Below are 72,089 nucleotides of genomic sequence, written 5' to 3' on the forward strand. Positions count from 1 at the left end.
GTGTCTAAAAATAAAATCATTACCCCAAATCAGAAATACTATAATTAAAAAATTTTGCTACATAGGTTTTCTCAATAGCTCACCAAAAAAAAAGACATCAACCCTTCCCCACAAAAAATACATATAGGTCTGTAAGTTAGAGGCTGAAAAATATTAACTTCAAGGAGTTCATTTTAATTATGAATTGATATTGCATTTCTACAACCCCTGGTGATACTTAAGTAAAACACCAATATCCAAAAGCAACAGGTAAACCTATAATGAACTTGGCAAAATGCATATCTCAAGTAGAATTATTTATTTCTACAAACGTTCTAAAGAACAATGCTTAAAATTATACAAGGTTTGAAATATCATTTTAACCAAGTTTACATGAAAAAGAGAAACACCAAAGTTGATAATAGTGAAAGTCTTTTAGCTCTCTTACAAATGGTGTCTTTATAATTCCCCAACTTTCAGAGCATGAGTATTTTTCTAGGAAAAATAAAATGGAAACTGTGTTTCTTATATAGCTTTATGTGTCAGAGTCACTTCCAGACCCCAGTCTGTTGTCATCTGGTCCATCACTTTCTTTGTCCCAGTCTTTCATGGATGCTCCCATCATGAAATTATCACGTAGGATAGTCCATCCTGGGCCCTCTTCTGATTTTGCTTCAGTCTGTGGAAAATTATACAATCAAAATATTCAGAAGTCAATTTCATCATAAGGAAATTTTAAAATTCCAAGCTATAAAACAAACCTGTCAACACTTTTATAATAGGAGTGAAATCAAGACAAATTATAGACTGACTTTATTTATACACTATGATCATATATGCACAAATATGTAGTACTATGTTAAAATATTTCAGCCTTGGGCTTCCCTGGTGGCACAGTGGTTGAGAGTCCGCCTGCCGATGCAGGGGACACGGGTTCGTGCCCTGGTCCAGGAAGATCCCACATGCCACAGAGCGGCTGTGCCTGTGAGCCATGGCCACTGAGCCTGCGCATCTGGAGCCTGTGCTCCGCAACGGGAGAGGCCCCAACAGTGAGAGGCCCGCGTACGGCAAAAAAAAAAAAAAAAAAAAAAAAAAAATTTCAGCCTTATAAAAGAACCATGGAGCAGAATTAAACTTTTTTTTTTTTTTTTTTTTTTTGCAGTGGAGGGTATAATACAGTAAAATCTAGGTTTGGTATCAATTTTTAACATCTTCTGACAATCAAAATAGATTACAAAATATCGTTTAACATCCAGTGATAACTTATTAGAAAATGTTTGGCAAATTATTTTAACACAAAGAGAAATTTAACAAAGGTTTTTAACTCAAAATAAATTAAAGGCAAGAAAACGAAACTAACCTGATACTGTGCTAGGTTTTAACAGATGCTATCTCATTTAACATTTGATAAAAATTTGAACCAAATGTTCTTTATTTAGGTTATGATCTCACTGCCTGCCCAAATCATGGACTCAAAAGACTAATCACATGCTAAAACCATAAGTATCTGAAACAGGCAATAAACATAATAGGTAGTCAATTCATTTTGTTTATTCATAGGATTTATATAAAACTATGTAAGAGAGGCTAAGAACTACAGCCTCTTCTTTCATGCTACAACAGTACCACCTTGTGGCATTAATTAAGTAATGCAGGATGCTGAACTCTAAACTGATTTCTTTCCTTCATTCCACAAATATTTACTGAGAACTGCACATCAAATACCTTTCTTAGTGTTAGAAACAGAGTGATGAACAAAACAAAGTCCCTGTCTTCATGGAGCTAACAGTCTGTGCTCTTCTACTTATGCCATTCACAGAAATACACAATGTGGGAAAAATCTCTCTAAATGTATGAGAACCCATTTGGTTAGAAAATACTGTTACCTTATGGGAGCCATTAATCATATAAAAAGCAATTATTAAGGGAAAAGGTGTTAAAGACATTTACTGGGTTAAGAGATTACTTATCTAATTCTGCTGAAGTTATCTTTTATTTTAAAAAATATAGCCCTGAGACAGTCATACCATTAAAAAAAAAAAAAAAAAAAAAAAAAAGGACACTATTACAAATAGGAAAAATCTCCTATTGGCTTACTCCCCAGGGCTTGTCCCTCAGTAGAACCCAAAGACTGGACAGCATATAAATGTGAGCAAAGATTTCAGAAATGACTTAGTGAATCAAACAGTGCACTTTGTACTATAATTTAACCAGCATAAAGAAACAAAAACATCTGTGCTAGGTTAAACCCAATAGTAAAACAGTTCCAATGCTTTTCACGCTGCACTGATAGACAGTAATGAAGTAGAAAGGCAATTTATAACGCGGCTCACGGAGGATGCTAACACCTCCCCATCCCTCGTCTCTACAGTGTCAAACCTACATTCCTAGAAACGATTTCTGCTTCTGTCAGATTAAATTACCTAACTGGATAAAAGGCCATTTTCCCTGATTCAACTGAAGTTTTCTTTGCCAACCTCCCCACCTTACTTAAGTAAGAGAGAGTTGCTCCCAATGAACAGAGATCCACTTAGAACCAATAACTGTAACACTTCTCCTGCCAAATTAATTATTCAAAGTTTTCAATTAAATTCTAAAAAGTGTATGCTTCCTGGTATAGGCACACACAAATGACTAACTAGTAAAGACAGCCTGACATGAATGTTTGTGTTTACATGCGAGTATGCACAACCTTCATGGTAATAAGGCTCCATGTTTAAATAACTACACCCAACATGCTATGAACACGTTACCGACCCGGAGCAGGCAGACCCCACGTGACCGACCTCAACGCAGACTTGCTTCTACATGAGAGCTCACCCTGACAGCCAACTTCTGCCACATCACAGGGTTGCAGGCACCACAAGAAAGGAGGGAAGGAAGAAGGGGAGACGAGGACAATCTTAACCAGGCAGCTCAGAAAGAAAGAAAGGGTAACAGTGGACCAAAGGAAAGGATTCATTAATTAAAATGGTGAGACCTACTGTCTCCATCAACACGATCAAGTAGACGTATGTTTCAGGCAAAGAGAGCGATCACAGAATAAATTCAAAGCTCTGCTCAACTGTCCAACTTGAAGATAATGAAGTAAAGCTTTACTGGGGGTCTTGGTGGTGGCGTTCTGGTTTTCAAGCACTCACACAGTCTGCTTCAGTCAGTCTCAAAGTGTGGCCCTCACACCAGCATCAGCATCACTAGTTAGGAATTCACAATCTCAGGCCCATAAATACAGAAACATTAAAAAAAAAAAAAGACCCCCAAAACTTGGGCCCTGTTCCGTACCTACTGAATCAGAAACTCTGGTTTAATCTGTTTTAATAAGCCAATCAGTGCTTCTGATGCTCACTAAAGCCTGAGAACCACCAAATAAAAAGACAAATATTTCTTAGTGACAGTTTTCTTTCACTGCTGTAAGACTAAGTACACTTTATGGCTGAGACAGAAAAGATTTCAGATTTTGGAATCCCATGTCAGACACAGCACTGGATGCTTGACAGACTGCCATCATTCAAGCTACATTACAGTGGCATTTTTATACCACAAAGCAACAATATGGAGAAAAAAACTGACAACATAAAATTTAGTACTAACAAGTGTAGGTTAATATAGTTTAAAAACAGGTATTTTCGGGCTTCCCTGGTGGCACAGTGGTTGAGAGTCCGCCTGCCGATGCAGGGGACACAGGTTCGTGCCCCGGTCCGGGAAGATACCACATGCCACGGAGCAGCTGGGCCCGTAAGCCGTGGCCGCTGGGCCTGCGCGTCGAGAGCCTGTGCTCCGCAACGGGAGAGGCCACAACAGTGAGAGGCCCGCGTACCACAAAACAAACAAACAAACAAACAAAAAACCAGGTATTTTCTATAGTATCTCTCAAGATGGCAGCTCAAGAAAAAAAACATCTCTCAAGATGACCCTTTAACTTCTAATGCCTCCACATGCTGAATAAATATGCAGCAAGAAAAAAGGCAGGGGATCCGTGTTAAGGTGGCTGTTTGAACATAAACAACTAGTCCTGCTCAACTGCACAGCTTAAGCAACAACAAAAAAGTGACTGTTGTTTTAAAGACATAATCCACTAGGACAAGATCCAAAGAGAAAAAACAGCAACAAAATTTTAGAAGGTGGAAGCAGATGGACTGGAGGAAACTGTCTTGGCAAAGCCAAGGAAGGTGAATCCTACAACTGCAACTGTCAGGCTGACAGCTAACCCAATTCACGCTGCAGAATGTTCAGGGGAAAAAAACCAAAACCTAGAAACGGGCAGTTCTGGGTACTTCTGGAAATGAGGGTAGGAACAGAGGAACCAAAATAAAGAGAACTGGGTGAAAGTTATCTTAAGAAACAATCAGGTCCCTAGATCCGCTCCCCACTCCACCCTCCCCGGGCAGAACACTTGAGGTTTAACCCCTGGAGAGGTTATGAGCTAGCACAGATGAAGGCATAGGTGCAGTACCAAAACCAAGGGATTAGGTTACACACACACACACACACACACACACACACACACACACACACACACACACTCCGCCCCCAATGTGAGTCCCAGCCTTATGCTCACATTGGGCTCCCAAAATGCTGGTCAGCAGATTTTTTTCTCCAGGCAGGAGATCAGGAATACTCTAGAAAATCTGACCAGTTAATAATAAATAACCCACTGAGAGAAGCCTACATTAAAGCTCACATGTCATGTGGACAATATCCACATACTCAGAGTGTCCGGTAACCTTTTTAGGATTATTTGTTCTAGTCATGAACAGACAACTAAGGTTTATCAGAAAGAAGACACAGAATAACATAAATAAACACAAACATTTAAAAAGCAACTTGCGTGGGAGATTGGATTGACATATAGTACACTAATATGTATAAAATAGATAACTAATAAGAACCTGCTGTATAAAAAATAAATAAAATAAAATTCAATAAATAAATAAATGAAAAATAAAAAGATAAAAAGCAACTTGCAGGAAAAAGAAACTATTCAGGCAGACAGCAGAAGCAAGAAGAACTACAATCCTGCAGACTGTGGAACAAAAACCACATTCACAGAAAGACAGACAAGATGAAAAGGCAGAGGGCTATGTACCAGATGAAGGAACAAGATAAAACCCCAGAAAAACAACTAAATGAAGTGCAGATAGGCAACCTTCCAGAAAAAGAATTCAGAATAATGATAATGAAGATGATCCAGGACCTCAGAAAAAGAATGGAGGCAAAGATCGAGAAGATACAAGAAATGTTTAACAAAGACCTAGAAGAATTAAAAAATAAACAGAGATGAACAATACAATAACTGAAATGAAAAATACACTAGAAGGAATCAACAACAGAATAACTGAGGCAGAAAAGCAGATAAGTGACCTGGAAGACAGAATGGTGGAATTCACTGCTGTGGAACAGGATAAAGAAAAAAGAATCAAAAGAAATGAAGACAGCCTAAGAGACCTCTGGGATAACATTAAACACAACAACAATCGCATTATAGGGGTCCCAGAAGGAGAAGAGAGAGAGAAAGGACCAGAGAAAATATCTGAAGAGATTATAGCCGAAAACTTCCCTAACATGGGAAAGGAAATAGCCACCCAAGTCCAGGAAGCGCAGAGAGTCCCATACAAGATAAATCCAAGGAGGAACACGCCGAGACACATAGTAATCAAACTGGAAAAAATTAAAGACAAAGAAAAATTACTGAAAGCAGCAAGGGAAAAATGACAAATAACATACAATGGATCTCCCATAAAGTTAACAGCTGATTTCTCAGCATAAAACTCTACAAGCCAGAAGGGAGTGGCATGACACATTTAAAGTGATGAAAAGGAAGAACCTACAACCAAGATTACTCTACCTGGCAAGCATCTCATTCAGATTCCATGCAGAAGTCGAAAGCTTTACAGACAAGCAAAAGCTAAGAGAATTCAGCACCACCAAACCAGCTCTACAACAAATGCTAAAGGAACTTCTCTAAATGGGAAACACAAGAGAAGAAAAGGACCTGCAAAAACAAACCCAAAGCAATTAAGAAAATGGTAATAGGAGCACACATATTGATAATTACCTTAAACGTGAACGGATTAAATGCTCCAACCAAAAGACACAGGCTTGCTGAATGGATACAAAAACAAGACCCATATATATGCTGTCTATGACAGACCCACTTCAGACCTATAAAACTAAAAGCTGGTTCTTTGAAAACATAAACAAAATCGATAAACCATTAGCCACACTCATCAAGAAAAAGAGGGAGAGGACTCAAATCAATAAAATTAGAAATGAAAAAGGAGAAGTTACAACAGATACCGCAGAAATGCAAAGCATCCTAAGAGACTACTACAAGCAACCCTATGCCCATAAAATGGACAACCTGGAAGAAATGGACAAACTTTTAGAAAGGTATAACCTTCCAAAACTGAACAAGGAAGAAATAGAAAATATGAACAGAACAATCACAAGTACTGAAATTGAAATTGTGATTAAAAATCTTCCAACAAACAAAAGTCCAGGACTAGATGGCTTCACAGGTGAATTCTATCAAATATTTAGAGAAGAGCTAACACCCATCCTTCTCAAACTCTTCCAAAAAACTGCAGAGGAAGGAACACTCCCAAACTCATTCTACGAGGCCACCATCACCCTGATATCATAACTAGACAAAGATACTATAAAAAGATAAAATTACAGACCAATATCACTGATGAATATAGATACAAAAATCCTCAACAAAATAATAACAAACAGAATCCAACAACACATTAAAAGGATCATACATCATGATCAAGTGGGATTTATCCCAGGGATGCAAGGATTCTTCAATATATGCAAATCAATCAATGTGATAACCATATTAAGAAATTGAAAAAGAAAACCCATATGATCATCTCAATAGATGCAGAAAAAGTTTTTGACAAAATTCAACACCCATTTATGATAAAAACTCTCCAGAAAATGGGCACAGAGGGAACCTACCTCAACATAATAAAGGCCATATACGACAAACCCATAGCAAACATCATTTTCAATGGTGAAAAACTGAAAGGATTTCCTCTAAGATCAGGAACAAGACAAGGATGTCCACTTTCACCACTATTATTCAACATAGCTTTGGAAGTCCTAGCCATGGCAATCATAGAAGAAAAAGAAATAAAAGGAATACAAATTGGAAAAGAAGAAGTAAAACTGTCACTGTTTGCAGATGACATGATACTATACATAGAGAATCCTAAAGAGGCCACCAGAAAACTACTAGAGCTAATCAATAAATTTGGTAAAATTGCAGGATACAAAATTAATGCACAGAAATCTCTTGCGTTCCTATACACTAACAACAAAAGATCAGAAACAGAAATTAAGGAAACAATCCCATTTACCATTGCAACATAAAGAATAAAATACCTAGGAATAAAGTACTCAGAAAACTATAAGACACTGCTGAAAGAAATTAAAGATGATACCAACAGATGGAGAGATATACCATGTTCTTGGATGGGAAGAATCAATATTGTGAAAGATTGCTATACTAATCAAAGCAATCTACAGATTCAGTGAAATCCCTATCAAATTACCAATGGCATTTTTTACAGAACTAGAGCAAAAAATCTTAAAATTTGTATGGAGACACAAAAGATCCCGAATAGCTAAAGCAGTCTTGAGGGAAAAAAACGGAGCTGGAGGAATCAGACTCCCTGACTTCAGACTATACTACAAAGCTGCAGTAATCAAGACAGTATGGTACTGGCACAAAAACAGAAATATAGATCAATGGAACAGGATAGAAAGCCCAGAGATAAATCCATGCACCTATGGTCCACTAATCTATGACAAAGGAGGCAAGGATATACAATGGAGAAAAGACAGTCTCTTCAATAAGTGGTGCTGGGAAAACTGGAGAGCTACATGTAAAAGAATGAAATTAGAACACTCCCTAACACCATACACAAAAATAAACTCAAAATGGATTAGAGACCTAAATGTAAGACCAGACACTATAAAACTCTTAAGAGGAAAACATAGGAAGAACACTCTTTGATATAAATCACAGCAAGATTTTTTTTGATCCACCTCCTAGAGTAATGGAAATAAGAATAAAAATAAACAAATGGGACCTAATGAAACTTAAAAGCTTTTGCAAAGCAAAGGAAACTACAAATCAGACGAAAAGACAACCCTCAGAATGGGAGAAAATATTTGCAAAGGAATCAATGGACAAAGGATTAATCTCCAAAATATATAAACAGCTCATGCAGCTCAATATTAAAAAAAACAAACAACCCAATCCAAAAAAGGACCTAAATAGACATTTCTCCAAAGAAGACATACAGATGGCCAAGAAGCACATGAAAAGCTGCTCAACATCACTAATTATTAGAGAAATGCAAATCAAAACTACAATGAGGTATCACCTCACACCAGTTAGAATGGGCATCCACAGACAATCTACAAACAACAAATGCTGGAGAGGGTGTGGAGAAGAGGGAACCCTCTTGCACTGTTGGTGGGAATGTAAATTGATACAGCCACTATGGAGAACAGTATGGAGGTTCCTTAAAAAACTAAAAATAGAACTACCATATGACCCAGTAATCCCACTACTGGGCATATACCCAGAGAAAACCATAATTCAAAAAGACACATGCACCCCAATGTTCATTGCAGCACTATTTACAATAGCCAAGTCATGGAAGCAAGCTAAATGCCCATCGACAGATGAATGGATAAAGAAGATGTGGTACATATATACAATGGAATATTACTCAGCCATAAAAAGGAACGAAATTGAGTCATTTGTAGTGACGTGGATGGATCCAGAGTCTGTCATATCGAGTGAAGTTAAGTCAGAAAGAGAAAACCAAATATCGTATATCAACGCATATATGTGGAACCTAGAAAAATGGTACAGATGAACCGGTTTGCAGGGCAGAAATTGAGACACAGATGTAGAGAACAAACGTATGGACACCAAGGGGGGGAAGTGGCGGGGGGGAAGGGTGGTGGTGGGATGAATTGGGAGATTGCGATTGCCATATACACACTAATATGTATAAAATAGATAACTAATAAGAATCTGCTGCTTAAAAAATAAATTAAATTAAATTAAAAAAAGAATATACTGGATAAACTTTAGTCAGTTGCTTTTAGTGTCTTTTACAAAAACAGGAAGCTCTGGGGAAAACAAGATGATTCTGCTAGGACAAAATGCATGACAGAACAATACTGCCTGGGTGTGGTTTGGTTTTTAATCCCTGGGGCATAGTCCATATTAATAGTATTTCTCATAATCCTCCTGATATGATCACTGGAGAAGAGTGGGAACTGAGCTTTTTCACTTATTTCTTTAAAAAATAAAAAGAAAGAAACTACTAAAATAAAGAAAGTTTAGGGGGAAATACCATTAATATCCTTGAAGAGTTAGAAGATTATGTTGCGTCCACAAAGCGAGAACAGTTACTATTTTAAAATAAACATTAAGAGAATAACAAAGAGCTTGAAATTTAAAACATGATGGCAGAAATAAAAAAATTATTATAAGGGTGAGAAGATGAAGTTAAGGAAATCACGCAGAAAAGAGTAAAAAGAAAAACGTGATGGAAAACAGAAGAAAAAGTAAGATAATCGGAGAACCAGTCCAAGAGGTTTAACATACAAACAACAGGTCTACAGACAGAGATATGCAAAAATGGAGAGGAGGAAAATTGGTGAAATACTTCAAGAATATTTCCCAAAAAGTGAAGGACACACATTTCCAGAATGAAAAGAGCCCTCCTGAATGTCCAAAACACTAAAGAAAAATTGAGCCACGTCAAGGACACCATGTAAAATTTCAGAACAAAGCGGTGCTAAAAGAATGTGCTATAAGCTGCCAGAAAGCAAACAAATAAATCACATACATACAGGTGATCAGGAATCAGAATAAGATTCAGATTTCCGTACAGCACCACTGGAAGCAAAAAAGCAATAGATGAATGCTTTCCAAATGCTAAAAGAAAAGAATTTCCAATTGAACATTTAATACCCAGATGCACTGTTATTCAAGTGTGAGGACAGAATAGAGGCACTTTCAGACACATGAGGTACCCAAAACTTTACTTCCAATCAAGCCTTTCTCGAGAAACTACTGAGAATGTCCTCCACAAAAAGGTGGAGTAAATCAAGAAGAGAAAGACACAGGATAAGAAAAAAATAAGGATATTCAACACAGGAAAGAGAAGGACATGTCCAGGATGAGACCGAATGGAGACTCCAGCACGGTGACTACAGTCAGGCAGGGAGGAAAGCTTGCAGCAGTGACCTCGGGAAAGGCTGCTGAGAGCTGTCATCACCAGCCAACTGCCACAGTCCCATCATTTTAACTGGACAAAACCCCTAGAGGGTATGCTTTACCGAAACAGTGGGAGTAAACCAAGAAAGAAGAAGATACGAGATCCAGGAAATAGGGAATCCAATCCAGCAGACATTCCAAGGATCAGAAGAAATTTACGTCCCAGGATGACAACTGTGAAGCGGCCCAAGAGAGCAATCAACCCAGAAGGAAAATAGAGGATTCTAGGAGAGAATGTCTCCAAGAAAGTTTTTATAATAGATACATTACCTGAGGTAATTTGATTTTAAAAAACTAAATAAATTGTGGAAGTTAAATATGAAAATCAAGGCAATTATTCATTTCAGGAAAAACAGAAAGGAAACATAAGTAAGGAATATTACAATCTTCAGCTGTAAATAATATTTGTACAGGCATAATAATATATGTTGAACACTGAATTAGCAAAAAATTATAAACTAACTATATTGAAAGGACAGCCGGGAGGAAACAGACTGTGTAAGAGGAATGAAATATTTGCCTACAATAAGAGAAAGCCAATAGGTAACACCTCAAATTGACAAATCAAAGGATCTGGCTCTGGGATAGCTGGGAATATGAGATGTGTAAGTGCCAGCAGAACTAGCCACAGGAGCCAGCTGTCCTGGTTGCCCAGGTTGCCCTGGGGTCAGAGCCATGCAGAGTAGACAGAAAACTGCTTTATTTGATAATGAACTTTTTGGCAAAATGTGGTCTTCTAAACTACATGCCGAAGTAAAAATTAATTTAAGAAGGAAAAAACAGGACAACAAGGAGAAAACCAACTATTCTTCAATCATTTCCACAAATCCCCAAGTTTTACAAGCCTCTTCCAACATCTTCCTAAAAAAATCTCCCCCAAGAAACCTTTCTGGTTTTATTAACCATAATGATTCTGCTCTCCTTTCTAACTTATTCAATGAAAAAAAGAATTATACTATGAAGCTGTTATGTGCCAGACACTTTATATAATATTCCCTTGCTTCTAATTCTCTTAAGTTTCCTAGCCAGATTGCCATCGTCCTTCTCATCTTTAATAAGGAAACTAAGGCTCAAAGAAGTGAAGCAACTTATTTAAGTCAGAGTTAATAAATGGCTGAGTCAATACTTAAATCCAGATCCATTTGATTCCAAAGCCCAAGTTCTTTCCATAATACTACACTGCTCTACAACTTAATCAATATGAACACAATATATTACTAAGTCATCTGTTATAACCTAAAAATTACACAGTAGAATGAGGACTAAAGTACACTGAAAACAACTGAATACACTTTCAGATAATTTCTAAGAAAGTCAAAACTTAGGCAAATTATCTCACACAACAGATTTACATAATTTCAACTTACTGGATCTTTTCCATAAAGATGACTTAACCATTAAGTAGAAAACCTCCTAAATGCTTGGAGAACCCACAAAGAAAAGGTGGATCAGAGATTAATATAAGAAAAGGAGAAAGCTTGAAGCAAATTCCAAATGTGTCATTTGTTGTAAAATTTGCCTAGGGTGATCCCTAGATAGATTTCATTAAATGTTAAGACATCATGAGAATTAAAGGTTTTTGTTTTATTTGTAAAATAGAAGTAGTGGCAATATGATGTATTATGTTTACAACAGGAATAAAAAATCCAGAGTTCTGGATTTGAATCATTGTTAACCACTGACTACAACACTACAAATGAGAAAGTTTAGATAGAGGTCCGAGACTTGAAAGAAATTAAATGTACTTCCCTTTCTTAACCTTGGTATAAATGTAATGTAAAAGACAGTTAATCATACTGTACATGTGAGGCACAGATATTTACCACCATCAGATGGAAGTTGTTTTGACATCTAAGTCTGGATGTCTTGACATCTAAGACGGGACTGATAAAAATTTAGCAGCTTATGAAATCTGTCAGGGTTACTGCAAGGCAGCAATGACTCAATGACCTAAAGCAACCTACAAGACAACTCTCTGTGCCTACATCAACTGAAAAATAAAACTGACTTAAATGCAAAAAACTTAATGAAAACCATATGACGCAAGGAAACAAAATAGTCCCCACCCTCACTGGCCTGGTTTTACACAAATATTTAATCAAGATCATACAGAAGCAGTCTATGTTGATTTTGAAGATGAAGACAACCCTTAAAAATGTTAATCAGCTTCCATTTCAAGGTTCAAACATACACTGGCAGCTATTGAAAAGAAAACTGAAAACAGAGGTTTGGAATTATTCATTAGTCTAATACCAAATAATTAAGAGCTTAACCTCATTTCAGTTTTGAAGGGGGAAAATTAAAGTCAAATCCTAAAAAAATAAACATTATAATCATATCTAAATTTAGCAATCAGCAATAGCTGATTTCATTGCTTTCCCTAAGAAGAACGTTCTGTTTTCATTTTAATTTATTTTCACCTAAACAAGGTTCATACCACTGGTTAAATTCATCTTAATACCTTTGTTGTTGCAAATGTTTGTAAGCTGTTTACAACTGTAGTTAGTAATCTCCCCTACATTTGTGAAAGGAAAATCAAAATGGAGTCAGTATTGCTAAGAGAGCCCTCTAAAACACAGCCAAGGGGCCATTAAAGAAGTGTGACTTACGCACATCTCAGCCTGGATGGAATCTGACCCTTTGATCTGATGAAGCCATCCAGAACATCTACCAGAAATTCGTGACAGCATAGCCTATCTGCTTATTGGACCCTACCCTAAAACAACTCATGATTTCTTAAGGACAAAAATATTTTCTGACTTCAGTCAGAGGCAATCACAATTCTCGTCGGGTGACTTTTAACAACCTCATGGCTTTTCATCTTTATGATGAAACTTTCTCTTCCCTGGAACACTCTTCTGGGATCACCCGAATCTTCTGCATCTCCCAAACTGCAATTCTTAAGACCCCAAATAAACTCTTTTCTTATTTGCAGACTCCTGCTTTTTTTTTTTCTTTTCTTTTTTTGGTTGACATATTAAATCCTATCTAAAAGTTCTGCCTGTGAAATGAAGGGTATATGAGAAATCCCTTTATATAAAAAAAATGTATTCTGGTAGAAATCAAAAGAAGTAAAATATAGCCCCAAATCTTTAGAATTTAAGTAAGAGCACAAATGATTTTCTAATTGTGCAAGACACTGTAACATTCCTCTAAAGAATTGAAAATTCAATCATAAAGGATTGAAAATTTTCAATCTAGAATCTACAAGAATTCCAATGAAGAACCTACTGATTCAAGTTTATATGAAAGATCCCGTATCTAAACAAACTCAAACTTTTCTCTGATTCTCAAAGAATTCTTACTAAGCAATTCCTACTTGTCTTTATCAAGTTTTGCCTTCTCTATTCCTTCACGAGCTTGTTGAACTCTTGTACTAGGATGGTATTCCAGGCAACAAGCCCACTGGGCTTCACTTTTGTTAACTTTTTGTTTAGTTTCCAGAGTCTTGTACAGTTTACAAATTCAGATGGGTAATTTCTAAGATCCAAGCAAACTAGAAAAGCATTTAATAAGAGATCCCAGGAAAAAAGATCAAGATGCTGAAATCATGTCACCTTTAATTACAGCCCAAGCACACATTAAATGTACAGAACTCTCTAAGAAAACCTAATTCTGCCTGGCTTTCCAAGAATTCAGGCCTAATATTCCTGGAAAACAAGCTTTTTTGATGCATTGTCTTTCATCCACTATATACTGTTTTTTGTTTTTATTTCATTTGTTGCCCTTCAGTTTACTATGCACTTAACACTTACGTCCTCGTTCAAAGTGGTTCTATTTGGTTTCTTCTGTTCTAACTGGCTATCTACATACATCTAGCTCCACAAAATTAAGTCTTAGGAAACATTCCTGCATCCCTGATTTTCTTCATTGTTTATATTCTCTTAAGAATTGTTAAAAGCTGACTATACTGCCTAAAAAGACAAACAGAACATCTCAAGGAGCCTTTTGACACAAGTGCTCTATACATTTTCATACTCTATTAGGATCACGAAATATTCACAATACACTCTGCCAGTCCAGTCTCTTAAAGCACATCCTTATACTTATATCCACTACATTATATAGTACATTAATGAGAATTCAGATTTATAAACAAGTTAGCAGAGCTATGAATTTACCTAGAAAATAGACACCAATGTTTTAATATCACAACTTTGTTAAAAGCCTAAATGAAAAAAAAACATACATAAGCCCCTCCTCCATGTGAGGACACAGCAAGGAGACGTGTCTATGAACCAGGAAGCGGGTCCTCACCAGACACCAAATCTGCCAGTGCCCTGATCTTGGACTCCCAGCCTCCAGAACTTTGAGAAATGAATGTCTGTTGTTTAGGCCACCTAGTCTGTGATAATCTATTAGCAACTTGCAACTAGCAACTTGAATGGGCTGAGACAGCATGTTACCTGACTATTTCCTCTTCTGAAATATGAGGGATGATAACAGTAAATACTCTCTCCCTCACATATCACGTACACATACAGCCATAAAGGTCATTGATATAAATAAATGGCTGCTTTTGCCAACATAAACTCCTTGTCATTCTTTTAAATGTAATATGTTATTATCCCTCCATTCTTCTCCTTAATTTTTTGAAGTATCAAACCACCAAGGTCCTTGCAGCAATGAAACGTTCAGACTTCTTGCTAGTCCAACACTGCAGTTAGTTTATGAGACGGGGTAACAACAAGGAAAAAAAAATTTTTTTAAATATGGAAAAGTTCTTTGTAAAACCATGAAAACCTATACAAACAAAACTAAGTTATATCATGGTAGATAATATGCATATTATCAATCAATCTACTGAAGTCAACAAAAGATTTGAAAATAAATGGATTGTCTCACTAGAGTTCCTTGTACAAAAGGGTGATTCCAAGTCTGGGACACAGGAAGTTCAAGGTTTGGTCTGGGACATCTTGTTATCCCGGAAAGCAAGAAGTACTCAAAGAAAAATGGGGTCATGTCAAAAGGGCACAAGAGGCAGTTTGCACTGGTTCCCATTACCTCATTTGTGAATTTAAGCATCAAAAAGCATAATGTTTGTAAAATATTGAACAAATAAAAATTCTTATGTCCATGATACTAAACAAAAAACAACAACGAAAGGCGGGGCGGGGAGAGAAGGCTCTCTTGCCAGCACTGGAGATGACTGCTAACCCAACTCCTCACTCCAGAAAGCAGTAATTAAAGGGAAGGGAACATTAGCCCCCATCTTTAGGAAATTAAATTCATCCCTAGAAAAATTAAATAAATAAAAAATAAATGAGAAAATCACCATTCTGTAAACTCCAATGACAAAACTGTTTTAGACAAGATCATCAATTGATGCTAAAAGGCAAAGGAAAGATGAAGAAAGGTATACTTGCTCCTTCCAAAGTTATTCTTCCCAGAAATTACTTTAACTGTAGGGGGAAAATGCACTTTTAATAAGGGACTATTTATTACCACTTTAACCAAATGAAAAACTACCATCACTAATATGGATGTGATGCAATAGTAAGTACACAGCAGCTAAGTATCACACCTATGAAATAGGCCAAAAGAGTTTAACCTAAATCCTAACCTTTAGTCCTAACTTCCAGCCTACTAAAAAAGGGGCATAGAGGAACAAGTTAAAAGATACCATGACAAAACCATCAGGCAAATTCAGAATCTGGATTCATTCTTCAAGACAACTGGTTTGTCTCATTATATATTCTTCTTAAAAAAAGGTGGGGTGGGGTGGGAGAGGACAAGGGACTGGTCAAGAAGAAAAGAGACCAGGATACAACCAAATGTATGGTGTGAACCTAGACTGGATTCCAGTTCTCGAAGTTATAAAAGATCTTTTGAATTCTGTGGTATGTGAATCACATGACAATAAACCTAATTTCTAAAAAAGAATCTCTGGGATAGTATAGGGACTACCTTCAAATAATCACCCCAAACAAACAAAAACTAGATGGAGAGAGGATAGGCAGACAGCTATAAAATAAACACATGGACAAGTGCTAACAATTTTAGAAACTAGGTGACAGAAATACTGGTCTTTCACATGTTTTTCCTGTTTGAAAATTTTCTATAAAATACCTGAAAAAAAAAAGGATTCTAAAATTTCTATTAGGCAAACAATGATTAAATGATATCCAATAACTTTAAATTCCTTGATAAATGAATAGAAAGTCAATTCTAACAGTAAACTTATAAAGAATTTTCTTTCTTCTTTTTTTTTTTTTTTTTTTTGGCCACACTGCGTGGCTTCTGGGATCTTAGATCCCCGACCAGGGACTGAACCCGGGCCCACAGCAGTGAAAGCACCGAGTCCTAACCACTGGACCATCAGAGAATTCCCCAAAGAATTTTCTAAATGAGTCTAATGAGTTTCATAATTCTGAAGTGTTTTACTGTAATATTTTATCTTACTTCCTCCTTAACCAGTTTTAAGGAATGAGATTTTAAAGTGGGTCATTCCCCAAGTGCTACTACGTAACCAGTGAAGGAGAGGTGAGACCCAGAACTCAGCAAGCTGCCTTGCTTACCTCTCTGTCTCGTCTGGGCAGGCAACACTGGGGCTCGCCAGACAGCCCCCCTTCTTCCCAGCTCCTCTAGGTGAGAGAATGGAGACAGTTTTCTGTTCTGCTTCTAAAAAAGTACCTCACTATTTTAAGCACTAATGGCTGAAAGACAGTTCTGGAGCAATACAGACTAGGTTTTCATCCAGAGTCTGTCAATTATTATCAGTGTGTCCTGAGGCAGGTCATTTAATCTGACTTTGGGTTTCTCATCTTTAAATGAGAGTTCTAGTATTTCTTAAAATGATAATTATATAAAAACACCTTCCACAGTACCTGGCACAAAGCAAACAATAATAAGGCCCCTCCCAGCCCATTTACCCTGTCCCTACCACTAATGCCCTGAGTCATCATGTACACACAGAACCCCCGACTGAGGACATCTGTGACCTTCTAATGTTCTGCGCGCTATTCACAAAGTTGAGAACATTCAAATAGTAGGAAAGCACCCGCTTAGAAACCAAATCCCCCTTGCTAAGGAAAATCTTGTTAAGTTACACAGTTCAACCACAGCTTGAAGTGTGGGGTAAGAGAAGTGGACACACTTCTAGGTCCTCAGAATCTAGTTTTATTATTTTGTAAGAAGTATGCATTACTAGGCCAGACACACCTAAAATGAGAGAGAACCTTCCAAATCTAAACACAATTTTTATTCAATTATTAGATAATTTTTGGACGATCCGGTAACTCAGCAGTAGTAACAACAGTTTCCTTACAAACTAGCTTCCAACTTCAGATTCATCTTTAACTATTATCTGTTAGGAAAAACTAAGAACTGACTATAAGAAACTCATTCTAATGACATGCTATTGCAAACATTTATATAGTGCTTACTAGATGCCAAGCTTTCTAATGCTAAGCACTTTACATATACTAAATCACTTGACTCTCACAGTATCTCTGTGAGGTCGTTATAACTCCTAGAATGACTGTCTTCAACAGAGAAGTATCCTAGGTTTGGTGTGGGGAAGCAAACCATCTGCAGTTAGTGGCAGACCAAGTATTCTGAACCCAGGCGGTCTGATTCTCTAGTCTGTGTGTAAAATAAGTCTTTTGATTTCTAAAAATGCACCATAAGTGCAAACACATGGGTGTAAGACACACCTTGTGCGGGACATTTAAATTAAAAAAAAAAATCAAAGGAAGAAAGAAAAAGCCTCAACCTCACTGATGAAAATCCTATGCAGGCAGCCACTTCATCCCCTTCAAAGAGAACATTTCTTCAAAGCAGGCCAGAAGACGTACGGCACCACTATTAATTTTTATTTTAACAGTAACTAAAGATTTCCACAGCAGCTCCATAATTATATTTTTCACTTATACCCATATTCCCCCCATGTCAAATGCTGTATGTTACCACACTGCCAAACATAAGTTCACTTTGATTAAAACTGCTGTTCAAATCAGAAACCACCCTATGTTAAAATTAAACAGCATATTTTAAAAGTGAGTACAAAGGGAAACTGGCTTTAGGCTGTTCCCATCGACAGCAAAGTGTACAATCATGCTCATTCTTATTTCAAACTTGGAGTCTCTCTTTTGTCTAAACTCTAATCTATTTAGGCATTTTCAGTAAACAAACATTAAGCTGAATTATTTACAAAGTGAGCATTCCACACATTCCTGTTAGAGCCGCTTTTATGTGAGAGTAAAACAGTGTTGCCCTGCAATGTAGGGGCAACTTAAGGACAGCATCTTTCTCCACTCCCTTGCCTGCCTTCCACACCCCCAATTCCTTTTAAAAACTGAGGCCTGAAAATGGCTGGGGGGACCACCTAGGGACCTGTGTGAGGAGTCCCTCCATTCCTAGGCTTTCTCCCTTGGGAGGAGAATTCAGTAGGTCTATGAATCAGCAGGAATGCACAATTTTAAAAGTACACAGCAATTCAGAGTCTAGGTCTAAGTTACCAAGATACCAAAGAAGCCAGGTATTTCAAAAGCATTCCCACCACTAAATACCTAGCTGTGAAGAAATCACATGGTTGTCATTTATGAGAAATGTATGAGAAACAGAGCCCCCTAACTTATCTCTGTGTTTGACACTTAAAGCACTCCTATCACAAAATCAGAAAAAAGTAAATACCTAGTTTCTTCCAGTAACTTTTCCCCTTGATTTTGATTTAAATTTGTTGTCCTGCAATCAGTAAGGAAATTACTTTCTAACGGAAACTAGCTAGCACTTTCTCTTACTACAAAATTATTGCGGTTTCATTGTAACAAAAGCCCAAATTGATACACTGACAATTTCAAATAAATGAAAACATTGCAGAAAGTCTGTAATTCAAGAGTGTTAATAACATATAGTCAATGATCTCCTAACAGCAGCCAATATACTCTCCTTAGAGACTTAACAGATTTAAATTGCATCTCCTTTGCTTCTGTGCCACCTTTAAGGAAACAGGCGCTTAAGTTCGTTTAAGTTCCAAGAAATCTGACTGAATTTTAGTCAACTTTTCAAGAAAAGAGCAAAAGGAATAATCACAACTTTGAAAGGTAAGGAAAAAAATTAGCAGCTCTAATTATTAAAATCTTGATTATTCAACATATTGGGAAAACATCACTCTAGACTGGTATGTGTTCTGAATGGGGGAAGGAAGGTACTATTCCCTTAAGGATTAAAACTAATCTCTAATGAAAACTTTTCTTATACAAAATGTAAGTTTTTTGTTGCTTCCTTAAACAGAGTGTCCTAAATACAATCTTATCTTTAAAAAAAAAAAAAAATTCACTCAGGGTCAACATCAAGGAAGCAGCCAACGTGCCCTGCCACATGTTGGTATGTGGCTGGTACATTCAGGGCTGCATTTATTTGGTCCAAGGGAGGGATTTACAGATTCTGGATTAGAGAATTCCCTCCGAATAGGTGACAATTAATTCTTTAAACCTAGAAATGTTTACATTTCTAAAGTACACTATTCACCTTCCCGGACTGGGTAAACAGACTAACTGTCCTCCGCGTGTCCGGGACCCTGCAGAGACAGACAGACTCCTGAGCTCCTGCACTAAGCGGTGTTCACTCACACTGCTCTTCGGGCCGCCTGTTCCTTTGTGTCAGGCTTCCCGCACTAACCCAGGGCCTCTGCCCCGTGCTTGACGTTTCTGACCTGATTCACTGTCATACGTCTCATTTCTCATTACAACCTGGAGTAGACATTGCCTCCAAAAGTCTTTAGCTCTCAGACATGTTCCACCTTTTACAGTCTTGATTTGGTGAAAGCCGTCACCGTTTCTGAATCTCCCAAGCCATCAACCTCACGGCCACCCACAGTCCCTCCCTCTCCTTCATCCCTCTGAATCAGGTGAGTCCCAGACCCAGTCAACCTCAAAACTGCCTCTCAAATCTGGCTCCTCTTTTCTTCTTACCCCCATGCAACCTTAGCTCACCCCCTTTTAGTTTTCCCCTCCTGATGTGATTACCACAGTAGCCTCCCACTGGTTGGTCTTCTGACACCGGCTTTACATCCTCCAGCCTTCTTTTTCTTAAAAATAATCAAACCTGATCACATCACTTACCTGATGAAAAATTACAACTGGCTCCCAAATGCCTAAAGGATAAAGTCCAAATTCCTTAATTGAAGGTAGGAGACTAAAAAGTCTGATCCCAACTTACTCAGAATCCCCTTTTCTAGCTCCCCACCCGTCAGCAAACACCCTATATTCCAACCCCTATGGAAGAAGAAAAGAGAAAAGAAAGAAAGTTATAAAGAACGTGAAAAACTGGAAAACTGTTAGGCTTTTTTCCCTCACAGTAGTACAAAGATTGGCAGTTCTTTTCCTCCTAACCGACTGCTTAAGTGTGCCTTGAAAAGAAGTAAAAATGAGATGCACTGTCTCTTTTTCCTTGAATTATTACTAGTGAAAATGTCTACTGATTATGGCTTCATTCTCTGATGCTTATTTCATTTAAGTGTTTTCAAAGACTGTCTCAGTATAGGCTGGTTTCAGCAACACTGAACACTTGTTCCAATTTGTGACTTTCTTTACGAAATTCTTTAGCTTGAAGGTAAACACTTCAACAGAAGTATCACTCACTGCTGCCTCCTTCCCTGTTATCATCTGAATTCACCATTATGCAATGAAAAATGCTTCTTCAGTTACTCAAAGCACCTTTACCTACAGGCTAGGTTGGTTCAATGGATGAGCTAGTGCCACCACTACGTTTGCTTCATGACGTTTTAAAATCAAAGCTAAGGTTCTTATATTCTTCCAAAGCACATTCCTCTTGAGAGTCACATTTTCTATGAACATTCTCACATCATAATTTTTCCAACTTTAAAACTTTCTAGTTTCATGAGCTAACATCTGTACCACCTGGAACACATACTAAAACAATTTTTCAAATGGTTTCTCTTCTCGTTTCTATGTGAAATATTTGGTGGACTGATTCATTCAAAGAACCAACCTCCACTGAATTTGACATTCAATACTTTACCCCAAATTTTTATTGTTTGGCTAAGAATCACTCTTTTCTTAGGCTTTCCCACTTCCACTAACAATGTTGCATTTCATAGCCCTATCTCACAAAATATAAATAAAATAAAAAATAAAAATAAACTAAGTCCCCTGTATTGATTTAACAAGATTTATTGTGACATGATATGATAGGGAATAGAGAAAACAATGGGCATAAAAGTGGATACTGGGTACTGAACTCACCAGTAAGTGACATACTTCTGCATATAAGCTTTACAATATGAGGAACTTTTTAAAAAAGGAAAAAGCAAAAAAAAACAGTGTTAAATTTGTGAATGCCAAGGTGTAATGTGTTTACATTTATTAACGTGATGTATATCCTCCGTACAAATGACCTGGCTTAACATGATGAAAGAGATACACAATTATTTATTAAGAAAAAAAATTAAACCATACATATGTAACTGAAGAAACAACTCATTTTTTTAGAGATGAAAAATACCTAGAATAATAACTGCCCTAGGCACTAGAGTGAAGGCTTTTTTTGATTTACAAATATTAGCTGTTATTTCTTATGAAACAAGCCCATCAGGTACCTTTTTGTCTTACTTCACAGTACCCAAGCTCAGCTCCAAGGAGTAAAGTACAGTAATTTGGTGACTCAAATGTAATTTAATATATCAGTGTGACATCTTTTAAAATACTTGTAAGTCATTTCAAAATCTCTTTCCCTAAAAATGATCTTTAAAAAGCAATTACACCTTTTTTGCCCTAAGGAGGGCTTTGTAACATATGAGTTCCCAAGTACTTTGCTCTAGAAATAATGACTACCTACAACAAAATTAGGAAAGAAAAAGATTTAAAAACTTCTAAGGGCAACAGCATTATCCAAGTCAGCAGGATCAGAGGAGGAAAAATGTCTAGATAAAGAGCCAATGATATGAAAGGCAGTCTTGGAACATATCAAAAAGTACTCCAATCTAGGCATCAGAAGCCTTGAAGAAGATCATGGTTTTAAATGAAATAAGCAGACTTTAAACAAACAGCTGAAGTTGTAGCTCACAAAAACAGTAAATATAAAAACCTAAAATGAAGTAAGTCAAATGTAGATGTATAGTGCACAAATACACATCACCCTTAAAACAGACTTATAAATCATAGATATGTGACTTGTAAAGAAATGAATTAGTAATTCTCGTTATCTATCAGATTACATAACAAAAATTAACAGACTAGTCAAATTTTTTAAAAAGCATATACTCTCTTTTCTTCTTTATTTTCTAAGAAACAATGCTAAACACACATGTGCCAGAGCATGAATCTAAATATCTAAAGACTCTCAAAGGAAGAGAGATAATCACAACGATTGTTTCCAAAGATGGAAACCCATAGAAATAGAGGTGAATATATCTGCTTCACATGGACGTTTCCCTCTTTATATGGCTAAAATTTTAGGAAGTATGCCTATAATGTATTTTTCAAACAATTCACTTCAAAACATTAAAAATGTCAAAATTTAAAGGTTTATTGTTTGTGAAATACTTTATAATCAACTTAAGACTACCAGTAATTCCATTAAAGCAATAGGAAGCTATGATACATGAACCTTTTTGCTTTTAAAATAAAAAGGAGGTCTTCCAATTAAACCCCAGACATGCATTTATCTCCAATTCTTACAGGAAAGCCTACAAAAATTAAAATAAAGGTATAAAAGTTATAAACATACAAGGAAACAATACAGAAGGGAAAACAATAGGAGACACAATATGGCAGAAAATTTTGGGGGGATGAAAACTAGACAGAGTAGTAGCAACGAATTAACAGAGAAAAATAAGCTGATGTTTAAGTGACAAACAGTGGATCCATGCTCAGGAACTGGGGGCAGTGGGCGGAGGTAGGGGTAATGGGTGTGATAAAAACAGAAGAATGGCTGATAATCCGCGTAAGAAGCAGTTATTAGACCTCTTGGTCCCCTCGCCAGCTTATGGAGGCAGGTGACTGACACTAACATGGACAGTAGTTTACTCCCCGAAAATATTAAACCAGAGAGGTCCCGGACTCTGGAACACTGGCTAACACAAAGAGCTTGCCCTGGATAAGTCTACATACTGAATGCTGGAGCCCCAAAGACTATTCCTACATTCTGCTCCAAGAATACTGGCAGCAAGTTCTTACCCCATACATAGGCAGAGGATTATTAACAGTCTTCTCTAGAAAAGATATAAGTTCCAGAAGAAAGTCCTATAGAAACTGACATTTGGACATTTCCCAACAAAAGCACCAACTCTCTTGATTCTTCTATAGCTGAGCTCACCAACCAGTAAACCCTGGGCTCACGCTGGGATGCTCAATCCATTCTCTAGTACTTTACTCGTAAATATGAGTGGACAGTGAGGATCGCCATGTACTAAGGAAGGCCTCCAACTGGAAAGACTGAGGCCAAAGCAAACAGCAAAAATGAGCTCAGAAGAGACTAAAACAACGCAGAGTAGAAGAAAAATTTAAGATGCCTATAATTAATTCCCCAAAGAGAACAGATAGTGCATTCGTGAAACAATAATAGGATCCCAAGAATAAAACAAAAGAACAAAAAGTGTTCTTCAAAATTAAAAAATATGAAGTCATATATTTTTAAAACTCAATTTAAGGGCTAGAAATCAAAGAACTTTCCCCAGAAAGGTGCCAGAGAGAGAGAAAATTAGAGGGAAAAAAGTTACGAAAATAAGAGGATCAATCCAGAAGATCTAACAACCAATTAGCAGAAATTCCAGAAAGAGAACACAGAAAAAAAAAAGGCACAAAAATAATCAAAGATATTAAATCCAAGAAACCAAACAACGTGTCTAGAAGGGAGGAACATGAACTTCTCACTGGGTTGAGAGAGCCGCCACGGGCTCAGAGCAGGGAGTGAGCACGCCACCCCACGCATTGCACCGCAGAGTTTCAGAACAGCAGAGATAGAGAGACGAGCCCAAAGGTTCCAAGGGGTAAAGAACCAGAAATCAAAACAGCACCGGGCCTCTCACTGGCAAAAAAAAAAAAAAAAGAAACAATAACTTCAAATTTCTGAGGGAAGATTATTTCTAACGCACACATCTATACTATATTAGTTTCCCATGTCTGCCATAGTATCACTAGCACCAAGTGGGTGGCTTAAAACAACAGCCATGTAGCGTGCCACAGTTCAGAGTGTGGCCAGGCCCCCTTCCTGAGGGCTGTGGGAGAGAAGCGCTTCTGTGCTTCCTCCAGCTCCCAGGGGCTGTCGGCACTCTGACTTGTGGCTATCACTCCAGCCTCTGCCTCCGCTGTGACACTGCCCCTTCTGCTTCTGCCTGTCAGATCTCCCATGTGTCTCTTACAAGGACACTTGTCACTGGACTTAGGGCCCATGCAGATAATTCAGTATGATCTCTTCATCATCTCAACACCCTTAACTTAATTACATCTGCAAAGACCCTTTTTCCGAATAAGGTACATCACAGCTTCCAGGTATCAGGAAGTGGACTTATTTTGGGGGCCACCATTCAACCCACTACATATATCTAGCCAATACATCAAGTAAAACTGAGGATACCCAAATCCGTTCCCAGAAAGCTACTGGTAAATGTAACCTCATCAAAATGAGGGAGAAAGCCAAGAGTAAATAAGACATTTAGTCCAAGAAACAGAGACTACTGCACAGGGAAGAGGCAAAGGGAATTCCCAGGACAGTGATAAAGCCAAGTCGAAAATAGACAGTACCTAGCAGGTAAAAAACAATCAGTCTGGATTGTAGCAGGGTGACCATGAAGAAGATAGTAGTGAGAAGGGTTTAAGAGTTCTTTTGAAGAGTGTAGCAAGCCTTTGGTGCATAAAATGAAGCAAATGTTAATTCCAGGAAAACAAAAAATGTAAGGAAATAAAGAAAATAATATTATCATACATTACTTGGCTTAGCAGTGAACAATGTTTACATTGAATACTGATTTAGCCAAAAACATGAATATACTATACTGGAAGGACCGAGTATGAGATGTATGGGGTCAAAGGAATGTTAAGAATGCCAATTCTTTACCTTCCACAAAAGATAATATCTAATATTGATAACAAAACAGTATAAATATTATTTAATATATGGAGGTAAACACTAGAAGAAAGATCTATTACCTTGGGGCGAAGGGACAAGACAAGGGGTAGAGGGGGATGGGGAAGGGTACTGGCTATTTTATTTAGTCATAGTTCCCTTTTGGAGCGGTGTTCCTATTGCGTTGAAAATAAAATTAAAAAAAAAAAATTTAATGCAGCAAAAAAGAAAAGGTTCTGAGAAAAGTAACTTGTTCAGGGCCATAACATAGCTTCACAGGTCTTCCTAAGGATTCAAAAACAGACAAACAAATCAACCAACCAACCACACACAACACCAAGAGCACTCCTGAGGTATACTGACAGTAATGGACCCGACCTCTATATTAGATTATTACCACTCTACCCAGCTTTGCTTAATATAACACGACTGGCTCTTGTCTGTTTTGAACTTTAATGTCACAACCACCGGATCAAGGGGCTGAAGCTATGAAGGTCTTTCCAGATTGGTATCCTGACAGATAGCTGCCAGTGAATCCAGTTTGTATGTGGATGGACTCTAAAGATTTCACAGTACTAGAAATAAGAGATTAAAAGCCTGTGTTCTGAATACCATTATGCTCAGAAAAGAGACACCAATGAGCAACTGCCATAAACGCTCTTCTGTCAGACTGTGTGAGGAGAGAAGGAGCATTTATCAGGCAAATGTGTAGCAGCGGTGGCGCTAGGATAAGGTGAGATAAGAGAAAAGGGGGAAATCCTATTCTCTACTTAATTAACGTCCTCCTTCATCCAGGCCATTAATATATGACTCATTTCCGAATAGTGTTTTGGCACACCAAACCTATTCCCACCTTGGCCTTCCCTCTTTCTCTTCAATTGCCTTAAAAGTCCACCTATTTCGGGGCTTCCCTGGTGGCGCAGTGGTTGGGAGTCCGCCTGCCGATGCAGGGGACACGGGTTCGTGCCCCGGTCCGGGAGGATCCCACGTGCCGCGGAGCGACTGGGCCCGTGCGCCATGGCCGCTCAGCCTGCGCGCTGAGTCTGTGCTCCTCAACGGGAGAGGCCACAACAGTGAGAGGCCCGCGTACCGCAAAAAAAAAAAAAAAAAAAAAAAAAGTCCACCTATTTCAAGTAACCTACATAGACTTAACTGACCTATGTCCTAAATGAATAATACAGGTTACTTTGAAATTCTCCCCACAGATGGGAATAGCCACTTAATTTATAGTCTATTGTACCTAGTGTAATTCATGATAACAGTCTAGACATACTAATTGAGAATTTGTAGGTTGTCATGTTAATCTCGTTTACTTATCTACTTGAGATCATGTGTCTGTCTGAATTGTAAGCTTTTAAAAGATACAAGGATAGGGCTTCCCTGGTGGCGCAGTGATTGAGAGTCCGCCTGCTGATGCAGGGGACACGGGCTCGTGCCCCGGTCGGGGAAGATCCCACATGCCGCGGAGCGGCTGGGCCCTGTGAGCCATGGCCACTGAGCCTGCGCGTCCGGAGCCTGTGCTCCGCAACGGGACAGGCCACAACAGTGAGAGGCCCGCGTACCACAAAAAAAAGAAAAAAAAAAGATACAAGGATAGTACCTGGTACAAATAGGTACTTTACGTTTTTCCATAAGTATAAAATCAAAATGAAAACAAACATTTTTAAAAGAAAAACTGTGCCAGGGTAGCACTGGTGCAGGATAGGTAGTTCTAGAAACAAATTACTTTTAAAGCAAAGCCACTTTGGTTTAAATCTCAAGGAATTTTTGACCTTGTCTCAGATTAATACCATGCCTGTGATCACTGAAGTAGAAAAAAAGAAGGTCAAGGTCAAAAGAGCAAATGGTAACAAAGAAAATGCAATAATTCCACTGAAAAGAACCCTTCATGTATTTTCATAACTCATGAAAAAAGTAATCCCAAAGCAAAAACAAATGCTTCTATTAAAACTTACTTTGAAACCAACGAGGAAAAGGGAAAAAAAAAGTCTTTCCTTTTCCATTGCCCCATTAGCTCTTTCTCATCCAATGCTGCTGGATCTTTCTCCAGTTCTTACAGTAAAATATCATTACATCACAAGTGAGAACAGAACACAGCCTGTTAGACTTTTTAACTAAAAAGTACAAATCCCCAAACACAGTATTCATGTGTTCATAATTACTTCTGACAAACACTTTAAAAAGGCAGCACCAGTGCGCACCACATTTACATAAATATACAAAATTTGAGTCCTCTGATACTCAAGAGATCAGCAAAGTATAAACAGCTTAGAAAATCTTTGTCAAAATTAGGTAAAATGGCCATTTCATCAAGAAACTTGAAAAATATTTCAACACTAGGCCAGCATGAAATTCCTAAATGCTCTTCTTGCCAGAGTTCCTATTGTCTTCCCAAAACACAAACAAAAAACTTACGAAAGAAACTCTAGTTTCCTGATTGAAGTACTCTTTGTTGGCGACAGAAACCAAGCCATCAAATGCAACTATGTACTTTGCTTTAATTTTAAAAAAACCACAGCCCTTCTGAGAGTAAAGCACATTTCAGAACCTTTCACCTGGTACAGTAAAAAGAAAGCTAGTGGGGTTCATAGGTCAAAGGGCTGGAGAAGCAGAGATTCATGCCAAAGATCATGAAAAGTATTTATGTTCTTCATCTCCCAAACAGCCAAGTATCATCAAAGCTGCCTCGCACAAGGATGAATTCTCACCATAGTTCCCAAAGCTCCAATTCTTCATTTTAGAAGTTGCACACCATCACAATTACCGCTGTGGGTAACAGTCTCCATTGAAGCTGTATCCCTCATTTAGTCTTCTACAAAATGCACAGAACGCAGGATTTCAGATAGGAGAGAGACTGCTCTGTCTCTAAAAAATTCGCCTGACTCTACTGGTTCCTGAGTTGTAACAACATCTATAACTGGCAGCTTCCATACTGAATAAGTCACCATGAAATTTAAGAATACAAACTTTTAAATTAGGCTGTGGGCATGTAGACATTTTAACAAAATCTGAAAAAAAACCCCTATAATTCTATAGTATGCTTTTTCACCTCAAAACTCTAAGAGCTGACATCTGATGCACTGAATACGATCTAACGGTCTTACCTGTTTGGCTTTCGAGTTCTTCCCAGTCAAACTTTTCTCATTTGTGCTTCCATCCATCCCTCTGAGAACACTGATGAAATCTTTCTTGGAAACAGTTGATATCAGCTTAGCACGCTTTCTAATAGAGCCTCCAGCTTCTTTAACCTTTTCATCAACGTTCTTTTGATGCTTTTGAACAGCATTAAATAATTGCACCACACCCCTATAGAACATAAATGACCAGAGCAATGTAGTTAAATAACAATTACACTAGAACCCAAACTCTGAGGACAGAAACAATGTATTTTCACTGCTCAGAAAAGAGGCACTAATTTAATAGGCACTCAAGTGAAAAGCGTTGAATAAATCTGAAAAGTGAACATACATTTCAATGAATGAATATAAATTTCTGAATAGAGAATAAATATATGTGGATTGATTTGTGATTTTTTTCAGCTTTAATCTTTCTAAATCAACTTTTGTACAACTAGAACTAAGAATCAGAACTAAGATGTTTTAACACAAACATCTACTTCTCAAAATATAAAGGCTTTACAGTGTAAATGGAATGAGCACAGCCTTTACAGTTAGCTGTCTAATCATTTGATGCTAGGAAAGATTTTCTGGATCTCAATTTCATCTGTAAATGGGAAAAACAATACTCAAGAAGCTTAAAAAGTATTCAGCTATGTTATCTGCAACTCTTATAAGACTAATTTAAAAAAAAAATTTTTTGAAGTACTTTGTGCTATAGTTAAACTCACTGAAAGATAAACTCTGAAGATTAAGAACTGTCATGTCCATTACAGTAGCCACGAGCCACACGTAGCTAGCGAACACACAAAATATGGCCAGTATGAACTGCAATGTGCTCCAAGTTTAAAATACACACTGGATTTTGAAGACTCAGTATGAAAAAGAGAATTTTAAAATTTCTTTAATAATTGTTTTATATTGATTACATGCTGAAATAATAATTTGATTATACTGAGTTAAATAAAATATATTATTTAAATTAATTTCACCTCTTTCTTTTTACTTTTTTCAATGGGGCTATAAGAAAATTTTAAATTACACACGTGGATCACATTATATTTCTACTGGACAGCAACGATTTAGACCATTAACATCCCTTCCAGCTCTAAAATTCTATAACCTATTAATTTTCCTGCTCTAATCATCACTGGAAGAGGCAATCCACCACAGGCCCTGAGCATCCCTGCACGTTCTTGCTGGGTTCTTCAAGAATGCAAGGCCCCAACTGCTCTTTACCCAGGCCATTTCTCAGGGTTGTGTTTGCAGTACGCAACCTTGAAAGATGAGGTAATGTCTCCCCCTGGACAAAGAGCAGGCTTGTTACCATTCACCATAAAAGCAATAGATTCCCAGGTACAGAGTTCCTCTCCTGTAACACAACCCACCACAGGCACAGGCATCCATCTAGGGCACCTGTGCTGCCCCCGTGGGACACAGGGGACCAGTGGGAACGTGAAGCTCTGGCTACTGCTTTTGCCGTGAGTAACAAAGTCCTTTGTCTCTGGCCCACAAGCCTCTTGTCTCCCGCCAGCATCGAAGAAACTTTACCAAGCTGGCTTATTTGTTTATAAGGAGGGTAAAATTCCATACCCTTCACAGCAGGGCTGGGACCAAAGTGAGGAGAGTGAGATGCCCAGGGTATAAAATTTAAGGAGGCACTTATTCTCTGGCACTAATCCTGCACTCTTCTAAGCTCTGCATGGGTATTAATTATTTAATTCTCAGAGAAATCCTATAGGATAGGTATAATATTCTCTCCTTTTTCTAAGGAAAAATAAACTGAGACAGAGAGAAAGTAAGTAAATGCCCAGGGACACCCAGCTAGTCAGTCAGTGTGCTGGGATAGGTTAGCAGTCTGGCTCTACTGCTCACTCTCTTACCCACCCAGCCTCACTGTCTTACTGTACAACACCCAGATGGATTGTTGTAGGCAAACAGGACATTTAAGGGAATTCCACTAAATGTAATTGCTATATTCTTTAAGTAGCAACCCGACTGTTACCTCCACCGTGGACACTGCTGCAAGTCCCCTACAGTCTCCCATCATATGTTCCCAACACATCAGACGTACCTTTATTTACAAAGAGACTAGAACTCCTATACATAAGTGGACAAAGACCATGCAGCAGCCACCAGATTCTATTTATCTTTGAACACAGAGGGCAACAAGTGAATGTTTGGTGCCAATGGTAAAAAAAATGCTGAGTGAAAGGACAGCACAAAGCTGCTATAATGTGTAATCTGTTACGTCATATAGTGCAAAGTAACAAAAATAATCATCTAGTGTCATAATTTAAGACAAGCATCCTAAGAGAAATGCAGTAAGAGGTCTGATTATACTGTTCTTGTGACTATAAAATACAAGGTGATATGAAATAGGTTCAAACCAAATATCCACTTAGCACGTTATATTCTTGCCTCATGAGACCTCCAAAATCTGTGGTTGAATCCAGTATTAAATAGGCAGGCTGAGACATAAATCACTTGGCTCTGAGAAGGCAGACCTTAAGAATCAAATCTAGTCAGAAATGGATCACTACACAGCTTTAGAGTACTTATTTTTTAAAGGGCAAGAACACTGTCTTACCTCGTTGCAATTCTCTGAAGATTTCTCTCTGTTTCTTTGTCTTTGACAACATCTGGCTTTACTCTGCACATCATTTCCCATTCCCGCTTCTTATCAAGCTGTGTTATAAATATTGTTATGTGAAAGAATATTAGGCATTTTTGAAAGTGCAGCACACTTTGATATGATACTCTGTGAAAGGACAAAGGTAATAAATCATTCTGGCTTAGTTTGTCATAGGGACTTTCAAAAACCCACACTTTCAGGGGTTCAGCTCAGGGAGCCTGTGGTTAGCACTCCGAGTGTCATGTGAGAGGCACCAAGTGAGTTGACGGCAGGCTCTCTGACAGCAGGGGCCTGGAGAGCCGCCAGCGCAAAGAGCCAGGCAGGACAAGGCAGGGTGTGAGCAGCCACATTCCCGCCCTGCCATCACCAGATCCTCGGAGGGGAGCATCAGCAAGACTCCAAACTACCCTCTTCCGTAACCACAAGTTTAAATACCGTTTCTCTTTATTTTTAGAAACTGACTTCCTCAGCAGTCAGAACTGTTAAGAATTTGTATCAGCTTTGAAAAGAATAGCGTCATATCCAGATATACCCCGTTTATACAGTGACTATTTTTCTTTTCTCTTATGGCACATCTGACCAATATCCTTGCCAAATAGGGCATATCGGTCACAAACTACAACAAATTGATTCTTTGCTATAATGCAGAAATAGAAAGGGATCAGGAGATAAGGAAATCCCAAAGACAACATAATCTAATTCAAAACTTTTTCCGGGGGTATCCCAGTCTCAGGTACCTGATTTGATACACGGCTTCTCCAGGTCCCCTCCTCGGGCCAACCTATCACCAATATCAAATATACTGAATATGATGAACTAATCACCAAGAAGCTGATGAACATCAAAACCACTAAGAACCAGTGGAAAAAAGTCTCCTTTTATCTTTTCCTTTTCTCCATTCATTTAATCTCTCATTTTGTATTAATAAAAATATCTGATCATGGTAAAACCAAATCTTTGCTCTTGCTATCAAGATTACTCTGATTCCTTTTTAAAGGAGTAGATTCTTCCCCAAATCATGTAATTTATTTTAACTATCATGAAATTCATTATCAGACTATGCCAGAAATAAAAAAAATCTTACTTTTAAAACAGTTGATTCTTAATTTTCTATTGTACCCAGGGGATAACAGGCATGCAGGATCCCAAAATATTTTTTAACTTTGAAATGTACTTTTATACTTATGATTAGAAATAAGTAGCCAATATTCTGGAAACCAGTAATATTTAACATTAAAAAATGATGATAATTTACATAGACTCTACCCAGAAATATACACTCAGAGTGTTTGTGGCTGCTGTGTTGTGTTTCTGGTATCCACACGCATGCTTTCATGCATTATGTGGACAGTACCATCTCTAGCACTCAAAGGTTTGGCCTAGAGCAGAGTTACAGACTCGTTTCTGTTGGCTTCAAAATGCTGTTCTCTCACTGGAACACGAGAACTACAGGTAATTAAGGATTAAAGCCTCTTCTAGCTTTTGCCAGATAAAAAACAAAGATTCAAATTTTCAGTTGAAAAGCTATCAGTAAGATTTAGAGATAAAACTGATCTTAAATAAAGTACAATGAGAATATCAAATTAATAAAAGAGCACATTGTTTCTAAGAGCAACACTTGAAAAGTTCCATCTTTATATAGCCCCTTACAGAGAGCCAACCAGTATTAGGAACAAAGAAAACATTCATCTTGAAACAAGATAAGGGGATGGTGAACTTAAAAGGAAATAAATGCCATTGAAATCTATTTTTCTTTCATTTTTACCTATAACATAACTCTTGGAAATGAGTACTTTTATATTGTCAGTACGATTGTAGAAAGTTATTTTTCTCTCATTAAAAAATAATACCTATTTCAGTAACCAAATATTTTTAGACACAGAAATACCTCATCAGGGAATATAAAACCTTATTATTGTTTCTCTACCTCCTCTGTAATACACAACAGCAAACTGAAGTCCAACTTTTGGCCTCTCCCTTTCATTAGGAGGTGGCACTAGTCTAACTTCTTCCACCAGTGGTTTAACAAAAGGTACCAGGAACTCAAGTTTATCCAACAGTGAAACAGTTTGTTTGCAGAACTGCAACCAACCCCTGACAATGACATCATCAAAGATTTATACCATAAAACAGATTCTGAGCAAAAAGTAACTAACATGATTCTATTAGTTCAGAATTAATAAAGTTAGTATCTGGACAGCTAAGTTGAATAAGATATTCAAACCCAGGAGTCACTGTCACATGTATAACTACTTGATTTTAAAAGGATACATTTCCTTGGCATTTACATTTCTATTGTTTTGCTTAGATGAACAATAAGTGAACATGCTCAACAGAATGATTCAGCCTAGATTTCTGAACACAACCTTGGTTATGCACCCTCACATAAAACGCAAGTTACAAACTGTAATGTTAATTGGACAAACACTGCAGGGAACAATCTGGTGCAGATAAGAACTAGACTAGACAACCTAATCTACAGAACAACTGGTAGGACACACCTGTTTTCTTTTCTCTAGTCTCTCTTGCTTTAACTTCTCTTTTTCCTTTTCCAGCTCTTTGTTTTTGACCAGAATGGTGGGTTTACTTTTAGGAGTCTTCTTGTTAAGGATTTTAGCCATGGCATCTGCCCAGCCCACATTAGTTCCAATACTAGCTTCTACAGCATTTTCACTGCCATCGTCACAGGGCTCAGCTTCATCCTCATTGTCAGCTTCTACTGCTTCTTCACCAGAGGAAAAGCGATCCTTTTCCGATCCACAGCTTCCTACAGAACCTAAGAGTAGAAACAAATTAAACTTTAAAACCAGAGGCAGACCTTGGCAAGGCCATGGTAAGACCCTGGAGGCCCTTCCTCAGGCTAACGGTTCTCCATCAGTCTCCATTCTTGCAAGAGGAGACTTTCCTGAGTCCCACAGCTGCAGTAATAGCTGAGAATGGCAGGACCCTCCATCCTACTGCCATCCTCCCCCAAAGACCTGGCCCAGCCATGTGGACGGGGAGGCCGCAGTGGCTTCAGCACCCAGGACCCAGGGAATAGAAAAAAATCCAACAGCCCCACCACGTCTTGTCATCAAGGTGGTGACAGACGCTGACATCGTGCCAGTGCAGAGGGTGTTCAAATCCCCAGGCTTTGTGTCATTAAACTACTTGAAGAGACTAATGAAGGTTACTTTAAAAACAAATAACAAAAAAAACTTTAATCTGTCAAGAAAATGGTATAGTGCTCCCATGGCACAGAGAAGTCAGATTAAGTTCTCTGAGGGCTTTGGCCCAGATGTTTAAAATTCTGAATTTGTGTGCAGAAAAATCTAAAAACCAACTTCCTTCTATAGAATCTGCATATGACATTAATCAACTGGGGTGTTTCAACATTTTTGAAAAATAATCTAATGAAGTGATACGTGCCCAGGGTTTGACTGCACTGCTGGGTGACTGAGTGAAAATATCAAGTTCTGGGTTGAGGATACAAATTCGTATACTGTTGAATTTTTGCATGCAGAACCACCAAAACAAGCATATACAGGCTACCAGCAAACTATGTCATCATGTAAGATTAAAATGGCTAGAATCAGAGGAGTGGCCTAAACAACAATCCAGTTGGTAACCTTACTAGAAAATCAACTTGCCAAGAAGCTCTGGGTACTTTTAAGTTTTGCAGCCTATCTCAAAATTCTGAAGCTCACTGTACTTTAACAACAAGAACACAAGAGCCAGCACAGTGTGTGGGTAACTAAATGATCCAGAGCCTTCTGAAGAGCTTCTGCTTTGTTCTTCAGAAACCTATGGAACTATTAGGAAATACTTTAAAAGTAGTTTTATATCAGCTTATGGCTACGATCAAAGTGAAAGGAACTGAATGTGTAGTCAGCTCTTCAATTCTGAGTGATCCCCCCTAAACTCTTGACTTTAAGCCATGAATTAAGAGAACTGCTGAAAAGACCTGACTTTTAGCTAGTCATCATTATATTTGCTTTTTGGTATTACTTTTGCATAATACCTTTATTTTTTAATTGTTGAGAATTCATGAAATAAAAGGATGGAAAACTAAACATTTAACATATTGAAACTAAACTTGTAACATATTAGAAAAAAGCAAATAAAAATATATAAAACAAAACATTTTATACACATATAAAAATGAGCCTCAAGCATAGGAGTAGAAAAATGAAGTATCTTCAAAAAATTAACAGAACAATACATAAACTAGAGTTGAACACAGAGAGCAAAATAATACTTTATATTTTTAAAAATCATGATCTTAAAACATAAAGTATGTTAATGGTATCAAAAAATATTAAAGGAAATGATAAAGAAGCAAGAATCACTAATAATTCTACTGCCCTAATGTGCTGCATATTTCTTAATAAACAGAAAGAATTTTTAAAAAAGAAATTAATTTGCCACGTATTTAATTGGAAGCCTTCTCTGTATCCTGTACACTGGGCAAATTTAAGAAATCTGAGAACATGACTAGGATTTGATATGCAAATCTAAGGTGATATAAGAAATCTTACTGCCTGCAATATAAGAAAAAGTATCTAAATTTTGCCAAACAAAAGCTGAAAGCACTATCATTCAATGAAAATCTGAGTTTCTGCTATATACCAGATTCCAGAGTCACATTATTTTCCCCCCAGAAGCATCTCCTAGGATCAGTGTTCCCTGGAAAGTAGGTTGAGAAACAAAGTTTGGAGAACGTAGTTAGCTGAAAAACATATATGTTAATATTGCATATGTTTATTCCTCAGTCAGCAGCACTAGACAGGCACTAATAACAAAATAAACACTGCTTTGAAAAGTACTTCTTCTAAGTAAGCATTTATCCAAATGTAAAGAGGCACAACAGCTTAAAAGTTTGTGTCAATGAAGAATCTCTGAGTGATTCAAAGCAGAAGTCTTTACTAGCTCCTGGTAAAATGTCAAAACTACAACACTGACATCTAGTGTTTTGTCCTGATGAATTCACACACAAACTGCAGCGAATTTGTTTCACCTACACTGTAAAGGCAGCCAAAGGCTTTATGGTTGTATAAGCCACTCCAATTCTCCATTTCTAAACCCTGGCTATTTTTCTTTGATGTGTTTCTTATCCAGCCTGACTACCACAACAGGCATGTGATGGACACAATAAATCCATGACGTTTTATAACACCATTTCATACAACCTGCACTTACCCCACCAATTAAAAAAAAAATCCCAGAATAATTTACTGAAGCCATAGTTTTTATTTTATTATTTTTTTAAGAAGCTCTAGCTCAGAAGTTTTTAGTCACGCATTCACTGCCAATGGAAATGATGATATTTTATATAAATTTAAAATGCCGATTTAATGAGATCTTCCAGCATACTAAAAAACAGGATTTACTTCTAGGATACCAAAGATAATCACTATGCAAATCAGAAAATAGAACTGGTCCTTAAAAATTTACTATAGCCTACGAGGACGAGATTTTTTGAATTGACCATGAACTGATACTTAAAAGAAGTTAAGTGGATGTAGATAAGCAAAAAATTCCTTTGAAGTCCTGTGTGTTATTTTAAACATTAACTCTAATTCTGCATTCTATTTTAAAAATCTTGAAATTAAGGAAGGGCTACAAAGAATGCTTATTGGAAGTAATAACTCAAGGTTCCAACAGAACTTTCTGCATTCAAGGAAATGTTCTATTATCAGAGCTGCCCACTAGCCACCAGCCACAAGAGCCTACTGAGTACTTCAAATGTGGCTAGTACAGCTGAGTCACTGAATTTTTAACTTAATTTAATTACTTTAAATTTAAAGTGATTAGTGGCTATCATATTGGACAGGGCAGGGTTAGACCTCTGAGATAATGAGGTAGACACAGGCATTTCTCCATCTCTTGCTGCCTTTTCCCCAAACTTCCACCAGCCTTTCAAACTTGCCATCTGTCCCTGATCCCAGATATATGGTTAGCTGCTGGCAGAAAAGTGAGCTATTTACCTTAGCCTTTGGAACTGGGATAAAGTTTTTAAAGAAGACTCGCAGTCCTTCAATATTTACCAAGTAATCGTGAATGAAGACGAAGGAAGGGGAAAATGAAAAATCAAATTCCCCTTGAAGAAGCCAAATGTTTAGTAGGATATCTAAATCAGTTAAAACCAATTGTAAAAGTTGGTTTTACAATCTGTAAAATTTGTAAGTGTTCTTCTAAAAGAAAAACAACGAAGAAAAGGGTGATTGTTTAGGGGTATCTTTTACAAAGATGATTTCAAGTTGTTTCTTAAAAGTAAAGCAAGAGTTTGAATGACAAGAGAAGGAAAAAGGCCAAAGAAATAAGTTTCTACAATGAGGCCAACTGAAAGAGGCAGGGGGCAAGATCACTGAATCTAGAACCAAAAACATCCTAGATTTGAGTCAATGTTCTGTATTAAAATTAAAACTCTTATTGTAATCATCATTATTATTGACATTCCAGGCAGAAGAAACCAGCATGTCCAAAAGCATGGGAATGTTGAAGAAGGTAAGATATTTATAAAATAACAAGAAGTTCACACTGGCTGAAACTGGAGATTTGGGGATTGGACGGTAAGAATTGGGTATGAAAAGCTGGTTGGTTTACATAAATAAGCTGGTCTGATTTATCATCCAAGAAATAAAATATACATCAAGCCCCAAGTTCTGCACTGTAGGTGTGTACTTCCAGTAAGTGGCCAAACTGCGAGTGCTTTTTTCTCTTACCACCTACCTCAAGTCCTTACTTTTAAAAAAGTTTCTCTATTCGATTAAGAAGGTTGTTCTTTTAAAATACAAATATCATCTGGGAGCATTAAGGCTATTGGTTAACCTTGATGTTACCTCACACCTTTAGAATTTACTCTAAATCAAACAGAACTCTCATAAAAATTTGATTGACATCAGCTAGCAGTGGCTAAAGAGTAAAGACACAGAACTCAGGGTGCCTGATTCAATCTTAACTCCAGACACACATCTATGTGACTTTTCTGAAGGTTTTTATGTTCTCAACTTTAATTTCCTTGTCTGTACAAATGGCAATAAAATAGTATCTACTTCATCGGGTTTTGTGATAATTAAATGAGTTAATATATACAAAGCTCTTAAAGAGTGCCTAGCCCATAGTAAATGTTTACATGTCAATTACACACTACACACAGGACACAGACAATGTGGCTGTGGAGAAGAGAGGAACAAAGAGGAAATAACTCGGGTGGCTGGAATCCACAGGACATGTGAGGTGCTGAATGGGAACCTTTAGATGATCAGTTACAGCACAGGGGTTAAGAGCTCAGATTATAACATTAGGCAGACTTGGCGCTATGTCCTGTTTCCATTACTTCCTACCAGTGTACTCTTGGGCAGGTTACCTAATCCTTGTGTCTCTGTAAAATGGGAATAAAAACAGTACCTACCTCACTGGGTTGTTATGATGACTAAATAACACAGGAAAAGCACTTAGCACAGCCCTGGCACATAGTAGGCACTAAAGAGATGACAGTAACCAGAAGACAGACAAAGATACTAAGAACCTGGGAGCCAGAGCAGGGGGGAATCCCAAAAGCTTTAAAAAGGATGCCAAAAAACAGTGGGGAAGGGGGAATAAATTTTCCTTCCACTATAATTCTACCCACAGTCTTGGCTATCGTCTGTAACCCATGCACCAGGCATTCATGGTGAGAAGCCACCTTTGACTCTATTTCAGAAGTGGTCGATGTCTCCATCCTACAGCTTTCCGAGCACTCTAAAACATGTGTTTAGGGCTAGGTGCTATTTAAAACACCTTTTATGCGTTATCATTTAATCCTCACAATACTCTTTGAGTTGCTATTATTATTCTATTTACAAAGGGAACGGTTCTCAAGCTTAGAAAAGTTAAAAAAAAATGTCCAAAGTCACAAAGTTAATAAGGTAGGATGATAGGGCTGTTGATTTCTAAGGCACTACTAAAGCTTTGAATCAAAGATTCAGCTCAGACTAATGTATACTGAACTAATGCAGAAAGTATTCACGAAATAGCTCAATAAAGCTTGAATTAAAAAGGAATTTCTCTCTAGGCCACAGTTAACAGAACAGCCATTGCTCGCGCTCATTCTCATTTCGCCCCTAGCTATGCAGAGCTCTACAAAACTACTGCTCCCCACTCCAGGTATAAATCATCTGTTCCGATCATGTCATGTGATCTTTCCTGCCCATTAGTACTTAACTTAGACTATTCAAAATTGATACTTGAAAACTTTTTAAAAAAGCATTTACCTCTAAAAAAAAAAAATGAAGTTACCCCAGGTTTCCATAAAAATAACCAAAAATAAAATGAAAGTTGTACCACAGGACAAACTATCGGATGTGATTACTGTGTGCTATCTGGGCAAGCCAGAGCAGACAGAGCCTGGAAGTAGTCTGTTTCCTGAATCTGTCCTATAAATTGCTAAACCACTCAAGTAGGACTATGATATACTTCATTTCTTAGGCATGTTCCTTTGCTATTTAAGTAACTTAAACGATGAAGGAGGCTATAAGTTACAGTTTGATGAAAAGCCCATTTATCTGCTAGGTTATTACATCTTGAATACTGTTTTGTAGTTTATCAAAAATGAAGGGATAGCTCCTAGGACCTTCTAAACCGATTGTTATCAAGTCTTGTGTTAGAAGTATATGGCCATTTTTCAAGTATGTAACCAGATAATTCAGAAAAAAATGAAATTACCATTCCTCCCTACTAGTTTATAGGCATATGGACACATTCTATGAGGGAGGGGTCAATCACTTCATGGCACTGGACCAAGGCTTTTTTCACTTGGGTTGATTCACTGACTACAGAGCTTTTTTTTTTTTTTTAATAAAGACTATTAGTTTAAGAAGCAAGTAGGTATTGTGTCTAAACCTCCAACAGTGCATAAATTCCATAAATCTGAGTAGGTCAATGATAACTCAAGAGGTAGAGGTTATCATACTCCTCTTTATAATACTTGATATCAACACCAGTGTTCTCATTTTCTTCACCTGAGTTGATTTACTGACTGGGAAGGCTGGGTGTGCCTGTGTTTTTTATTTAGACTACAAACTTAAGAGCCAAGTATACATTGTATCTAAATCTCCAACAAGGTATCAATTCAATAAATCCGAGAAGTTCCAGGTTAACTCACTTAGGGGTGGCATCCTCTCCTTTATAATGCTTGACATTTTGTGTTACTCTAACGTTGACTATAGCATTTTACCTTTCACATACCTCTGATTCGTGATCATCCGCAATTTTACTATGACCAGATTTCAAACCCTACTGAAGAGTATTACAATTTACCAAAACTTCAGCCGGAATCATTTTGCTACCATTCAAGTTTATATTACATACAACTTCTGCTAATTTTTAACTTCAGTTAAAAATACCTGGTACATGAGAAAAGAGTGTAAAAATCCCATTAAGAGAGGTTTCCAATTTATAATAAATGGATATTGAGTACTACACCATGTTTCAGGATTTATGCCAAGTTCCGAGACACAGCTGTAACCAAAGCTTTCAAGGTCTCTCCCCACAGAACTAGGAAACTTCTGCAAAGTCTGACAAATAATACTTAAGAGGTTTACACTCATAAAAGCACAATTTTCTACCTTTCTTATACAATGTGTCAAAAGAAATTAAAGCCAGATGATAAAAAATAAAGTTAAAACAACACATGGGCTATACCTGTGTGTTTTCTATGGAATTTAAGTAGCATCTTGCTAAAGGAAGTTGCTTTCAAATGTTGATAAAAGGCACATCCCTATCAATTTTTATGAACCAATTAAAATTCAAAGATAAGTCTCTAATCCAATTTCCTGATAAAATGAGCTGGTACACTTTAATAACAAGCCTATAATTTGCTGATTCCTCATGCATCTGAAGTCAGCTTCAATCGTCTGCCTCTATAATCTCTCAGAATCCATTCTCTATAAATTTTTGATAACTTAATAGTTCTGCCAAGGCCACATGTACACAAATATCTGAACTAGAAAAGCTGTTTCCATGGGTCACTTTTTCCAGAAATATCTGATTTCACAAGAGGAAAAAAATCAATTTCTTATATTAAATAGCAAATTCTGAGTTAAACCAAAGGAAAACGTCCCATCCAAAGGACCTACATTACTGAATTTATTAAATAAAAGGCCCTTTATTATTTCTGCCTATTGAAGAGACACATTCTAAATCCTGAAAGAAACAGCAGAGGGAGACAACTAAGTAGAAATCTAAAGGACAGAGAAGCTGCTTACGAGAAAGTGAAGAAAAAACAGCAGCTGGTAGAACAGCATAAGCGTGGCTAGGAGGGAGGAGAGCAAATGTGTTCACAGAACGAGGAGTTCAGAAACTGTGACACCAGCGAGCTGGGGGGGCGACAAGGTGTGAGCCAAGAGGAGTAAGCAGCCGTCAGATCGTGGAGGCTGGGTATGCAGACTGTCACCAGTTCACAATGATACAGTCCCTCCTGCTCATTCACCGGCTTCTGTATTTGGGAAAATGAAATTATGAATTCAGCCTTGCAAATATTAAGTGTGAGGTATCTATGGAACAACTAAGCATAGACAACCCATAGTTGTCAAATTCACTATTATTAATCCTGAATTGTACCACAGATACATGACTAAATGATTAGGTTATGGAGTGAGAAGGGCAGAATTAAGAGACAACATCCTGCAACTATGGACTGAACAGTTTTCCACTGGGAGGCATAATGGAAACAGTATCTCCAAGCCTCTGTCTCCGCATCTGTAAAACAGAAACGCCAGCAGCTACCTTGCAGGGTTACCAGAGGAAATTCTAACCTTTTTTCTGCAGAAAGCTCCAGCTTATAAACACCACAGTTACCAAGGGCTGGAAGGCTTATTGGGTGGTCAAGAGATGGGACTAGCAGTTTTGTTAGTTCAGAAAAAATGTCATGATCATTAATCCAAATATTTATGAGTAGGTGCCTGTGCCAAACATTAAATGCTTTACATATATGAGCTCATTGAATCTTTGCAACAATCCTGAGGAGACACTTATCACCTCCATTTTAGGGATGAGGAAACTGAGGCAGCTCACAGTAAATAAGCAGTACAAACACAGGGGCCTCTTATACAACTGAGTAAAAGTGATCATTCATTTCTAGAGATAATACATGGATATTAGGAGAAAAGAAGGAAGGTTGGAAGAAGTGAGGAGGGAACGAAGACTACACAGTTATAAACAGCGGAAGGAATGCTACAGAAATCTGACCACAGAACACCCCTTAGGGACGGAACCTTCTTGAGTGGAAGAAAAATCTGTCTCAACACCTAGGTTTCCTCATACCCAATCTTTCTTAAGATCCTATGCCCCTGCTCTTTTACTTTCCAAAAAGCTTTTTTTTTTTTTTTCTGATCATCTCTATCCTCCTGGTTCCTCAACCGTATCAGCGGAGTCAGGGGTCAGAGTAAAGGCTCTAGAGCAAATTTCAATAATGGTTGTGTCATTTACCAACTTGTTAATCAGCTTGTGCATTGGGGGAGCAAGATAAAACCTCTCTGTGTCTCAGTTTCTTATAAGTAAAATGAGAATAATAATAACCCTGTCTCACAGGGCTGTTGTCAGAATTAAAGTGATACGTAGGGAGCTTAGAACAGTACCTAAGCTAATATTGTTGTTATTATTACCTATTTCCTCTAACAGTATAGTACTCCCAAAATTTATGGTACTACAACTTTATTTGGAAGTTGGTTATCTGGAAAATTGAATGCTTTCCTTCTGAAACACATTTCCAGTGGGGACCTTCTCTCTGTCTTCCCTGTACTTTCCTAGTGCAATCCCTAAAAGAGTTTTGCAATTGCCTGATTGTTCTGGCTCTCTATGGCAGTCACCATACAGTTAGCAGTGATGTTTATAAAGATGTGTCACCCTCTTGCTTAAAAGGTCTCAAGCGCTCCATACTGCCTACAAATAGAGAATCCTATTTCCTTCATATGGCAAACAAGGCCCTTTACAATCTGGCTTTATCCTGTGTTCCTAGTCTCAGTGACTCCTCTGAAGAGCTAGAGCCATAGCCAACAATTCACCTCAACCTAACCAGCCATGCGTTTTAAGAAGCTGCATGCCACTGTACGTGTCTGAGACATGTGTCCTATGTCTGAGAAAACTGTCCTCTCCACCCCCAGACTTAGAAAACTAAGGCTTCGATGAAATGACACCTTACTTATCAATATTTATTCAGCAAGAAAACGTACTTAGTACCAAAATGTGTAAGGAAGGCCCTATGAAAATAAAGATACGTAAGACCTCGTTCCAGCACTTGAACTTACATCCAAAAGGAAAGAGACACGTTAAAATAAAATAATAATACAGTATATTATGAGTAATATGTATAAGATAGAAGGAAGCAATGCCTAGGCTGGGTTCTATAGGATATGGATTTCTCTGTCTCCATCCTTACCATTTTTAACTGGGCCAGGATCATGGTAACTATAACCTTTATAATGAGCTCTTAATAATACTCAATACACTGTATTACAGTCCTGTGTTTAATATCTATCTTCCCTAAGACTGTAATTCTAGGGCAGGAATTTACTCATCCTTTGTATCCTCAACACCCAGAGGGTGACCAGAATACAGAAGAACACAATTGTTCATTGAACTGAATTGAATAATAAGGTCTCTATATTAGCCAAAAGCCTTCTTAACCCTAAATGTAATTGAACTATAATAGCAAGAGAACCCTAGAACCTAATCATATTTACAATAATGAACTGAGAAGTCAGGACAGCTCTAACTTGAAATTACCCAGTACTTGAATAGAGAAATCTACTTTCCACCTAAATCTGTAAGCAATACTGATATTCTGCTCCAAATGTAGTAGTATTTCTTTCTCTGACAACCCCACAGGAACTAGTCTATTGAGTTCAAAAAATATTGGGAGGTGTTCCAATCCCTGCCCAACGAATAGTCTGTTTTCCTTAACTCCTTTGGCAGGAGACAAGGATTCTAATTACCGAGGGACTGCAGTAGTATATAACAGTTTCTTCTTCTTAGTCCTGGAAGTCGAGGTTTATTCACTCATTTACTTAAATATCTGCGAAGGATCAACAACACAGCAGGCACTATCTTAGGCACTGGGTACAGAGGAGTCTCTCCTCTTATGGAACTTACATTCCAGCTGGGAGAGACACACAGCAAATATACAATATGTCAGAGGGTTTGAAAAATGCTGAGAAAAATAAAGCAGGGTAATAAGTCAAAAAGTGAAGGCAGGGAGTAGTGGTGTACATTAGATAGGGCGGTCAGGGACAAGTCTCGCAGACAAGGCATTGAATCAGAGACTGAAGGAGTGAGCGAGAGACAGCCATGCAAGCATCTGAAAAGTATTCTAGGCAGTGAAACCAGCAAGTGCAGAACCCATGGTGTGAGAGTTATGTTTAACATGTAAAACAAACCACGGGATATCAATGTGGCTAGTGAGGGGCAGAGCAGAGTGGCAGATGATGAGAGAGATGCCTGAGCTAGATCATACACAGGCTAAGGACTTTGGATGTTATTCTGAGATGGGTAGCCACTGGATCATCTTGAGCAGATAACTGACATGATCTGAGGTACATTAAAAAAGAATAGGTCTGGCTGTTACAAAGCTCTAGGTAGTACAAAGGAGCGATCACTGGGCAGTAGTAAGTCAGGGGTCGTCTGCGACCCCTTTAACCTAAAAAGCTAGTGCCAAGAAAGATGGTAAAGAGTAGGAGCATGGACACATCATGGTTGAAAGCCTTAAAATATATTTCCTTCCTTTCAATAGCAAACGTCTCTGAGAGAGAGAGTTATCAACTGCTACTTTTATTTATTCTACTTTAACCACCTACTCTTCTTTCATTTACTATCTCATCTCTAACTCCCCAACAGATGCACGCACCTACCGCACAAGAAAATTCAAGTATACCATCCTTCTTCCTCTTTCGGCCTTTTGCTCCTTGCTCCATATGAGAACGAACTCATTCTTGTAATTTCAAATATCCCCCTTCCTTTCGTCCCTCGCTACTGTAAGCTTCTTTTTGCTGCTATAAGAAGCAGCAGTTTCATCTGTTTTAATTAGAGACAATAAAAATGTCTAATAAAAGAACCTGGAAGCTTTAACACGCAACAGGGACCCTTCCCTGAACACCACTTTCCCAAGCCTTCTCAAGCAGCCGAAGTCGCGCCTTCGCCGTCCTGAGGAGACGAAATTCGGGCGGCTAGCGGCAAATGCGTTCGCATCCCCTGCTTCCCGCAAACTCATGCCGGCCTTTCCTCTGAGCAGCCAAACTCAGCCCTAGTACGTTACCTTCATTATCGGCAGCATCTTTGTCCTTCTCTTCCAGCTCCGATGCTGCAGCCAGGGATACCATTTTCATCTTCCCCTTCTTCTTTAGTGAATTTTTCAGCTTTTTCCCCGCACTCGCACATGACTCTCGAACGGCCGCCGCCATGATTCCTAACCGGAAGCGTCCCGTGAGCGTTGCGTCCGGCGGTAACACAAGAGACTTCGGCATCTAGTTCCGGTAACACAAGGTTCCGGGCCGGTGCCATTTAGCCGGGAGTTCTCGGGCTGGAGGCTCACAGTATGGATTGGAAAGAGGACTGATTGGTTGTCTTTACGTGCTATCTGCTCCAGTAAAAAACAATAATAATAATAATAAAAATCAGTGAATATACGTTCTCAGCCGACTCCTCTGCCAGCTCGCCCTTGTCCTGGTCCGCCGCCCCACTCTGACCCCAATAGAATATAATAGAATCTCGCTTTCTTCCCTTGGGTAGCAGGTGTGAAGGGTTCCAGCCCCCAACCCTCCCTCCCACGTAGCTCCGCCCCGCCCCCTCAAGGCCCCCAACCGCGCGGTGTAGACCGAGAAAACAGCAGCTTTGCACTCCGCGAGCTACTCCTGCTTCCCTCCCGGGGCCAGCTTCTCCTTGAGGTCAGCCTTTGACACCAGCTTTCCCAGCCCCGCTTTCCCTCGAGGCTGCTCCCACAAGCTGCCCCTATTTCCTTTCCCTAACTTGTCGGCTCCTGGATAATAAGGACCATATATCATTCACTACCCTACCCCCGAGGCCAGCAACGGAGGAATAGGAAGCAAAACATATTTTTGGAAGAAATGAATGAATGAATGAATGAATACAACCATTCACAAAGTTAATGAGTCAAACGGATAATGTAGCAAACTCTTACATCGTGTTCCATCGGCCAGGCGTAAAGTATTTCCCTAAGCTTAGCATTTTCCTGGAAGAGCATTTCTTGTTTTTCTTTAAAACCCAAAATTTCTAAAGAGGGAGGGGGCACACTTCTTCTTTGGGTGCTGTTATCTCTCTGCTCCTTTTATCTGCTATTACTATCTTCTTTAGAGTTCTCTTCACGTCTTACTAGCCAATCCCTTGTTATTCCAATCCTCTGTTAAAGTTAACAATTCTGTATATTAAGCTTTCCGAATCAGATTACTAAGTGGTTTCCATCTCCTGATTGGCCTTAACTGATACAAAGATCAGTGTTGTGATGGAAATATTATCAGTACCCAAATACTGTCCCTACCAGCCTGCAGCACCATTAAACCGTTCCGTTAAGGTTTAGTCATTTTTAGAAGAGTGAGGGTACTCAGAGTAGAGTTCCTTGTTAAAATGCAAATATTTATAGGACGATAACAGATAAAATAATTTCTTCTGGATGATTTGTTGCAGCTTGGCTGATGTGAGTGCATTGAAGAGCTTTGAACTACTGGACATGGAACAGATGAGAAGGAGAGGGAATTGCACAGTGTATCCAGAGCAGGGGGCACTGGGACTGCAAGGTCTGCATGCTCTGGAAAGATATTCTGGGTTAAGTTATAATTCTTGGGTTCTCTACAGAGAAAGGAATCTATAAAAGGAGGGTGTAAAGAGAAAGAAGATATCTCAGGATCATAGGGAATACCATCAGTGTTGCTATGTGGGAAGGCACAGGAAAGAGGGATCAGGATAGAGAGTTACGAGAAGAGCAATGCTAGGTCTCTAAACACTAGTGGGACACATTCCCCAAAAGAAGTGATTGTCATCAAATGTGGACTCACAGGAAAAGAAATCATAACTATTTAATTGATTTGTCACTTTAACAAGAGATGTAAAGGAAAACTTAAAAAAAGAAAAAAAAAAGAAATGATGTACTATATTCTTGAAAGACAGATCAAATTTTCTAAAGCTATTTATTTATTCCAACAAAAGTCCCATTGGAAAGTTTGGGGAGAAGAAAGGAAAAGAGCAAAGTCTTGATAAAATAATTCTAAGCTTCAAAATAAGTAAATGATAATAATATTTTTCTTAAAAAGAGGAGTCTTGAGACAAAGCTTGCCTGTTTAGATATTAGACTATACCATACATAAAGCTACAATAATTAAAATGTACAGATCAAAAGAAAAAATAAGTGATAATGAAACAAATTCTAGAATGTGTAGAAACTTAAAATATTATGCAGGAACTATCACGAGGAAAAGAGAGAAGAGAAAAATTCTGCAAAACTTATTTTAGTAAAATTAACTGTTTAGTGAGAAAAGAAATTAGAGGCTCACATCTTACCCTAAAATTAATTCCAGAATTAAATATGAAATAAATATAAGGGAAAAAAAAGAAGTGCAAGTCTGATTTATTGGATTGTAGAAACAACTTTCCAAGTTTAAAATCGATGGAAGTAATTCTGAAAAAGAGAACGATAGATCTAATTATATAAAAACCAAAAACTGTGTATCTAAGAAAATGACCAAAATATAAAGGTAAATAGAATGTGAATAAGACAGAAAATCGATTTTGAGATGACTACATAAAGAATTCATATGACTTTCACATCTGGTCAAGGTGGAGTAACAGGGAGCAAATTTATCCTCCCACATGAAACAAAAAATAGACAAAATAAACAGAGCAACAGTTTTCAAGAACCAGACATTAGATAATGAAGGATAATGACCAATGAAAGATGGGAAACAAACTAGGTGATCCCATGATCTCCTCAGCATACTGCTTGGAGAAAGTTTCCAGACCTGGGCACAGAGAGAGGGGATCGAAGCTGAGCCTGGAAGACTTTTCAAGTTGGAAAGATACAGCTGAGAGTCAGGGAAGACCAAGGCAACTAAAGTTAGCAGGATAGAGTACCAGAGAGAAGAGAGGCAACTCAGGAGATCTGTGAAGAGGCTCCCTCAGGGATTTAGGTCAGTACTGATCAACATATACATGTGAGAAACTACCCAAGAACCACCCAAAAGAATTAGAGTCAACAGCTACTTATGCACATGTGGGACTGAGAATAGTGACTATTCCCACCAGCCAGACTAGCAAAATCTCACAACTCACAGGGTATTGGTTAGAGTATCTATCAAAAATTTAAGGGTATGAGATTTTATCTTATTTGCAAGGTAACAAGAAGCCTGCCAAAATTTCATTAATGCTGGTAGAAGACACAAGACTTTTGGGTAAGAGAGGAAGGACAGTTTATTTATTATTCAGAGCAATAGCAGTAGCAAGAGTATCAGCAATTTTTTAGACAATTCTCCGAGCCCCACCACAGAGTGACTCAAAAAGAGCTAGATAACATTTGCCCATGCAATGGGTTGACTTACAGGAGAGGGGCTTGAGCTATTTACAATAACATCAAAAACCACAAAATACTTAGGGGTAAAGGATGTGAAAGACCTATATGCTGAAGACTACAAAGCATTGCTGAGCCAAAATTAAAGAATATGCAAATAAATGGAGAGATCTACCATGTTCATGGATTAGAAGTTGCAACATTATTATCAATTCTTCCCAAATTGATCTATAGATTCAATGAAATCCCAATCAAAATTCCAACAGACTTTTTTTGTAGAAATTGAAAATCTGATTCGAAAATTCATATGAAAATTCAAAAAACCTAGAATAGCAAAAAAAAAAACAAATGAAAAAGAAGGACAAAGTTGAAGAGTTAGCACTACATAATTTCAAGACATTATAAGCCTACAGTTATTAAAATGGTATAGTATGGCCATCAAGTAGACAAATAGATCAACTGAACAAAGTAGAAAGTCAGGAAATAAAAGCACACACATATAGATACACTTATTTATATACTGATTCTATATATATATATATATATATATATATATATGTATATATATACTGATTTCTATATATATATATACTGATTATATATATATAATATATATACTGATATATATAAAGAAGAAAGATCTAAAATCAATAATCTAAGTTTCTACTTTAGGAAACTAGAAGGAGAAAAGCAAATTAGTCAAAGTAAGCAGAAGAAAAGAAATAATAAGTGTTAGAGCAGAAATCAATAAAATTGAAAGGAGGATCTCAATAGAGAAAATCGATGACACCAAAAGCTGCTTCTTTGAAAAGATCAATAAAATGGATAAGCCTCTAGCCAGGCTAAGAATAAAAGAACTTCAAGAAGTTCAAAAATTACAAATATTAGAAACAAAAGAGAGGACATCACTACAGATCCTATTGTTGTAAAAAGTATAATAAAGGAGTACTATGAACAACACTATGCCCACAAATTTGATAACCTAGATTAAATGGACCAATTTCTTAAAAGATACATTTTCCCCAGACTCACACAAGAAGAAATAGACAATCTGAATAGGCCTGTATCTCTTAAATAAATGGAATAAATAATTAATAACCACCCCCAAACAGAAAACACCAAGCCCAACTGCATTCACTGTTAGGGACTGAATTGTGTCCCCAAAGTTCATAAGTTGAAACTCTAACTACCAATGTGATTATATTTGGAGATAGAGTCTTCAAAGAGATAACTGAAGTTAAATCAGGGCCTATGGGTGGGCCTCAATCCAATAGGACTGGTGCCATTAAAAGAAGAGGAAAAGATACCAATGATGCATATACACAGAAAAGGTGGCCACTTATAAACCAAAGAGAGAAGCCTCAGGAGAAACCACCCCTGCTGGCACCTTGAAGCCTCTAGAACTATGAGAAGATAAGCATATGTTATTTAAGCCACCCAGTCCGTGGTATTTTGCTACAGCAGCCCTAGAAAACTAATACTCCCACCCTATACATGTCCTTCATTTTAGTAAGATAAATTGGATCATTGTTTAGGTCAGTTTATGATAAGTCAGGTTTTCAGTTCTTTACATCCAAAAAACATTGCACTGGATACACTACATGACCTTGGTCAAGTTGCTTTACCTTCAAAAAGGTAAAGGTGTTTCCATATCTTCATATTAAAAATAAGGGAGCTGCACTAAATAAACTCTAAAAATCTTTTCAGCTTACATTTCTAGGCCATTATAGAATAAATTTCCACGTAGACGTTGTTTTCCCAAACCATCCCCCCTTCGTTCAAAATCTAAGATCCAAGACTGATATGCAAACTTTTCCTAAGTTATTTAATAGCAGTAATCTAAAATTAATAGTAGTAATCTAAAATTAATAGTAATAATAATGATGATGCTGATGATGATGTTGATGATGATGGTGATAATGTCTGAACTCTGTGTTTTTTTAAAGTAGTAACAGAGTGGAAAGAATATAAAGGTGAACATAAATTCTCCTGTGTAGAAAGGCTCTGAACACAGCAAAGTAGAGAAACTTCCTTTGTGGGAAAAGAGGACTCGCAGAATTTAGATGCCAATGAGTGTATGGCTCTGTGTCTCCTCTGGAGACTGACTAGAAATTCCTAGGAATGATCTTTCATGTGAGTCACCTTAAGGCTTTTGAAATCCATTAAGGAGCAGCTAACTAGAGCTCCATTCCCTCTCCAACCAGGTAGCTTTGCCCTCTAAAGAAAAAGTGGAACTACCACCAAAACCCCAGCATTTCAGACTCCTGTTCATATGGCTGTTTCTGAATCTTATAACATCTTTATTTTAAGGACACATGTTTCTGAATGCTTTGGAACATCCTTAAAAAGAGGATAACTTTCCTCTTTATCTTTACTCTCCTCTGGCACTGGACTTCTGCCGGTGATATAATTAAGACCCAGGCAGTGGCCTCATTATTCTTAACCAGACTGAGGCAATGTTTGACTGCCTCTTTAGAAACATCCCTGTAAACAAGAAAGGGACAGATTACACCATCCGGTTGGTGTTAAGCAATGAAGCAGGAGAATACTGGCAAGACTAACAGGCTTTATTTCATTTGAACAAATTACTCTTGGACTCCTGGTCTCAGGGCCTTCATTAGTGACACTGGTACTATCATGCATCAAGAAGGCATATTCCACCTTGCATAAAGTCTTTCCATTAAACACTCACCTCCCTACGGGAGTTAACAGTCTCTTAGGCAATATTCATCAGCCATGGCAAGATTTGCCCTGGATTTTTGAATGATCAAGCAACCAAAAAAGAAAAGTGGGCTACCTCGATCCTTCCAGACTTTCAGATTCTCATTTCTACTAGTGTAAAGTGCATCCGGAATTGTATACAAGGAACTGCCACTTCCTTCCCATGGTGACAGTTGAACCCAATCTGTGTGTCCTTAATAGACCAGCGATACAGATGGAAGAGGTCTTAAGAGCTCGGCCTTCTTATTACATCCTTCTGAAATTGAATGGCTTCATCATCCAAGACAAGAGACTATTTGTCCAGTGGTAAGGCCCCAGGGTCCAGCCTTCCTAGACATGCCATCCATTCATTCATTCACTCATGCATCCATCAAATATTTAATGAGCCCTTACTATGTGCCAGGTTCTGTTTTAGGCATTAGGGATTCCTAACAAAACAGACAAAGTCCTTGTTCTTATTGAGGCTTGCATTCTATGTGAGTGAGACAATAATAAATAAGTAGATAAAAATAAAATGAATAGCTGCAGATAATAGTGTTAGAAAGGTAATAAAACAGCGTCATGTAATAGAGAATGATTTGGAATAGGGTGATGGCTGGAGTGGGTCACCTTAGATAGAGGTCAGAGAAGCTCTAAGGGGTGACATTTGAGCTGGGATATGAATGGTGCAACTGAGATGGCCATGTGACAATCTGGGGGAAAATTTTTCAGGAGAAACCAGGTTCCTTTGAGGAACAAAAGCCAGCATGAATAAAGCATAGTGAGCAGGGGAGGTGTAGGACATGCTGAGATAGAGGGTTAAGAAGGGTCAGGTTAAATATGTCCTTGTAGGTCATGGCAAGGCCATTCAACTTTGTGCCAAGAGAAATGGGGAGCCATGGTACTATTTTATGTATTCTTTTTTTTTTTTTTTTTTTTTTTGCGGTACGCGGGCCTCTCACTGTTGTGGCCTCTCCCATTGCAGAGCGCATGCTCAGCAGCCATGGCTCACGGGCCCAGCCGCTCCGCGGCATGTGGGATCTTCCCAGACCGGGGCACGAACCCGTGTCCCCTGCTTCGGCAGGCGGACTCTCAACCACTGCGCCACCAGGGAAGCCCAATGGTACTATTTTAAACAGAGTAATAACAGGATCAGAACTCATTTCTCAAAGACCCTTTTAGTTCTGTTGGAGAACACGTGGGTCAGAGTGTCAATGCACAGACCAGTTAGGAGGCTACTGTAAAATTCTATGTGAGAGACCATGGTGGCTCAGACTGGGGTGGAGATAAATAAAAATTGACCTATTAAGGGTATATGTTAGACATGGAAAGAGTTGTTAATGGTTTGGATATAGGATGTAAGAGAAAAAGAATTAGAAATTATGCCTAGATTTTTGATTTAATGGCTAGGTGGATCATGGTGCCATTTGCTTATATGGGGAAGGCTGGGAAGAACAGCTTAGTAGGAAAAATCTGTTGTTTCTACTTTGACTTATTAGGTTTAAGATTTTAACATCTAAATCAAGACGTTGAATAAGTACTTGGATCTCAAGAGAGAAGCCAGGGATAGAGATACAATGTATAAAATTTGATAGCATATGACATCAATTTGGTGGGTTTTAACACCCAGGTATTAAAACCTGGAGCAGGTTTTCCAGGCAGAAGACAAAAAGGAGGCTACAGTCCAGGTGGCAGGAACTCCAGTATTTAGAGATGAGTAGACAATGCATGAAAATGGATAGCCAGAAAGTAGAAAGAATTAGGAAATTAAGAAAGCAAGAGAGAGAAGTGTTTCAAAAAGGAGGCAAGCATCATCTTTGTTAAATACTATTGTGAGGTCAAGATAGGTGCGGATAAGATTGTATTCATAGGGTGTTTTCAAAGTAGAAATCTCCACTCTGATCTCATCTATCTTAGACGTTTGTGAGAGGTCACGGTGGGAATGCCGCTCAGGGGAATATTTTCATCATCTCATTCAGGCTGAGAGGGAGGGATGGTGACCCTTCCACAGAGGAGAGCCAATGCTGAGGTTCAGGGAGGCTCAGCCAAATACAAACCATGGTCCTCACACCCCTCCCCCTGCCACACCTCCTCTTCCCTGGGATTCTCCAGCACATACTAAGACCTGCTTACTCCCAGAGGACACTGGGTAGGGCACCTCTCCTGAGTCTGGTCAGCACTAGTGGTCTGTCATCCTTCCTGTTCGCAGACTGAGGCTCCTCTACTGGTCCTATTTGGCAGACGTGACAGTCTTTGAAGTCTACACTGACATGACCAGAGGCTTTGCCACCAAGACCAGCAGCCAGCTGGGCACCCATATCTCCTTTGGCTTACAAAGGGCACTCTCTTTGCTTGGCTGTGCCAGGAACTTGAAACCTAGCTTTGCGGAGCCCCATGCAGCCCTCAGCTCGGGCAGCCCTGAGTTCTCTGGTGAGCTGCAGCCTGAATCCTGAGCTGCTTTATGGTGAGAGGAGAGACTTCCTTTGAGTAAAACCGATCAGGTGGCCTGGACCATTTGGTCAGGCTTCTCACATGGCCATGGGAGGCTAAGATTTCCAGTGCTCTATTTACTGAGCACTTGTTATGTACCAGGCAATGTAACAGGTGTTTAAGAGCCCCATTTTACAGATGAGGACATTGTGGCTCAAAATATCATGTGAAATACCCAGAATCAAGATTTCAACTCTATCAGTTATTATGTATTTTGAGTCTCTGTTACTTGGTATGTACACATGCAGGATTGTTAATGTCTTCCTGGTGGATAAATCCTCTTACCATTATGTAATGTCTGTTTGCCTTTAGTGATTTTCTTTGCTCTGAAGTCCACTTTATCTGATATTAATACAGTCTTTCTTCTTCTTCTGTCATGTCTTCCATCATATCCACTCTACTATTGAACCTATCCAGCCAGGTTTTTATTTTGGCGATTGTATTTTCCAGTTTTATAAATACCATTCTGTCCTTTAAAAAAATAACTTAGTTGTTTCCTGAGATTTTCTAGCTTTTCATTTGTTTCAAGAAATTCATAGTTACTGTTGAGGCATTTTAAGATGGCTTTTTAAAAAATCTTTGTCATAGTTTTAACATCTGATTCATCATGGTCTCAGAGTCTATTGATTGTCTTCTTGCATTTAAGGTGCAAATTTTCCTGGTTGTTACTATAACAAGTGATTGTACTTAAAAGTATATAGTAACAACCAAGAGAAGTAGAACTCATTCATGTTGTTTAGTAGTTTCCAAATGCAGGTGTCAGCTCAGCTCTCTGTTGGGCACTGCTGATACCAGGGAAGGGAGGAGTGGAGATCTGACATGAGCTTTTTGGCTGCGTGGGCCCTACTGACACGAGGCTGCACCTCCGCCCCCCTCATTATGCCTTGTTCTGCCTCTTTGCTGCCAGATGCGGGTGGAGGTGCAGCTGTCTGCTGGGCTCTGCCGACACTGTCCTGGTGAGGGAACCAGAGCACCACTTGGCAGAGTGGAGGAGGGAAGGCAGTTCCTCACTCAGCCTCTGACACCGCTTGGCAGGCATCAAAGCCCTGCCTACTTCCATCAGGCAGTGGGAAGGAAATCAGCTCCCCGTTCTTTGGACACCCCTGGGCAGGAAGACTGGTGCACTATTGCCTCCTTCTGTGGGGCAGATAGGAGTGGACTGAGGTGGGAGATCCACTTCCTACCGAGAGATAACTCCTATTGCAGAATAACTAAATCCAAATCTCTGGGGATAGGACATTAGCCCTGGTATTTTCAACAAGCATTCCAGTTCATTCTGATACACAGTGAAGGTGAGAGCCGTGAGTCTATGTGGCTGCTGAGGTCACCAAGGATGGGAACAGTGCTAAAACCCATAATGAATAAGGTGCTGAGATTGGAGGATGACAAAACAAGTTGAGTGAGAGCAGATGTTTCAGGAAGATGTGGTTTTAAAAAAGGAGAAGCAAGATGGGCAAAGAGGAACAGGAAGAATACTTTGGCTACTTCATGTGCAACAGGAAAAAAAAAGCAGCCTCCCTATGAGCGATTTCTAAGGTCAGTCGAGTTTCACTTGAACAGGAGATGAAAGGAATCCTGAGGGAAGAGCTTGAAGATGTAGGGAATTTGCTGATGACAGGTTTTGGTTGATGTAGGGTGGAATAGAGGGTTTGAGAGGACAGGGAGTAGAGTGAGTGGATCAGATCAGAGGTTTTCCAAGCAGCATAGGACAAGTGTCTGGGTGAAAATGGATGATCCAGAGGTTTCAGATGGTGAGTTGCGGGAAAAAGGGAAATGCAGTAATGATGGAGTTCATCTGATCGTCAGCCAGTGAAAGGAGCAAAATTCAGATACAGCTCAGAGTCTTTCTTTGGCATCTGTCTATGGGCTCGCTGAACAACTATGAAATCCTGTAGCAATCTAGGCAAGGGGTGATCTCACCTGGGAAAAGTGGTCCGCTGGCTTGAAGGTGACCCTTTTTCACAGTCATGGCATTCCTTTGTTGCTGGAGTAACTACCCGTTCCCAGTCCACAGGATATTTCCCTTCTCCCTTTTGTTACTTAAAGGTATTCCCTCCCTTCCCAGCAGCCCTGGGATATATAATCTCTTGGATTGAATTCATGATTTTACAGAGACGTGAAGAGTAACAAATTTCAAACAGCTTGTTGATCACCCTATAAGTCTCAGGTTCAATAAATTACAAAGGCCTGGTTATCTGCTTGCAACTAAAAAGAAGGGAGGAGTCTAGAGAGAAAAACTTAATGTCTCAAAATTATTATCCGGGCTCACCATACAGAAAATATTTCGTTCAGGCAAATTTAATTGGGAACCTTCCTTACTATAAGGCATCCTCATAGCACCTACTGGGGTCTGAAATTTTCTTATGTATTTGTTTATTTCATTCAGTCAAAAAATATTTATATGCCAGACACTATCATAAGTGCTTAAGATACAGCTAAGAACAAGACAAACTAGGACATTTCTTCTTATGGAGATTATATTCTTATGGGACCTAGTGAATAAAAATCCCATCAACCAGTCAAGAAATAAACAAGGAAAATGTCAGCTAAAGACCCTCTTGTGGATCTTTGATGTAACTCTTACCATGTATGGTAAATGCTGCAATTTGTCCCCTTTCTAGAACTTTAGGTGTTGCCTCAAATGAATAGGTCTAGGCAAATCTTGCCCATTTCCTCCTCTTTCATGCCTATTAAGGTATAATGTTATTACTATTAAGGTATTATTATTAAGGTATTACATGCACTAAAACTGACGAATTTTAAAAGTGTAGTTTGATGAGTGCTTGTACAGAATCACGTCACCACAATAATTATGATACGGCATTGTCTCCTCACCCTAAAGTCTTCTCGTGTCCCTTTGTATTAGACCCCTTCAATCTACCACCAGCCCCCTAACAACAATTGAGCTCCTTTCTGACACTCTAGTTTTGCCTTTTCTATAATTTCGTATAAATAGAATTGTACAGTGCATAGTCTTTTGTATTTAAGTTCTATTTTTATTGATTCTCTAATTGTAATTTCATTAGCACCACCCCACTGATTCAGGAAAGTTGACCATATTCAGCTTTATCTGTAAAGATACAATGTTTGTAAAGTAGCTATTTTAAAGCCGCCACCCCCCATTTTTGTTATTGCACAATAAAACACTGCAGGCAAATATTCATATAATGCCAAGTGCTATGAGATTGATGGTAGGAATTTTATGGCTGCTATTCCTAATCTTCCAACTTGCCCTACAGGGTCACACACACAAAAGAATAAGAGAGCATTTGAATGCTGTAATATAATATCCACCTCTCCTGTGCTTAGCAAAAAGCATGTAAATTTTTGGCATAACAAGCCAAAGTCATCAATATGTGGATAAAATTTTGAGAAAAATATAAGTTAAAACTGGGGTGACTTCTCAACTCACGTAGATTTGCTAAATATTTCTATGGTTTCAAAAGGGAATTGGTTGTATTTTTTACAACAAAATTAATCAAATTTTACTGTAAGAATTTTGGAAAAGATGCATACAAAGAAAAAAAAATTTACATTTATGTTTAAATATAATTTGGATCAGAGTTTTATATACTACTTTTCCACTAAATATTATGCCATAAGGATTTTTGTCACCAGATTTTCTGCTGTTTCACTGCACTAACTACCACCAGCACTGAATATGCTTTTCTCTCAGTACCTGGAAGGGATGCTAAGCACAGAGGACTGATGCTGTTACCCTACAGAGTTTTTCGGTGTTTATTTCTTATTGAATTTAGGGGTATTAGTTACACTTGCTGGGTTCAAAATATGGGCTCTGCATGTGGCATAATGCACCACTCAGACCTCAGGCTTCTTTGTCTTAGAAAGCAGGGATTCTGTTTCCTGAATCTCTGATTCACAGATGGGTGATAACAAGAATCTTGACATTTAGACAATGGAGAGATTTGTCTAGCCTTTCACTCTTGTTCTGAACTCTTGCTGCCCAGCCGTGTGAGAAGAACATTTCTATTTTCAGAATGACCCTGGACCTGGGCAGTAAAGGATGCCAATATGCAGTGAGTCTGGAGAGTGAGCTCTCAAGTTGAGAAAGAGATGAGGGATGAATCGCCAAAAGACAACCTCCCCTTTCTTAGCAAGGAAATTTGTTTTTCTGTTGCCTCTCATGGTCATATGAAGTCATGGAGGATTAAAAGAAAGCATGTGATCTTGTGGATTCTTTTTATTTTGTTTCTGTTTTATTTTTTTATTGAAGTATAGTTGATTTACAATGTTGTGTTAATTACTGCTGTATAGCAGAGTGATTCAGTTATACATATATATTCTTTTTTTGTATTCTTTTCCATTATGGTTTATCATAGGATATTGAATGTAGTTCTCTGCGCTATACAGTAGGGCCTTGTTTATCCATTCTGTATATAAAAGCTTACATCTGCTGACCCCATCCTCCCACTCCATCCCTCCCCCAACCCCCTGCCCCTTGGCAACCACCAATCTGTTCTCTATGTCCGTGATTCTGTTTCTGTTTCATAGATAGGTTCATTTGTGTCATATTTTAGATTCCACATACAAGTGATATCATATGGTATTTGTCTTTCTCTTTCTGACTTACTTCACTTGGTATGATAATCACTGGTTGCATCCACGTTGCTGCAGATGGCATTATTTCATTCATTTTTATGGCTGAGTAATATTCCATTGTATATACATACCGCATCTTCTTTAACCATTCATCTGTCAATGGACATTTAGGGTGTTTCCATGTCTTGGCTATTGTGAATAGTGCTGCTATGAACATAGCATGAATCTTTTTGAATTATAGTTTTCTCTGGATATATGCCCCTTTTTCTTTTAATCATAGAATTTTAATGCCTGACAAGGCCTTAGATGTATGAGAGCAGGTGGGTTGAGACTCATATGCCCAAGGCCACACAGGAGGAGGCATTGTCCAACACTCAGGGGCCTGACTCCCAGCTCTGTGTTCTTTCTTCGGCATCACGTTGCCTCTCCATGGAAAACGAGGTTGTCCTTTTCAGGCTCTATTGAAATACTAACTTTCCAGCATTTTGGACTCCACTACCTTGGGGAGTTGTTGTGGTATTAAATACACAGAAGTTTCCTTTTAAAAAAAAATTGGGGATAGTCATGTGTTTGATGAAGCCTAATCTTAGCCACTGTCACAACAAATGAAAAATGGCCATTATTACCACAAACATTTTCAAGGTAAGTTAGAGCACATTGCCTACTTGCTTTTCTAATTTTCTTTCAAGCTTTGTTCATTTTGTCATTTCCAATGGACTCATTCATATGAAAGTAGAAAACATGAAATTAATTTTCTTAAGATGGAAACTAGACAACACTTGGCAACAGCAACAGCATCAAACTCAGCACACTAGGGCCTTGTCTTTGCACAGGAGACAAGAGAAATGGGTGGAGAATGTGAGGGTTTGCAATAGAATTTGTAGCTAGCGTCACCTCCAGAGAAGGTGTCTCCATGTAGCTGTAGGTCCTCCAGTGACCTGAGACCAGATTTCGAGGTCCTGATCCAGATGTGTGCATATGGCTGTAGGCTGAAGTGCGTAGGTTGAGGCTTTGCCTCTATGTATATTTACCCACAGATCTTTTGGGGAGGATTTTTAATAAATTGCTCCTGGAATATTGTTGGCTTTAAGGAAACCTTGGTATCTTTACTGAAGAAGAGAGTTTTCCTCTCAGTGTCAATATTATTTCCCGAGCTTACCATTGAATATGGCTCACAGTGGTAAAACTAGATATTTAGAATGGCTTTGGATCAGAAGCAGGTCCCAAATGGCTACCTGTCCATTCAGGTTCTTTCATGTGAGGAATATTAATAGAATCCCTGGGGCTGGAATCTCACATTTAGAAAACCCGTCAGTAATATTCTTGTTACACCTTGACTATCCATTGATGATCTGTGTCTCACTCACAGGGAAACCAACAAAAATGTAATTGTATATTTTTTATTTTGTAATGGGATTAGGTAATGGTCCAATTATGTTCAGCCTCACCTAGTAACCGGTCTCTCTATAATTAGTGTATAGAAGTTTCAGGGAAGCTATGACCTTTGGTTCCTCCTTTTACTAAGGGAAAAGGCCTTATACTGTGTGAGGGGGGTCATGATGAGATTGTTCCTGAAATCCACTAAGTAGGGTAATAAATATATTCTGACTACTGTTGATTTTTCTGTGAGATAACCAGAAGACCGTTCTGCTGAGTTCAGCAAGCTCAGATTGTGGTAGACTCATCAATGCTACTTTTTTGGTTCTTTATACTTGGGATTCCTCCCTGAGATTCCTTGTCAAATGGGGACCAGTGGAAGGATGGGAACTGCTTTGACAAGCTTCTAGTAATTTCCTGCCTCCAGGAAAAACAGGTAGATAATCAAAGTGGGCCTGTGTGGCCTGAGCTTCTCTTCAAAAGGACATGCAAACAATGTCCTTCACAGACAGTTCCAATGTCAACCTTAATAAAAAGTGAAGAGTTAGAAATTATAGTGATAAGCAATAAGTAATAAACAAAGAGATCTCCTGAATCAGAAAAAAAGATGGAACCAGTTGAAATCAGATGGGTATTAACAAGAAGACCTGCTCTGCTGGTTCTTCCCCAGTCCTTAAGTAGGGTCAAATAGAACAGTGAAGAAGGTCAGAAAAAAGATGCCTGGCAAGATTATGAATTACCACTCACATTCTACTTCTTAATATCTCTTGAATCTACCAGGTTCTGTCCATCTTACTGCCACTATCTTGATCAAAACCTCCATTTTCCTCCAGTGGACTTCTTGCCATGGCCTCCCAGTTGATCTCCCTGCATGGATTCAGCAGGAAGTGATTTCTTCAAACTGCAAGTCAGGTCACAGTGATCTCCTATACCTCCTTATGTGACCTGCAAGGCCCTGCAATGGCCCAGCAGCCCAGTGGTTCTCAATCCCAGAAGCTTTTCCCCCAAGGGGCCTTTGGCAGTATCTGGAGACATTTTTGGTCATCCCACTGGGACATATTGTTGGCATATAGTGATTGTGCTCCTAACTATCCACAAGGCACAGAACACAACTCCATATCAAAGAATTTTCTGGCCCCAAAAGTCAATATGGCAGAGGCTGCCAACCCAGCCCTAGCCCCCGCCCACCCCTCATCTTGGACCACTCTCCTCCTGACTTATGCTTCAGGCATGGTGGATTTCTTTGTTTCACAAAATTTCCATCTTATCTCCCATGTTCAGTCCCTTGTGTATGTTATTTTCGCTGAAGGATATACTCCCTCCCCTACAACTCTACCCTCTCATTACCTAAACGTTATTTTGAGTCCCTTCCACAAGGAAACCTTGTCCAACATCCACCCAGTCTCTTATACACTAACAAGCATATTTAGGGTCGTTTCCAAACCTGGGTGGAGCTGATAATGAAATCCTCAGTATTGGCAGCTGGCCAGTGAGAGAGGGCTGTGATGGACACCGGTTCTGCAGGGCATGGAGCAGACACGGCTGAGTGCTGATCCTTCCCTGCTTAAGTTTTCTATTTGAAATGATTATTAACTGACAGACATTTTACTCGAATAAATTCCAAGCACCATCTATGCTCCAGCGGTTGTGTCAGGTAAAGAAGGGTGAGAAGAATACCGAGACAAACATAACATGCTCTCACGTCGTGTATTGTTCAAAGTGCTGTACCAGTTGTGAAGAGCAGAGGAGGAAGTGACTAATCTGATCTCTACTGGTGTTCATAATCATACAATAAATTTTCACTGAGTATCTACTAAACGCCAAACATTGTGCAAGGTGCAGGGCATACTAAAGGCAAATAGCAAACCGTTTTTACTCTTAAGGTATTTCCCATCCAGTGGAAATAATAGCTAATTTTACTGGGCTTCACAATTCCTTCACAGGTATTTCTTCCCTCATACTTTCTGCATGAATTTGATGTTATAATTATGCCAAATTAACAGAGGAGGAAGCTGAGCTTTGGAGAAGACCGTTAAATAGAATGAAATATTTTGAGTGAAGGGCCCACGTCTGCCTTATTTATTGTTGTAACTCCAGTGGCCAGCTCAGAGTGGGTGGTCATTATGTATTTGTTGAATGAATGAGTAAACTTCCTTGCCAAAGGTCACAGCTTAGTAAGTGATGCAGTAGGATTCCCTGCCTTCCAAATTCATACTCATTCTTCCACACCAGATCCTTGAAACGGTTTCATGTCTGCCTTTACTTAATGTCCGTTTGTCTACTAGGTGTTTAATCCATGAGGTATAAGAAGGAGACATATAAGAGGAAAGGGGAAAGAGACATGCAGGCAAAGCAAAAGGGATGCTCATGATTCATTGTTTCTCTCTCTCCCTTCAGCTGGTTAGAAGCCCCTGGAATAACAGGCTAGTGCTTTAATGAATCCCTTTGACCCCCCTGTTAATGGCAAAGAGTATTCAGTTTTACACAGAAGTTATAACAGAGGAAAACTTCCACAGCAGATGGAGTCCTTTAAAATTATGTTTCATTTTCACAACTATAGACATAAATTTAAGTAAATAAGATCTCTCCTGTCAGTTGTGAAGGTTTTGATGGTTTCATAAATCCTGTCATATGCCTTGGGTGTTAACTATAGTTGACTTTTGGAAGTAGGGTCAGGAAAGTTAGTGAAGGGGAAACTATACAACAAGGTGGTTTTTTTTCCCTTATATTGTTGAATATGTGTTCTTTTGGAAACAAAAACACTAATTCAAAAAGATATATGCACCCCAATGTTCATAGCAGCATTATTTACAATTGCCAAGATATGGAAGCAACCTAAGTGTCCATTATTAGATGAATGGATAAAGAAGATGTGGTACATACACACACACACACACACACACACACACACACACACACTGGAATATTACTCAGCCATAAAAAAGCACAACATTTTGCCATTTACAGCAGCATGGATGGACCTGGAGGGCATTATACTAACTGAAGTAAGTCAGACAGAGAAAGACAAATACTGTATGATATCACTTATATATGGAATCTAAAAAATACAACAAATAGTAAATAAAACAAAAAAGAAGCAGACTCGCAGATATAAAGAACAAACTAGTGGTTACCAGTTGGGGGGGCAGTGGAGGGGGAAGTATAAACTACTGGGTATAAGATAGGCTGCAGGATGTATTGTACAACATAGGGAATACAGCCAATATTTTGTATTAACTGTAAATGGAAAGTAACTTTTAAAATTGTGTAAAAAAACTCTTTAAAAATTTTTAAAGAGTTCTTTTGGGGAAAGATCTTATGGGAGCTTTGTATAGAGTATATGAGTAATTGTAATGGTGTCAAGAAGATATACACACACACATACACACATATATGTGCTGTGTCAGTAGTAACTCATTTTGAATAATCATATACTGAGGGTGAAAATTAGTCCTGGCATTTGTGTCGTATTAATCCAACCCTGGACAGGTCATGAGCATTGGAAACCTGATACAAAATGGTCTGCCATTCATAACTCCAAACCTTTCTTTTTTGGAGTCACAGTTGTGAGTTGTGGATGTAACAGATGGTGGCGATTATCATAACGATTATCGTTATGATTATCTAACCTTAAACTGAGAACTACTGCCAGGCAGTCTTGTCTGAAAAGCTCTTAGGCATCAACACTGTAGGAAGACCATGACATAGTATCTGAGGATAGGCTTGCAGATGCTGCCAGAATTATTCTCCCTCCATCAGAGGAGTTTGATCCCCAAACCTAAGCTCTAAATGCAATCTAGCAGTTACGTTTGCCTGTTCCTGGCTGCCATAAAGAGCATGACCATATACGTGTGATACTTGGTATACTTTTAGAAGGTGAAAGGTGGCTAGGCCCAAGCCATGATGGTTTTTAGAGGAAAATATGGAAGAAGAGAGCTGAGGACCTTTTTTTTTTTTAATTTGAGGATGTAAGGAGGAATTAATAGAAGTTCAAAATCAATTCTGAGGAACTAGAGCATAATCAAGACTCACTGGCTACTGACATCATTGACCAAGAGGCAGGTCCAATTTGAGATAGGACATCAAAATTTCTGTATGGTGATTCTCTGCATTCAGTGTAATCAGTGCCAGTCAGTCTGAGAGTCTGTTCAGGAGAGTATGAGAGATACCAGAACAGATTCTGGTTCAGGGACTGCTAGGAGAAGGGAAGAAGGAAGTAGGTCAAGTTCCTATTCACCTCTGTATGAGTTTCCTAAGGCTGCCACAAAGTACCACATAGCAATTGGCTTAAAATAGCAGAAATTTATTCCTTCATCATACCGGAGACTAGAAATTTGAAATCAAGGTTTCAGCAGGGTTGGTTCCTTCTCTATCCTCTGAGGGAGACAGATGTTCCATGCCCCTCTCCTAGCTTCTGGTGGTTGTCCGCCATCCTTGGAGTTCCCTGGCTTGAATATACATCACTCCAGTCTCTGCCTGCATCATTATATGGCATTCTCTCTCTGTCTCTGAATCTCTCTCTCTTTATAAGGACACCAGTTATTAGATTTAGGCTGCACTCTAATACAGTACAACCTCATCTTAACTCGATTGCATCTGCCAAATAAGCTCATATTAAAGGAACCAAAGATCAGGACTTCAGCATATCTTTCTGGGGATGACAATTCAATTCATGGCAACCTCCTTCCCTCTCTTATGCTAGGGTGTCTTCCACTTGTCTTCACCCAGCTGCCACTCATTCCTGATATGTCACAACCCTAGCTGTCACAAGACTTGAACATCCCTTTGAGCTGTCTCTCACATAGTAGACACTATCTGGATCGGTGTTCGCCTGCAGCAGGCTGGTTTTGTGATTTGGACTGCTGGCCCTTTCTTTGCTCTGGAGGTGGGAGTGGGTGGGGTGAGGGGATGGGGGGAGCAGTGTCACACTTCTCTCATCATTCCCAGCTCCCTCCCAGGTAGCACTGATTGCACCCGGGTATCTGGCCTGTGTCTATCATCAGCAACGAGGCCTCAGCTTGTCTCTGAGCAATGAGTTTGCCATTTATGAAGAGTTTGCAGTCATTTTGCATCCTCCTTTTCATGTCTTTCTTTGTTCTCTGTTACCCTCAAATTCGGACAAAAGAAAGGACAAAAATAGGGACTCACACCTAAACACTGATACAGTTATGTGTGAAATCTTTGTTGCAATTTCCCGTATAAAACTTTTTTCTCTCTCAGTAATACTTTGCAGTACCATGAGATTCTGAAGGGAGGGAGAAATGTTTTGCTGTTGATTGCTATATAGCTTGGAAACTATCACTATACTTTAGAGTACAGAGGTGACAATCTCTAACATTAATGCACAGTTCCAAGGGGGATACTTGTATACTGGGATTCATATTTTCATATTTCCAATATAATTGAAGGAGGGGATCCTACTGTAATAGAAGCTGTAGATATGAGTAACTATACAAGTCCCACAAATCCAATGCTCTTTTAAATTAATTTAATTTAATAAAGCCATAATTTCCAGTTTCCTATGTAATCTGAACTTAATTTTTTTAGAATAATAAAGTCCAGAGTTTGAAGAAAAAAATTTTTTTTTTGCTGAGATGGGAATAGTAAGAACTAAAAGAGAAGAAAATTATGCCTTCCAAATGTTATCTCAATAGCAAGAAGCAGATAAAAGGCTTTCTGTTTTGCTAGCATCTTCTTATTGTTACTACAGCTAAAATATTTTTAAAGAGAGGGTTATTGATAAGAAAATTTTTGAACACCAAATAAATTTCTAGTCATCACAAAGGCGTTTCTTCAACTGTCTTTGCTAAAATAGAAATCTTTAAGGGAAAAAAAAAAACAAAACAACAACAGGAAAATCACCTTAAAATGGACATGGAAAGCACCAGACTCCATGAAAATATTCCCATCTTGCCTGCTTCCTTATTTGTATTGTGTTACATTTCCTGCAAAATGATTTTGTTATTGTTTCAATGTACAGAAATGCAAATTTATTTGCCTGACCAAGTGCAAATACTAAGCCATTGAGTAGAAAGGAGTGCTGGTTTCCAAATTAAGGACTTAACAATTTTCTGTCCCTGAAGACCCTCCCAGGATGCCATGAAATGCACAGCCACGTCTGAAATCTGAAAAAGTGTTCTGTGTCCCCTGTGGTCAGTTCTGCTATGGAAAGAGGTCTTTCCTCCCTCTCTTGGGGGAGGCCATTGCCGGCCTCACTCTCGAATTCTTTGTTTGCATGTGCTAGCCTTTTTATTGCAAATAGGGCTCTAAATCTTACTTTAGAAATGGATATTGCACTGTGTGCAGGTGCCCGCGCAGTAGAAGCTATCAATAATGTTAGTTATGAAAACCTGATCATAAGTGTTTTTAGTCCATTAGCCATTTCACTTTATTTATGTCCCCTTTCAGGCAGGATTTGAAGCCAATATTCAAAAGATGAAGTTTGGATGAAGAGCAACACAAGAGGGTATAAAACACTGTCACATCTTTTCATGCTAGAAAATACTTCTTCCTTATATTATTTTTTTTTTTTAACAGCTCCTAAAAATAAGTAACCTCTGGGGGAATGAGGAAGGCAGGAAGAGGGACTGGGCCAAGCATAGATATATTTAACACCTATTTATCCATCTATCTATCTATCCATCTCTCCCTTTTCTATCGTTACATTTAATAACCTTTAATGCACATTAACAAATTTTAAAAATTACTTATCCCACCCCCAATGTACCTACAGGCAAATTGGACCCATTTTGCTTCATTTCAGCTCCTAACAGAAATTCAGCTCATGATTTATTTATTTTTTATTTTTTTGGCGGTATACGGGCCTCTCACTGTTGTGGCCTCTCCCGCTGCGGAGCACAGGCTCCGGACACGCAGGCTCAGCGGCCATGGCTCACGGGCCCAGCCGCTCCGCAGCATGTGGGATCTTCCTGGACCGGGGCATGAACCCGTGTCCCCTGCATCGGCAGGCGGACTCTCAACCACTGCGCCACCAGGGAAGCCCTCATGATTTATTAATAAAGTCCTATTTGCTCTTATGTGCTGCTTTATTTTCCAAAGAGCCTGCAGTCTAAACAGTTAAACCTGCAAGGAGAGAAGGTTTCTGTGCCTTTTCCTGGTGGACAGTGGCCACCAACTGTTGAGATTGCTGGTGTGTGGTTACCAATGTAATGCATCCCCGAAGCCACTGCCTGATGCTCCCGCAGAGAGAAGCACATGCAAACGTCAGCCCAGGGACTTCGATCCAAGCTTCACCCCAGCGTAGGTAACAGGGCCTTAGCGATCCCTTCCAGAGATTCGCTCCCATTTCACAAAAAATGCCCAAGGAGAGCAGGAGAAGAAACCAGACTGGCGAGGAAAAGGATGTCTTGAATCATCTAACTTTCTGTTATATTAAAACGCATCATAATATAAAAGCAAAGGAGAATACATTTTTTTTCTAGGAGGTTAATAGGCACTTGGGGGTCTTTTAAGAAAAGAATCAAATGTTTAGTCTAATGTCTCAAACCAGTAAAAGAGATGTTGTGACTCACTGTTGGGCCCCATGCTTCATTTGAGCTCCGCACACTTAATGGTGAGTCCCTCCCTGACTTTCATGTTAATTTTCTTGAATGGCGATGCTTAAGTGATGTTTTAAATCCCCGTGCAGACCCAAATGAAGGTGAACCCTACCAACCTGAGTTACCGAGTCCTTCTCTGTGGACTCGTTTCTAATTGAATGTTAAGATCAAAGTTTAAGTTTATAAGAAAGAAAAAAACAAGTGCAGATAAACAGTTATTATCTGACACCCTTATGAAAATTCATGACCTGCCGTTTTATCAGAGACCTTCTAAGAATTCTAATTGTGAAATCTGTGGAGCTGTTAAATGGCCAGTACACTTCAGTCTCTTGATAAGAAGTGAGTTAAATAATTGTCCTGTTTAACTTGTGCTTGTTAACCTTTAAGGTCAACTAGTTTGAACATACGTTTAATGAAATCCTGGAACCAGAATTTATGATACCGCTGCTGAATGTTAAATTGGACAATTTACATAAGCAGAACATTAACCTTCTGAGCACTAAATAGCATTTTAGCACTTAGCCACTGGGGACAATAAGGAACATGTTCTCTATATTTGTGATAAGCTTGCCTGGGAACTCTCATGATGACCAATTGGCCCACCAAGTTTGGCAGCATAATTAAATGAATGGACTCAGCCTAAGTAAATGATCAGTGCTGTGTACAGTATATCATTATAGTCCGAAGGAAGAAAAAAAGATATGAATAATTTAATAACCCATTACTAATTTATCAATGCTAAGTGACTTCGAGGTGGCTCTTTGTAGTTCATTGTTTTCAATTCGATACTTGATTGACTGCTCCTGTGATTAAAACTGAATGTATTTCATTTCTTACCAGAAATATATAGAAGCAGTAGATTTGATTTGATTTTTCTGAGCTGAGATGTGTGGAGTTTTCTGCTCTGTTGAGATTACAAAATACCTACTACTGTGCACTGATTAGCAGGTAAACTAGGCATTTGTCACAATCAGATGTATGTAGTCCCTACTCCTTGGTAGCCTTCCTGAGGGGAGGGCATTAACCCCTGTGTTGTGCATAAGCCCAGCTTGCAGCACAGCAGCAATTATCATTATGGTTTGGAAGGGTCAAGCACCAGGGAAAACAATTAGTGCTTCACCCAGGAATGTTCCTGCTGATTGTGGACAATCAATCCACTGGGCTGGCTGTACAGAGGTTGCATTCTGTAAACTCAGTCTAATACTCAGGCGTACTGCTGGCCAAGCATGTATTTGGGGAAACAGTACGTTACCCTGCGGTCAGCTGGGGCCCCTGCCCCTTGGACTTCTAGGGTAAACCTGGATCCCAATCCATGTCTGTGACAGTCCAAGACTCTTCCTTATATTTCTGAGAGGTCCTGGGTTTTTACTTCCTGGGCATCTCTCTCTTAACTTCACTCTCATTCTCCCTGTCTCTATTGTCTTGAGAGACCCTGTGTGTGTTGTCCTCAGCTTTTTAAGTAGCTTCTTCTAGAAGCTACTCATGTCCGCCATTCTGTGATTCTAATGACAAGCGGTCTGGTGAGGTCACATTGCTGAGCGCCCTATCTTTCGCTGGTCTCAGCCTTTATCCATTCTTCTCTCCTCTCACCTTCTTCTTTAAAGCAACAAGATTGTTTCTCTCCATCTTGCCGAGGTCCCTCTTACGTTTACCTTCTACCCCAAAGAAACAACCATTTCTGCAAACAAACATTTTCCCCTTTCTAAAGGAGAAATCATAAATATTTTTACATCTAGTTGCAAAAGAATGGGAATATGGTACAAAGTGAAGTGGATATTTGGCAAATATTTGGTTGATCTGCTTGACGTGGCAAGTCAGGCTACACGTGGTAAGTCCTCCCTTTCTGAAGACATGGCTTCCTAATCTGAACCAGAGCCTGCTTCAGCAACAACAAACAATGATAATTCCTTGCATTTTTACACTTCAGAGAATGCTTTGCTGTATATTATCTCATCTCATCCTTGAGAATCTGAGATGCTGTTATACCAATTTCCCATACATGAAATTGTAGCTAAAAGATTTAAGTCCCTTACACAAACTCTGCCCTGCTAGTTGGCGACAGAGCCAAATTAAATTTTTTTTGTCTGTTTCTAAGTCCAATGCTTCTAGGTTGGCATGACCCATGTGTTCCAATCATTGTTCAGATCCACAAACATAGGTTGCACACCTATTATTATTTATTAATGTTAAAATACTTTTAAGTAATTTATGTACATGATAAAAGATAGAACAATACAAATAATTATGTAGTAAAAAGTAGACTTTCTCTTTTCTCTGAATCACAGTTAACTCTCTCCAGAGACAATACCAGGATCTTGTAGATCTTTCCAGTGATGTTCTATTTTGCATGAATTTGTATGCCTATCTTTTAAGATCTGTTTGGTAACTTACTGGTCATACTAGTCAGAGCCTTGATTTTTCATGTAACAGTATGTCTTGGTGACTGATCTCTATTAGCACACATTAATCTATTTAATTTCTTTTAAGGTTGCACAGTACTCTATTGTATGTATTTGTCATAATTTATTTATTCTTCTGGTTCCATCTAAATTTTGTGGTTTTTCCTATTACACACAATTTAAAAATCTTTGTAATACATTTTTATATTTGAATTCAAGTATATCTGGAAGATTAATTTCTTATTTGAAAAGAATCATTTCTGACACTATTCCTGGCCATGCACTTGTTACTCAGCTTGGCGCCAAACTACTGCATTACAGAAAGCAGGCTTTCCTATTAATGTGTGTTCTATTTTGCTCCCAGTTGATTTAACTTCATTCCATCTTTCTAAAGTAAGCTATCTCTGGGTTTGATCACCAGAATTAGGAATATAGCAGAACATTAAGAAGTTAAATGAGACAGAGTATCTGGCCAAGGTAGAGTCAAGTGGACATAGTAAAGGGTTTAGACTCTGAAATAATACAGACTTGGATTCAAGTGGTAGCTTGACTGATTACTAGCTATATAATGTGGGCAAGTTACCTAGGCTCTAAGTCTGTTTTTTGCATTCTTCTCTATGTGGCTAATAATAGCACCGACATTCATATAACTGTAGCAATATAAAATTGCATAATGCTTGTAAATGCACAGTTTTGGCTCACAGTAAGCAGTCAGAAAATCTTAACTATTTTGTGTTATTAATATTGTTTAAACTTTATAAAATAATTGACTAGATAGCTGAGTCAATCCCAGACAAAATTTGATTGTTCATTTTTAATTTAAAACTGTTTACATCAAGCTATTACTTGACAATTTTTACTTGGTCAGAATAACAGCCAGACAATTCTTTTGACCTAACATTGTTTAGAACTGTCTTATAAGTAGATATGGTCCAAGCAACTACTATATACACACTGTTGGGTGAGAAAAGTACTACTGATCAGATAAGTGTTTTCAACTGAGACCTTCTACTAAAATATTTTATAGGCATGATGTCTTATTTCCCTTCGCTGTTGCTAGTTTGCTTTCATTATTAATTTTATATTGTTCTGTAATGTGAAAGGACTCAAGTATGGGATTAACAGACACATACTAACATATATAAAATACGTTAACAACAAGGATTTACTGTATAACAAAGGAACTATATTCAATATCTTGTAATAATCTATAATGGAAAAGAATAGAAAAAAGAATATATATGTGTGTGTGTTTGTATATGTGTATACATATGTGTGTGTGTGTGTGTGTGTGTATAGAACCGAATCACTTTGCTGTACCCCAAAACTAACACAATATTGGAAATCAACTATACTTCAACTAAAAAAAAAGTAGAATTCAATGGAAAGCAGTTTAGCTATATAAATCAAATATTACATGTGCATATTTTTGAACCCAGTGATTCTACTTCTAGAAATTTATGTAACAGGGATATTTGGAAAAATCTACAAATACTGTTCCTCATATTTTTGTTCTATTGCTTCTACTAATAAAAAAGTAATAGAGTAAGAAAAAAAAAGAATTCAGAAAGAATGCTTGGCCTTCACTACTTTGGAAACTGCCAGGTCCGTGTTTTTTATATAGTTAGAGAAAAGTAAAGGAAAGATAGAATCAAGTTGCTGGTCTTCCAGATGCCTAGCCTGACTGTGGAAAGATGGAATCCTTCCTCTCGAATTCTCTATGAGGATCACTCTGATCAAAAACCTGCCAAGATATTTAATTCCCACTTGGACTGTACGAGCCCTGCTCAAACTCTGCAAGTTTGCCTCTAGACGTTCCATGACATTTCAGCACAGTGAAAATGAAGTACTTGGATTTGAAGTCAGAGGACCTGAGTTTGTGTCTTATTTGGCTGCTTTTGCAGCCTGAGTGGGCAGTTGCTGAAGTCCGCTTCTTCGTCTGTCAAGTTTTATAAAAATACTGACCCTACCTACCTCACAGGAGTAAATGAGGTGATGGAAGTTTTTGTGAATAACAGAACATGGGGAAAATTTTAGCAATTATTGTTATTATGATTATCATTGAGACTGGAAATAGTGTTCAGAGAGTCAGAGATAGTGTCTGAGGCCAGCAAAAGGAGTCATTTCTGGAATTAGCTGGCCCTTTTGTAATACATTCCATTCTGTTCAACATACGCTTCATCAGTATTTTCAGACCTCCTAGAGCTTTTCTATTGGCAGAACTGTCTTACTCCAAGGTCCAGCTTGACATTTATATGTATGTGTGTGTGTTGGCAATATTGCTGAATGGTTTTCTCACCTTTGTTACCCCTCAGGTAGTATGCTTTGAGCTGACACAGCTGAAACTATGAAAAGTCGGTTTCTTGTCTTTTAGATCTTTGCATCATCTCCCTCCCAGCCTGTCTCCC

At 38.5% G+C, this 72,089-nt stretch overlaps 1 protein-coding gene across 1 annotated transcript; it reads right to left on the reverse strand.

The window, feature by feature from the left end:
- Nucleotides 1-283: 283 nt before the first annotated feature.
- RRP15 (ribosomal RNA processing 15 homolog) lies at nt 284-45,583 on the reverse strand (the record flags this gene model as incomplete). Its single annotated transcript, XM_082613797.1, is given in 6 exon segments — nt 284-658; nt 28,423-28,624; nt 31,025-31,122; nt 33,571-33,845; nt 45,339-45,522; nt 45,524-45,583. Coding segments are annotated over 6 exon segments (963 nt in total). The 3' UTR covers nt 284-514.
- Between the last annotated feature and the right edge of the window lie 26,506 nt (nt 45,584-72,089).

Source organism: Mesoplodon mirus (assembly GCF_964341445.2).
Source record: "Mesoplodon mirus genome assembly, chromosome: 3".
Taxonomy (NCBI): Eukaryota; Metazoa; Chordata; class Mammalia; order Artiodactyla; family Ziphiidae; genus Mesoplodon; species Mesoplodon mirus.